This window comes from Ceratotherium simum, chromosome 20 (genome assembly GCF_057802395.1).
Source record: "Ceratotherium simum simum isolate JZ-2026a chromosome 20, ASM5780239v1, whole genome shotgun sequence".
Classification (NCBI taxonomy): Eukaryota; Metazoa; Chordata; class Mammalia; order Perissodactyla; family Rhinocerotidae; genus Ceratotherium; species Ceratotherium simum.
In genome coordinates this window covers 51304569-51375974 of record NC_141919.1, presented here as the reverse complement: position 1 = coordinate 51375974, position 71406 = coordinate 51304569, and the positions used below count along the sequence as shown (strand labels likewise).

General features: G+C 46.2%; 3 protein-coding genes across 3 annotated transcripts; all 3 read left to right on the top strand.

The window, feature by feature from the left end:
- The first annotated feature begins 25522 nt into the window (after positions 1 to 25522).
- Positions 25523 to 31795, top strand: LOC101406026 (protein SPATA31F1-like). The gene is made up of 4 exons (XM_087444842.1): positions 25523 to 25649; positions 26300 to 26345; positions 26874 to 26934; positions 27952 to 31795. The coding sequence occupies exons 1-4, from the start codon at positions 25536 to 25538 to the stop codon at positions 31793 to 31795; spliced, it is 4065 nt and encodes a 1354-aa protein (XP_087300968.1). The 5' UTR covers positions 25523 to 25535.
- Positions 31796 to 48908: 17113 nt separating this feature from the next.
- LOC147914463 (C-C motif chemokine 21-like) lies at positions 48909 to 49744 on the top strand. The gene is made up of 3 exons (XM_087444841.1): positions 48909 to 49105; positions 49201 to 49383; positions 49462 to 49744. Exons 1-3 carry the CDS (start codon positions 48909 to 48911, stop codon positions 49484 to 49486), a joined length of 405 nt encoding a protein of 134 aa, XP_087300967.1. The 3' UTR covers positions 49487 to 49744.
- A 14378-nt stretch (positions 49745 to 64122) lies between these two features.
- Positions 64123 to 65461, top strand: LOC101406292 (C-C motif chemokine 19). Its single transcript, XM_004428407.3, has 3 exons — positions 64123 to 64184; positions 64905 to 65031; positions 65254 to 65461. The coding sequence occupies exons 1-3, from the start codon at positions 64124 to 64126 to the stop codon at positions 65459 to 65461; spliced, it is 396 nt and encodes a 131-aa protein (XP_004428464.1). The 5' UTR covers position 64123.
- The last annotated feature ends 5945 nt before the right edge of the window (positions 65462 to 71406 follow it).

The following is a 71406-nucleotide window of genomic DNA, read 5'->3' as shown; positions in this document are numbered from 1 at the left end:
GCGTTTTGTTGATTTTCTGTAATGACATATTTTGATTTCTTTCTCATTTTCTTTTGTGTATCTTCTACGGGTATTTCTTTCTGGCTTTCATTAGGCTTACATAAAATATCTACTAGTTATGACAATCTATTTTGAACTGATAACAACTACATTCAGTCATATATAAAAACTCTACACTTTTTTTTTCCTCCAAAGCCCCAGTAGATAGTTGTATGTCACAGTTGCACATCCTTCTAGTTGCTGTATGTGGGAGGCGGCCTCAGCGTGGCCGGACAAGCGGTGTGTCACTGCGCGCCTGGGATCCGAACCCTGGCTGCTGTATTTTTCTATATACCTAAGTTTATCACTGATCTTTATACTATCATATGCTTTTGTGTTGCTGTTTATCATGTCTTCATTTCAACTTGAAGGATACTCTTTAGCATTTCTTGTAAGGCAGGTCTACTGGTGATGAATCTCTCAGCTTTTGTTTATCTGGGAATGTCTTTATTTCTCCTTCATTTTGAAGGATAGTTTTGCTGGATATAATATATATTTTTGGTACTTTTTCTTTCAGCACTTGGAAAGTATATATCTCACTCTCTTCCGTCCTGCAAAGTTTCTGCTGAGAAAGCTGCTGATAGTCTTAAGGGAATTCCCTAGTATGTGACAGTCATTTTTCTCTTGCTGTTTTCAAAACCTCTCTTTTTCTTTGATTTTTGACACATTGATTATAAGGTGTCTCATTGTGACTTCTTTGGGCTTGTCCATTTTGGAGACTTTTGTTCTTCTAAAATCTGAATGCTTATTTCTTTTCCCAGATCTGGAAAGTTTTTGGCCATTATTTCTTTAAATAAGCTTTCTGCCCCTTTCTCTCACTTTTCTCCTTTCAGAACTCCTGTAGCGCATATATCAGTTGGCTTGATGCTGTTCCATAAGTGCCTTAAATTTTCTTTCTTTTTTTTTTTTTTTGGTGAGGAAGATTGGCCCTGAGCTAACATCTGTTGCCAGTCTTGCTCTTTTTGCTGAGGAAGATTGGCCCTGGGCTAACATCTGTGTCCATCTTCCTCTATTTTGTATGTGGGACGCCGCCACAGCATGGCTTGATGAGTGGTGCATTGGTCTGTGCCTGGGATTCAAATCTGTGAACCCCAGGCCACCGAAGCACAGCATGCGAACTTAACCACTATGCCACCAGGCCAGCCCCTCTTCATTTTAAAATTCTTTTTCTTTTTGCTCCTCTGACTGGATGATTTTAAATGACCTCTCTTAAAATCAACTGATTGTTCCTTCTGCTCCATCAAGTCTGATGGTGGACCCCTCCAGTGAATTTTTCATTCACTTATTGTATTCTTCTGCTAAAAAAATGTTTTATTTTAAATATTTTCAATCTTTTTTTTGGAAATACTCAATTTGTTCACGCATTGGTTTGCTGAACTTGCTTAACATTTTTATGATGGTTATTGTGAATTTTTTGTTAAAAAATTCCCATACCTCCATTTCTTTAGGATCAGTTTATGGAGATTAATTTTGTACCTTTGTTTGTGCCATGTTGCCCTATTTCTTCATGATCCTTGACACTTTGTGTTGGTGTGTATGCATTTAATAATATAGCCACCTATCCTAGTCTTTTTTTTTTTTTTTTTTTGAGGTTACATTGGTTTATACCATTATATAAATTTCAGGTGCACATCATTATATTTCAACTTCTGTACAGACTACATCATGTTCATCATCAAAAGTCTAGTTTTCATCCATCACTGTGCAAATGAGCCCCTTACCCCTTTCGCCCTCCCCCACTCCCTTTCTCCTGTAGTAACCACCAATCTTTTGTCTGTGTCTCTGTTTGTTGTTGGTTTTCTTTTTTTTGTTTTATCTTCCACATATGAGTGAAATCATACCATGTCTGTCTTTCTTCATCTGACTTATTTCACTTAGCATAACCCTCAAGGTCCATCCATGTTGTTGCAAGTGTCAAGATTTCATTTTTTTTATGGCTGAGCAGTATTCCATTGTATGTATACACACACACACATACACACATATATATATGTATATATATATACATATTTTCTTTATCCATTCATCAGTCAATGGGCACTTAGGTTGTTTCCAAGTCTTGGCTGTTGTAAATAATGCTGCAGTGAACATAGGGGTGCATATATCTTTTTGAATTAATGTTTTTGTGTTCTTTGGATAAATATCTCTAAGTGGAGTAGCTGGATCATATGGTAGTTCTGGGTTTAATTTTTTGAGGAATCTCCATACTGTTTTCCATAGTGGCTGCACCAATTTACATTCCCACCAGCAGTGTAAAAGGGTTCTCCTTTCTCCATATCCTCTCCAACTCTTGTTATTTCTTATCTTTTTAATAATATCCATTCTGATAGGTGTGAGGTGATATCTCATAGTTTTTATTTGAATTTCCCTAATAATTAGTGATGTTGAACATCTTTTCATGTGCCTGTTGGCTATCTGTATATCTTTGGAAAAATGTCTGTTAAGATCCTCTGCCCATTTTTTAATCAGGTTTTTCGCTTTTTTATTGTTGTTTGAGTTCTTTATATACTTTGGATATTAGCCCCTTATCAGATATATGATTTGAAAATACCTTCTTCCAATCAGTAGACCATTTTTTCATTTTGTTGATGGTTTCCTTTGCTGTACAGAAGCTTTTTAATTTGATATAGTTCCATTTGTTTATTTTTTCTGTTGTTTCTCTTGCCTGAGGAGACATATCCAAAAAGATAATGCTAAGATGATGTCAAAGACTATACCGCCTATGTTTTCTTCTAGGAGTTTTATGGTCTTACATTCAAGTTATTAATCCATTTTGAGGTAATTTTTGTGTATGGAGTAAGATAATGGTCTACTTTCATTCTTTTGCATGTGGCTGTTCAGTTTTCCCAGCACTATTTATTGAAGAGACTTTTCCTTCACCATTGTATGTTCTTGGCTCCTTTGTCAAAAATTAGCTATCCATAAACGTGTGAGTTTATTTCTGGGCTCAGATTCTGTTCCACTGATCTGCATGTCAGTTTTTCTGCCAGTACCATGCTGTTTTGACTACTACAGCTTTATAGCATTCTTTGAAATCAAGGAGTGTGATATCTCCAGCTTTGTTCTTTTTTCTCAGGATTGCTTTCACTTTTTGGGATCTTTTGTTGTTCCATATAAATTTTAGGATTCTTTTTTCTCTTTCTGTGAAAAATGTCATTGGGACTTCGATGGGGATTGAATTGAAGCTGTAGATTGCTTTAGGTAACATGGATGTTTTAACTATGTTAATCCTTCCAATCTATGATCATGAAATATCTTTCCATTTCTGCGTGTCTTCTTCAATTTCTTTCAACAATGTCTTATAGTTTTCAGTGTACAGGTCTTTCACTTCCTTGGTTAAGTTTATTCCTTGATATTTTATTCTTTTTTGTTGCAATTGTAAATGGGATTGTATTCTTGATTTCTCTTTCTGCTAGTTCATTGTTAGTGTATAGAAATGTGACTGATTTTTGTATGCTGATTTTGCACCCTGCAACTTTACTGCATTTTTTTATTATTTCTAATAGTTTTTTGGTGGATTCTTTAGGGTTTTCTATATATAAAATCATGTCATCTGCAAATAGTGATAGTTTTACTTCTTCCTTTCCAATCTGGATTACATTTTATTTCTTTTTCTTGCCTAATTGCTCTGGCTAGGACTTCAAATACTATGTTAAATAAGAGTCTTGAGAGTAGGCATCCTTGTCTTCTTCCTGTTCTTAGCGGGAAAGTGTTCAGTTTTTCACCATGAAGTATGATGTTACCTGTGGGATTGTCCTATGTGGCCTTCATTATGTTGAGATACCTTCCTTCTATACCCATTTTATTGAGAGTTTTTATCATAAATGGATGCTAAATCCTGTCAAATGCTTTCTCTGCACCTATTGAGATGATCATGTAATTTTGTGTGGGTGTGTGAGAAAGATTAGCCCTGAGCTAACATCTGTGGCCAATCCTCCGCTTTTTGCTGAGGAAGATTGGCCCTGGGCTAATATCCATGCCCATCTTCCTCTACTTTATATGTGGGACACCTGCCATAGCATGGCTCGATAAGCGATGCATCAGTCCACGCCCAGGATCCAAACCTGCGAACCCCAGGCCGCCAAAGCAGAGCCTGCAAACTTAACCACTACACCACCGGGCCGGCCACAATCATGTAATTTTTATTCTTCATTTTGTTAACGTGGTGTATCATGTTGATTGATTTGCAAATGTTGAACCATCCTTGCATTCCTGGAATAAATCTCACTTGATCATGGTGTATGATCTTTTTAATGTACTGTTGTATTCAATTTTCTAATAGTTTGTTGAGGATTTCTGCATCTATGTTCATCAGCAATTATGGCCTGTAATTTTACTTTTTTGTGTTGTCCTTGTCTAGATTTGGTATCAGGATAATGTTGGCCTCATAAAATGAGTTGAGAAGCATCCTTTCCTCTTTAATTTTTTGGAAGAGTTTGACAAGGATAGGTATGAAGTCTTCTTTGAATGTTCAGTAGTATTCACCAGGGAAGCTGTTTCTGGACTTTTGTTTTTGGGAAATTTTTGATTACTGTTTCAGTCTCCTTACTAGTGATCAACCTATTCAGATTCTCTGTTTCTTCTTGCTCAGTTTTAGAAGGTTGTATGATTCTAAGAATTTATCCATTTTTTCTAGGTTATCCAATTTTTTGGCATAGAGCTTTTCATAGTATTCTCTTATAATCCTCTGTATTTTTGTGTTATCCATCATAATTTCTGCTTTTTTGTTTCTGATTTTATTTATTTGAGCCTTCTCTCTTTTTTCCCTATTGGGTCTAGCTAAAGGTTTGTCAATTTTGTTTGTCTTTTCAAAGAAATAGCTCTTAGTTTCATTGATCTTTTCTAGTGTCTTTTTAGTCTCAATTTTATTTCCATTCTGATTTTTATTATTTCCTTCCTTCTACCAATTTTGGACTTCATTTGTTCTTTTTCTAGTCCCTTTAGGGGTCATGTTAGATTGTTTATTTGACATTTTTCTTATTTCTTGAGGTATGCTTGTATTGCTATAAACTTCCCTCTTAGCACCACTTTTGCTGCATCCCATAGATTTGGGTATGTCGTATTTTCATTTTCATTTGTCTTCAGGTATTTTTTGATTTTTTATTAATCCAATAGTTGTTTAATAGCATGTTGTTTAGTCTCCACGTATTTGTGACTTTTTTAGCTTTCTTCTTGTAGCTGATTTCTAGTTTCATACCATTGTGGTTGGAAAAGATGCTTGACATGATTTCAGTCTTCTTAAATTTATTGAGACTTGTTTTGTTTCCCAACATATGGTCTATCTTTGAGAATGTCCCATGTGCACTTGAAAAGAATGTATATTCTGCTACTTTGTGACGGAATGTTCTCTATATATTTATTAAGTCCATCTGGTCTAATGTTTCACTTAAGGCTGTTTCCCTGTTGACTTTCTGTCTAGATGATCTATCTATTGATGTAAGGGGGGTATTAAAGTTCCCTACTATTATTGTGTTGCTGTTAATTTCTCCCTTTAGGTCTGTTAATAATTGCCTTATATACTTTGGGGTTCCTATGTTAGATGCATATATTAATAAATGTTACGTCTTCTTGATGGATTGTCCCTTTATCATTATATAATATCCATCTTTGTCTCTTGGTATCTTTTCTGGCTTGAAGTCTATTCTATCTGATATAAGTTTAGCTACACCCACCTTCTTTTGGTTGCCATTTGCTTGGAGTATCATCTTCCATCCTTTCACTCTGAGCTTCCGTTTGTCTTTAGAGCTGAGATGGGTCTCTTGGAGGCAACATATTGTTGGGTCTTGTTTTTATCCATTCAGACACTCTATGTCTTTTGATTAGTGAATTCACTCCATTTACATTTAGGGTTATTACTGATATATGAAGACTTAATACTGCCATTTGTCTTTGTTTTCTGGTTGCTCTATATTTCCATGTTTCTTTTTCCCTGTGTTTCTGTCTACCATTTCAGTTTGTTGATTTTCTGTGATGTGTTTCTCAGTTTCTTCTTTTTTTTTATGTTGTGTGACTGTGCTCTGAATTTTTGTTTTATGGTTACCATGAGGTTTGTATAAAGGTCTCATAGATAAGATAGTCCTTTTTCTGCTGATAGCATCTTATCTTCATTAGCCTATGCAGATTCCATCCTTTTCCTCTTCCCCTTCAATGTTTTTGTTGTCACAAATTATCCCTTTTTCTATTGTGAGTTCATTACCAAACTGAAGTGGTTATAGTTATTTTTAATACCAACCTTTTCCTTTAAACTTTATGTTACAATTAAGTGTTTACTAACCTATTCTGAATTGCAATTTTCTGATTCTGTCTGTTTATCACCTTGCTCCAAGCTTTATATATCTTTGCTGTTTTTTTTGTTTTGTTTTGTTTTTCAGGTAGGAGAGCTCCTTTTAACATTTTTTGTAAGGCAGGTCTAGTGGTGATGAACTCCCTCAGCTTTTGTTTGTCTGGGAAAGCCTTTATTTCTCCTACATATCTGCAAGATAATTTTGCTGGATAGAGTATTCTTGGCTGACAATTTTTTTTTTTCTGCTGAAGAAGATTCTTCCTGAGCTAACACCTGTTGTCAATCTTCCTCTTTTTGTATGTGAGCCACCACCACAGCATGGCCACTGACAGACGAGTGGTGTAGGTCTACACCCAGGAACTGAACCTGGGCCACCAAAGCAGAGCAGGCCAAACTTAACCACTAGGCCACCAGGGCTGGCCTTCGGCTGACAGTTTTTATCTTTCGATATTTTGAATATATCATTCCACTCTCTCCTGGCCTATAAAGTTTATGCTGAGAAATCTGCTGGTAGCCTAACGGAGGCTCCTTATATGTTATTGTTTCTTTCCCCAGCTTCCTTTAATATTCTTTCTTTTGACAGTTTTATTATAATGTGTCTTGGAGAAAGTCTTTTTGCATTGAGATAGTTGGGTGTTTTATTAACTTCATGAATTTGTAATCCAGTTCCTTCCCTAGGTTTTAAAAGTTTTCAGCTATTCTTTCTTTAAATAAGCTCCCTGCTCCCTTCTCTCTCTCTTCTTCTTCTGGGATACCCATTATCCTTAAGTTGCCCTTTCTAATGGAGTTGGATAATTTTTGTAGAATTTCTACATTTTTAAAAAATTTTAGTTCTCTCTCCTCTTCTACCTGCATCATTTCTAGGTTTCTAGTTTCAGGCTCGCTAATTCTCTCTTCCATATGGTCTGCTCTATTTCCAATGCTTTCTTTTCTTTTTTTTTTTTTTGTGAGGAAGATCAGCCTGGAGCTAACATCCATGCCAATCCTCCTCTTTTTGCTGAGGAAGACTGGTCCTGGGCTAACATCTACGCCTATCTTCCTCCACTTTATATGGGACACCGCCACAGCATGGCCTGACAAGTGGTGCATCGGTGCATGCGCGGGATCTGAACCCGGGCCGCCAGCAGCGGAGCGCACGCACTTAACCACTATGCCACGCGGCCGGCCCCTCCAATGCTTTCTAATGCATTCTTCATCTCCTTTATTGAGTTCTTCGGCTTCAGAATTTCTGTTTTTTTTGTTGTCTTTTTTTTTTTTTTTAGAGTTTCAATCCCCTTGGTAAAGTATTCCTTCTGTTCACTAATTTACTACCGAGCTCACTGAACTATCTTTCTGAGTTTTATTGTAGCTTGTTCAGTTTCTTCATGAAAGCTACTTTTGAATTCTTTATCAGTTAGATCACAATCTTCCATGACTTTAAGTTTGGTTTCTGGATAATTGTTATTTTCTTTTTGTGATGCTGTGTTATCATTACTTTTTGTGATGCCTGATGAGTTAGTCCTCTGCCAGCGTGCATTTGTCATAACAAACACTTTTCTTATTTAGGTATAGCTTTGTTTGTTTTGATTCAAACTTTCCAATCGATTGGAGATTAGAGGCCTTTCTTTTGTTTTTCAGCAGGTGGTGCTATAGCGCTAGTTTGTAGTTTCTCTTATCTGAGCTGCCTCTCGCTATGTTGAGGATCTGCACATTCCACCCTTCACCGCCTCTATTCAGGGTGTCACCAGTACTCTCATCATTGCCACCTGTGCCTCTGTGCATCATTGATGCCTTGCTGTTGCTGGTGTCACTGCAATAACTGGATTTGCTGCTGCTGGGGACACAGGGATGGATGACGCCTCTGCCAAGTCTGGGATCACCTGGGTCAGAAGCTCCCAGGGGGGAGCTGTGGTGTGGGGAGGAACAGAATGGAAAGGGAGCTAGGTTCATAGAGCGCCACCTCTGCTGTTGCCTGTTACCTTGTGGTCACAGGCACCAATGTGGTTGAGATGTCAGAGTTCTGTGCACATCTCTGCTGCTGCTACCAGGCTCTGAGCCACAGCCAGAGGCCCAGGATCACAGGGCTCCACCTCTGCTGCTGGTTCACTCCCCATGGCCACAGCTACCGCCACAGCTGGCTGGATGGCCAGAGTTGCACACACACCTCTGTTGCTACCCACCGGGTTCTCTGGGGCTTGGGGTGGCTGGGTCTGGGTCCTGGGCACCACCTCTGTTTTTCTCCCATTTAGCCTCCTCTATGTGCTCCAACTCACCCACCTTCATATGTACCAGTGTGTGGATCTCCCCAGTGTCCTGGTGTGTGGGGCAATGTAGCTTTTGTTGGGTTAGGGATGCTTTGCTCACCGTAGACTGAAGGGGATAGACACAGGGATCCTCTTGTGCCACCATGATGATATCATCTCTCCACCTATCCCAGTATTTATGGATTGGCTTCACACTGGGAAGACCTTCACCAGTCAGCCCTTGTAGAGGTTTCACACTTTCCTTCTTTCAGGAGATCATACTCTCTTGCTCCCTCTGGCGTTTGCTTGCTGTACTCTGGAGATCTTCTGGAGCAGCAGCACACTGTCCAAATCTTTTCTTGTTAGTTTCTCAGCAGCCGTCAGACATCCAGATTATACCTGGTCCCTTGAACACTGTGAGACAGGCAAGACAGAAACCAGTGCCTCCAGCAGCCCCTGAAAAATTCTGGACATTGGATATGTGTTTCAGTCTTCTCTTTCCCTCCCAGGGAAAATTCATGGGCTGAGAGATATCCCAGTTGTGTGGTGCTGAGCTGGGGGAAGAGCTATGGCCAGTGAATGCATAATATTCCAAACCATTACCTTTGTTCTCACAGGCTCCCTATCTTGATTTTCTATAGTTGAATATAACATGCCTAGATGAAATTTTCTTTTTTGTTTATTTTTTGGCATTTAACCTGCTTCGGGTTTCCTGTATCTGTGGTTGGGTGTCGGACATTAAGCGGATAATCTCAGTTATGATTTCATCAACTACTTCTTCTGTTCCTTTTTCTCTTCTTCTGGTATTAACATCATGCATATATTACACTGTTTGTAGTAGTCCCACAGTATTTATATGTTCTCATCCACCTGGTTCAGTCTTTTTTCTGTTTGCTTTTTAGTTCTAAAAGTTTTCTATCAATATATCTTACAGCACAGAGATTATTCCCTCAGCTGTTTCCAATTTACTAGTGAGCTCATCAAAAGAATTCACTTCTGTTAAAGTGTTTTTAATCTCTACCATTTCTGATTTATTCTTTCTTAGAATTTCCATCTCTTGTTTACATTGCCAACCCGTTTTTGCATGTTGCCTACTTTTTTCATTAAATTTCTTAGTATATTAACCATAGTTATTCTGCAATACACCAACACCTTCACAGAATAATTGAAAAGTAGGTAACCTTTGTGTAGATATGCTTTACATTTTTTTGTCCAGTCAGACAGCTTCAGTTCTGGAAACCACCAAGATACCCATTCATACTTTGGACATTTCCAAGAAGTACTTGGTACCTCTAAGTTATCAGTACACCGCTATAATGTATTTATTTCCATGGAAAGGTGTTTGTTAAATGTTAGGTAAGTTTGCCTTCTCAATCCACTAATGAAATAAGTGCCAAGGATGATATATATGGTCAGGGAACCAGATAATGCCAGAAATAGGTTACTCTGAGGAAGCTTTATAAACCTAGGGACTTTTTACAAACATGTGGGTGGAAGGGAACTATAATGCATAAGACACTGTGTGCTACAGAGAATAATATATCCCCAAAGATGTCCACATCCTAATCCCAAGATTCTGTGAATATTTCATTTTACATGGCAAAAGAAACTTTGCAGATGTGATTAAGTTAAAGAAAGGATTTTGTAATGGGGAGATTATCCTGGGTTATCTGTGTGGGCCCAGTGTGATCACAAATATCCTTACATGAAGGAGGTAGGAAGGTCAGGGAAGGAGATGTGATGACTGAAGCACAGATCAGAGAGGGAAGAAGCTGTATTGCTAGCCTTGAGGATGAAGGAATGGGCTCCAGACAAGGAATGAAGGCAGCCTCTAGAAGCTATAAATGGAAGAAGAATCCCCAGAAGGATGAAGCCCTGCTGACACTATGACTTTACCCAGGGAGACTGATTTTGGACTTCTGTCCTCCAAAAGTGTAAGATAACAATTTTGTGTTGTTTTAAGCTACCAGGTTTTCTGGTATATTTTAGGGCAGAAATATGAACCCAACAAAAGAATTAACCTGGGGCTAGCAGCAGTCCAGCCATTCACATCCCCAGGCCTGAAGGGACAAGGAGATGGGTTGGCTGGAGGAACCACAAGGAGACACCATGGAGACTCAGCATCTGAAAAGGATCATGGTCTGAAGCCCAAGGTCACAGCTGAAGGTGACCTCGTCAGGAAGGAGCCAGAAGATTAAATAGCCTGGGTCACCCTCCTTCCTTTCAGTCTCTTTTGGCTCCCCCAGGGGTTGAACCCAAAGCTGGAAAGGCAGGAACTTTTTTTTTTTTTTTGGTGAGGAAGATCGGCCCTGAGCTAACATCTGTTGCCAATCTTCCTCTTTTTTGCTGAGGAAGATTAGCCCTGAGCTAACATCTGTGCCCATCTTCTCTATTTTGTATATGGAATGCTGCCATGGCATGGCTTGATGAGAGGTGTAGGTCCACGTCTGGGATCCGAACCCACAAACCCCGGGCCGCCAAAGCAGAGCATGTAAACTTAACCACTATGCCACTGGGCTGGTCCCCAGACAGGAACTTCTTGGTGGTCAATACTCCACAGATACTACTCGCGGTTCCACCTTCACACCTGAATCCTGGGCTCTAGACAATAATTGCACAAATTAACCACCTGCCTTTCCCTGACCAGGTTGTTTGTGATTGTGTCCTTGCCCTGTGATGTGATTTCTGCCAGAAATGTCCCTGCTCTCTTTATTTTCACCTCACTCCTACAACATAATCATCTAAAAGTCCTAGATAGTCCACATTTGGTCCCAGAATGGGGCAATGCAGGGCCTCAGTCCCCCCTCAGGACTTGATGAATCAGAATCTAATTGTAACAACGTCTCCAAGTGATTGTCATGCACCTGAAGTTTGAAGGGCATTGTAGATGACTCCCATTTATCCTTAAGTCTTCAGAGCAGGGCCACCTCCTCCAGGGAGCCCTCCCTCACCTTCCCACCCCACCCTCACCTCCAGCAGGGACAGTTAGAGAAACAGGCACAGTGTCAGCTACAAGTACACCCCCCACATTCATGAACATTTATACTTCAAGAGTCTTTCTCTTCCACTGACTGTGAGCTCTGGGGACTAAACTTCTTATGCATCTTGGTGTCCCCAAGAGTAGCATCATATGGACTCAACACAGGCTGTAGATGTCTCACACTGGAGAACCTTCACAGCACTCAAGCCTTCCTGTCCTACATGTGGAGTCCCTGTTGTGGGAGCCCTACAGAGGGGAAACCACGTGGTCCTGAGGGCTTTAGCTATGGTGGACACCAATGGAGTCCCAGACACTCACGACTTCTGCACCTGCTAGTCCACAGAGAAGCAGGCCTCAGTGGGGGTGGCACATCCATGCCTGGCTGACTGCCCAGGGTCTCCTGTGGAGATTTTACTAGGCTTATTTAAAGGACTGCCCAACATGATTACTAGAAAACATGTGAGTCCTCTTCATTCCTCTTCCCTGCCTCCTCAACCACCCCAACTCAGCCCCCTCTGTCCCTCCTCCATCTCCATAACGACCAGCCCAGGTTCGGTCCCCAGGGCCCCCACGCAGACCCTTGTAAGGCCCCTCACCCAATCCCGCCCCCCATACTGCATTCTTTCCAAGCCATGGAGATCCATGTGGACACACATCACACCTGTCCTCCTGCCACCTCCCCCACCCCGCAGGACTAAACCCTCCCTGGGGTTATCACCCTGCACTAGGATCACATCTGTGCCCTGGGCCCTGCTCACCCTCCTCCCTCGTCACCTTTGCTCCATTTCCCCAGCCCCAGAAGCCGAGTTCTCAGGGCCTTTATACAATCTGAGCTTTCTGCCTGGAATATTCTCCCCCTGACCCTCCCGGCTGCCTCTTCTTACCTTTAATCTCAGCTAAATGTCACCTCCTGGGTTTCACCCCATTAGCATCAGAACCCATCGCCCTGCTGTGATTGTCTGCAGAGCATGGATTACCATCATTTGTTTCTTTGTTCTTTATTGTCTGAACTTGCTCCTCACTAGAACGTCAGCTCTGGGGCTCCACAGGCCTCTGCGGGTTGTTGTATCCATCGCTGCCTCCCAAGCCCCTAGAACAGTGCTGAAGACATCGTAGAAGCTCACGAGATATTTATTAAATAAATGGACACGAATGAGGCAATGAAACATTAGAGAGTCAAGTGTCCTGGTCACTTGGCAACGTGTTCTGGGCCCTAGTCTGGCCTGCTCTATCCCAGGAGGCGCTCTCCTCTGGACTGCACTCTCCAGGCCCTGCGGGTGGCTGACTGCCTGCTACTCCAGCAGTAAATGGGAGGACAGGAGGAGAGAGGGTGGGCAAGGTTCCCGGTCCCTGGACAGCTCCTCACTGGGTTCAGACGGCACCTCTTCCTCCCCCTCCCTCTAGGCCCAGGGTGGCAACAGCTTCCCCGTTGCTGGTGTCTGGGGGCCTCTGGGTCCCTTGTCCATTCCCTTATCTTGCCATCAGCTCGGAAACTTATGCCTCCATCACAGTCTCTTCATCTCACTATTTGGATGAAGCTTCTTGTTGGAATTCTGTCTGATTCATCAGGCAACTCCCCTTGTGTGTGTGTGTGTGTGTGTGTGTGTGTGTGTGTGTGTATGGATCTTTTGGGTATATACAAATAGTTGTGTGCAATTTTCTCCTTCATTTCTCTACAATTTTTTTCAAAATTTAGCTGTCTTTTATTTTAGATTTTCCTCAGATACAGACATAACAACTAAAGTGTCTTGTGCATTGTGCTTTTGTGGGTGTGTTTGTGTAAAACTGTCATCTACAGAAAACTGTTTTGTTGACTGTGAAATTTAGAAACGGTTAAACACAACACCTTAAGCAAAACAACAAAATGAAAACAAATATAAGGTAAGAAACAAATTATCGCAAAATATCAACTCCCCTAAATTAATCTATGAATGTAAGTGTTAAGATAAAAACAACATTATGGGCCGGCCCCGTGGCTTAGCGGTTAAGTGTGCGTGCTCCGCTGTTGGCGGCCCGGGTTCGGATCCCGGGCACGCACTGACGCGCCGCTTCTCCGGCCATGCTGAGGCCGCGTCCCACATACAGCAACTAGAAGGATGTGCAACTATGACATACAACTATCTACTGGGGCGTTGGGGGAAAAATAAATAAATAAAATCTTTAAAAAAAAACAACAACAACAACATTATGCAGGTTTAATAGGGTGTTGTTGTTACATTTCTCTGTTTGCATTGTTTTTTAAAATGAATATTTTTATAAGGTATAATTACATATACAGAATTCTAAAGACAGCTCATCGCATACTAAAATAGTTTTGTTTTAAACATTTCTATCCATGTCAAACTTCACTGATGCTTGCAATAATAGGGACTCTTTATTAAAAATTTTTTTCTTTTTTTTTATTGAGGTAACATTGGTTTATAACACTATATAGATTTCAGGTGTACATCATTATATTTCAATTTCTGTGTAGACTACATCATGTTCGCCACCCAAAGACTAATTACCTTCCATCTTTATTAAAATTTACATGCAATGCTTATACTATATAATGCTAGATCATCCCATGATGCGGATATCGTGTATATGTAAGAATTATATTAACCAAATCTTTACTGAAAAATTCTATCTTACAATTATAATGCTATATCAAACTTCAGTAAGAACTACTGTACAATCAGTTAAATAAAGGAGCTAAACTAAAAAGAGAGAAATCAAAACGACTTTAGGGGAGAAAGCACAGGCAGATCTGCTGTGGTTGTGGGTGTCCATGATCCGGCCACTGTGAAGCTGAGTCAAACCTGCAGGTGAGCACAGGCCTCAGAGCCCTCCCAGTGTGACCCCCCCTCTCCTGGGGGCGCTGGGGACCCAGGGGAGGCCCTGTGACTTCTGGGCCTCTGGGGGCTGCAGGTGGAGCAGCAGGAGTGGCAGGCCCACTCAGGAAAGGCTGGAACTTGGACTCCACTTTAGCCAGCATCGCCTGAGGTGAACGTTTGCTTTCCTCAGCCTGTGGAGCTTTCCCTCCGTCGACAGAGCTGTCATACGCTTTCTTGAATTCTTTTCTCACACAGGAGGATCCCTTTTGATAGGAGAAAGTGTTCTTTCCAATTCTCTGCCACGTCTCCAGCCGTCTTCCTGGAGAGGGTGTGGGTCTGACAGGTGGACTTCAGGTTCCTGCCCGCTTTGGGAAGTTTCTTCTCGATTTCTACACAGTGTGTTTCCCCCTCAGGTGATTTTCTCTCAAGTTGCAGGACATGTTCTTCATGTAATTCAGGCATATTTGAAGCTTCAGGTGGAGCTTCTGAATCGCACATTCAAGCTGTGAGTTTTCAAACTGCAAAGACTCTTCCTCAATTTGGAGACTTGTTATTTGTCCCGTAAGCTCTTCAGTCCTCTGATCGTCTTCCAAGAGTTCTCTGGATAGTTCTTCTCTTTCCCCATTAGGAGCGTCACAGGGCCAGTGAAGTTACCACCATCAGTGACTCCCTTCTGATGGACTTCTGACAGATGGACAGGGCAGTCACCATTTTCTACTTCCCTCCTTCTCCTTCTGAGTCCCTGTCAGCCCTGTCATCTCTAATGAGCTCAAGCACATGGATCATCTGCAGCAGGGTCTGGCCCAGGGACGTTAATCTGCTCACTCCGCCATTTGGGAGCTCAGCCTTTCTTTCTCCTCCTCCTTTCCCTGTGCTCTCTGCTTCTATCTCCCAGTTTATGGGGCGAGCAGTTCTGGACTTCCCTGAAGATCAGTACTGTCATTCAAACCATCTGTTATTTTCTTCCCAGGTGGTTTTCTATCATCCTCTGATGCTTCTAAGCCAGGTTTTTTATCAGTCACTTGGGAAAATTTAGGAGGCTGGTTTTTCCATCTTTCTTTTAGAAATTCTACAGTGTGCTCAAGTGAAGGCCAGCTCAGACTTCCATTCAGTGTAGACAGAGAAAGGGTTTGTAATGTTGGAGGTCTGGCCTCCCCCACAGGCAACATGAGGGCTTCACTGGCTGTGTCACTGGTCCAGTCCTCTCCATGACTTTCCCATAGGCTTCACCCTGGGCAGATCGCCTTCTGGGCTGCTCTTTTCCTCTTCTTAAAACTATATTGACTCTTTACTATCAGCCCCACCACAGCAGTACACACCAGGATCTCCCAGGGAAACCCAAAGACTCCTGGCACATGTCTCAAGCTTTCACACATCACCAGCAGGGCAGCCAACAGCTGCTCTAGGACCAGCTCAGGAGTCCTCTCAGTGGCCACCAGCCAGCCCTCCAGGTCCCCAAAGGGCCTTGCAGCTCTGCCTATGATTGCCAGTGTCCTGTGGGCCTGAAGTGACCAAATGGAACGCCATGGAGGGATCTGTCTCTAATACAAACAAGTGCCTGATAACCAGGGCTGACCAAGATGGCTGGTGGAGGGGACGCCAAGCTGGGTTCTAGAAAACAGGGCTGCCTACCTTTGCTCTGCACAGATATGAAGTGATATTATTACAGAGTGCACTGAAGAAGTGGGATGGGCTGACTGCAGACTGGAGCTTGGGCCACTCTGACCACTTGGCCCTACAGCACACCTAGAGGGTCATCTAGGGCCCTGACATTTCCCTTCCTGCCCGAGCATGTCAGGCACATGAGTGGACCCACTGCTGGGTGAGGCCCATTCTCTTGATTCACAAAGCGTGGTCCTGCTACAAAGGTCTCAGTGATCTCCCCACTCTGAGGTTCCCTCTGTCCTTGTATTTGGTCAATGCTGGCGGGCAGTGGCACAGGACTGAAGAGTCTCCCCAAAAGCACCAACTAAGAGACTAGATTCCAATCATAACAACTCAGGAGAAATCAATGAAACTGGAGGGTCTCAAATTTCATGATCTCAGTGGAGCTAGTTTTTCCCCATTTAATCCAAGTGTTCCTGGAAAGGGGTGACTCTATGCTCTGAGGGTGACCCAATAACCTTCCCTTTCCCTCATGAGGCCCTGCCATTCTCATGTCATGCCTCCCATAGTGGCACTGGGGACAGTCTCCATCCACCAAGTCATCTTCAGAAGGGGGCCTCTGCACAGGCCCAGGTCCTTCTTTGGGGTGTATTTGCACCTTTTACTTCATTAAACCACACCTCCCTCCCCTACTATCTCCAAGGCTGACCCAGGCTCAAAGCCTCCTCGTCCTACCCCTGGGACTCTGCCATGAGCAACTCATCCCCAGCACTTTCTCCTAGAGGGAAATGAGAGAAGAGGCAGCTGAGGCCAGTCTGGGTATCCTGTAGGGGCCAGGGCTCAGGTCACAGGGGCCCCATGGATGCAGAGAAAAGAGGCTCTGACCAGGCTGGGTGTGGGGAGGAGGTGGGCAAAGGCCCAAAGTGACTTATTTCTCCCTTCTCTTTTAATTAGACTCTATTTTTTAGAGCGGTGTTAGTGTAAAGAAAAATCAAGTGTAGACAGCTACCCCTCCAACTCCATGCCTCATCCCTCCAGTGGGGGGCGCTGCCACTGCACCAGGCCCTCTGCCCACCTGGGTCCTTCCCATCCTAGGCCCTGGAGTGCTGTGCGCATAAGGGGACATCCACATGGCTGTGGCCCCCGCATGAAGCTTCTCGGGACAGACCTGATAAGGACTCACCTGGGCTTGCCTTCTCATCTGGAGCTGCAACTTCCAGCTAACTCTGCAGAGTGAATGCATGCCTTTATCTCTACTCCCTCTCCAAACCCACGAAGATAGTCACAAAGCAGTAAAATGGGAGGATGTGAATGGGAGAGGAGATCCAACAGTTTACAGGAGGGTTCACTCCTTGTGTTCCACAGTTCAGTGAGTTTTGACAAAGGTGTAATGTCTTTACCCACCGCCACACTATCACACAGAAGAGTTTCACCACCCTGAAATGCCCTGAGCTCCACCTCTTCATCCCTCTCCCCCTCCCTTCCCTGAACCCGACACTCTCCTTGTCTATAGTCTGCTCTGTCTGACACTAACAGCTCCTGCAGCTTTCTTTTGATCAGTGTTAGCATGGCATAGTCTTTTCCATCTCTTTTCTTTTAATCCAAATTTGTCTTTATATTTAAAGTGGGTTTCATGCATCTTGTTTTTTGATCCACTCTGACAGTCTCTGTCTTTAATTCATGGATTTAGAGCATTGATGTGTAAATTGATTATTGATCTATTTGGATTAATATCAAGTATATTGGTTCCTGTTTTTCCGTTAGCTGTCCTTGTTTCTTTTTTGTCTTCCACTCTTTCTGCCTTCTCTGGTTTTAGTTTCGCATTTTACACGATTCCATTTTATCTCTTCTCTTAGCATATAATTATACTTCTTTTTAAATTTTTTCTTAGTAGTTTCCTAAGTTTACAACCAATCCAGTCTACTTTCAAATAACACTATATCACTTCATGGATAGTGCCAATACCTTATAACAGGGCCTTCTCAATTCCTCCTTTCCCACTCTTATATCATTGCTACCAGTAATCTGACTTATCTGTAAGCTATAGTCACCAAATCCAGTGTTGCTATTACTAATTTGAACAAACTGTTATTTATTAGATCAAACTTTTTATTTTTTCTTCATTTATTCCTTCTCTAATACTCTTCCTTCCTTTATATACATCTGAGTTTCTGATCCATACTGTTCTCTCACATGAAGAAAATTTTTTCAACAATTCAAGCAAGCCTTGTCTACTGGCAACAAATACCTTCATTTTTGTTTGTCTGAGGAAGTCTTTATTTCTCCCTCACTTTCCAAGGATAATTTCACAGGAAGCAGAATTCTACTTTGGTGAGTTTTTTCTTTTAACACTAAATATTTCATTGCATTCTCTTCTTGCTCACGTGGTTTCTAAAGAGAAGTGTGATGTAATTCTTATCCTTCTATAGATAAAGTGATTTTTTCCCTTCATTCTTTCTACATTTTGTCTGTTTTTTGATTTTCTGCAGTTTGAATGATATATGCTTAAGTGTGGCATATTTCATATTAATCCTGCTTGGTGTTTTCTTAGCTGCCTGGATCTATAGTTTGGAATCTGTTATTAATTTTGGAAAATTCTCAGCTATTATTTCTTCAAATATTTCATCTATTCCTTTCTCTCTTTCTGTTACTTCCATCAGACATGTTACACCTTTTGTAATTGTCCCAAGTTCTTAGATAGTCTGTTCTTGCCATGGATGTGCCCAATCTTCTGAAGAGCCCATTAGAGACGCTTTTCATTTCTGTTGTGCTGTTTGGATTTCTAGCATTTCTTTATGATAATCTCATAGAATTTTCATCTCTGCTAACATTTTGCATCTGTTCTTGCATGCTGTCTACTTGATTCACTAGAGCCTTTAGCATATCTATCATAGTTGTTTTAAATTCCCAATCTGATAATTCAAAAATTTTTGCCACATATAAATCTGCTTCTGATGCTTGCTCTGTCTCTCCAAACCGCATTATTTGCCTTTTAGTATGCATTGTCATATTACATTGTAGGGCAGGCAGAATGTACAGACAAAGGAACTGAGGTAAACAGACCTTTCGTGTGAGATTTATGTTTCTCTGGCTAGGAGTACGTTGTCTTTACTTCCCCCAAAGGACGTTCATCCCACAGACAGGGGAGCAGGAGAACCCCAACAAGCCTCGCCCCTGTGGATATTTGCAGCCTTTGCTACCGAGGTCTCCCTCAGTCTTCACCAAGGCTGAAACCAGCTCACTGATCTGCCTGGAGTGTCCCCCTGTGCATCTACTCCCTAAGGCTGTCACTGTGGTGACATCTGCCCTCCGGGCTCCCAATCCCTGCTGTGCCCCGCTCTCCAGGATTGCAACACCACAGCACCTTACTATATACGGGACTGGATCTGCCACTGCTCTGCATGCCACACCTAGCCCCAGATCGTGGCTCTATTCCATGATTAGCAGGGCCGTGCTACACTGAGCTGTGCCCCCATCTCAGGTTGTAGCTCTGATTCTTCAATGCCAAGGGCGCTGCCCCTGCCCAGAGTCCCACCCACAGGTCTCAGGTTGCAGCTCTGGACTGTCATTGCTGGGAACAGGTTACCACTGCCCTCATCCCTGCCTCCCCCTCCAGAGCCATCACGGCTCCGACCCATTATTGCCAGGACGAAGCTTCCACTGCTTTTTTGTTATTGAGTTGTATGAGTTCTTTATATACTTTGTATATTAACCCCTTAATATATGAGCCCCTTATGAGAGCTCTCTTCCAGGTTGCAGATGATGTCGTCTCCTCGTATCCTCACACGACCTAAGGAGAGGGAGAGAATTTGCTGGGATCGCTTTTGTAAGGGCACTAATCCCATTCACGTGGGCTCTACCCTCATGACCCTATCACCTCCCAAAGGCCTCACCTCCTAACAAGATCACATTTGGGGTTAGAGTTCCAACATATGAATTGGGGTGGGGGGATATTCACTCCATAACATCTAGTATCTTCCAAAAGAACTAATGACTTTTTCTTAATATCATTTTAAAAACATTGTTTTCAAATATTTGATGTATTTCAATCCATTGCAGTTATTATTGTTGCTCCAATTATCCCATATTTGGCTAGTGGAAGCCTCATCTCCTTGGCTCTTGGGTCCTTTCCACGTGTGCCCAGTAGTCTTTGTTGCTTCCTTGCTGTCTGTTATAACAAGAAGCTCCAGGCTCATCCTGTACATTCCCTGCCCCAAACACAGACCAGCCATTTCTCTGTGGACCCCTCATTCCTTTTAACGGGAAATTATATTTAGAGTCCACAGTGAGTGTACCATACATGCTCATTGCTAGTGGATTTATTGTTTCAAGGAATATTCAGTGGATAGAGCTAGAACAAATGAATTTTTAATTAACATTTTACTTCTGAGATAACTGCAGATTCACATGCAATTGTAAGATTCTATTATTTGCAGAGATCCCACGTAACCTTTACTCAGTTTCTCCCAATGGTAACACCTGGAAAGCTATACTACAACATCACAACCAGAATAGTGGCATTCCTACAGTCAAGATACATTTCCATCCCCATAAGAATTCCCTGCATTTCCCTTTCATACCTACACCCACTTACCCTGCCTCCAATCCCTCCTTAACTTCTGGAAACCACTATTCTCTGTTTGTATAATTTTGTCATTTTAGGAATGTTATATAAATGGAATCATACAGTGTGTAACCCTTTTGGATTGGCTTTTTTCACTCAGTATAATTCTCTGGAGATTCATCCAGGTCATGTTTGTATCCACAGTGTGTTCCTGTTCATTGCTGAATAGTGCTCCATGATATGGATGTACCACAGTCTGTGTCATCACTCAACCATTGAAGTACATTTTGGTTTTCTTCCTCACTTTTTGTCTATTATGAATAAATTGCTATAACCATTTCTGTACAGGTTTTTGAGTGAACATCAGTCTTCCCTTCTCTGTGACAAATGCCTAGGCACCATTGCTGAGTTGTATAGTAGTGGCATGTTTAGTTTTTAAAGAAACTGCAAAACTATTTTCCATTTTCCATTTCCACTAGCAATAAATGAGTCATCCCTTTATCCACGTCCTTGCTCCTATGTGGTATTGTGACTATTTTTATCTTAGCCATTCTGATAGGTGTGTGGTGACATTTCCTCATGCTTTTAATTTTCATTTCCCCAATGGCTAATGATATTGAAATTTTTTCCCGTGCTATTTCACATCTGTACATGATTTTTAGTGAAAAGTCTGTTCATGGATTTGTCCATTTTTTTATTTCTCCCAGCCAGGAGGTGGGAGTCTGGGGTAATGGGGATGCGGGCCCTCAGGCGCAGGTGGAACTGCTTGAGCCTCCACGGGCTGGGTTCATGTGGGAGTAGTGGATGTGACTCCTGTGGGATGGAAGCCAGCCTATGTAGGGCGCCACACACTCCGGACCCCTGACCCCTGGGCTGCCCTAGGAGCAGTTCTATGTGCACTGCCCCCCTTCCTAGTGCTGTGCGGCTGCAGAGTGCTGCTCACCAGAGCCCCCAAGGCCAGGAGCCACTCAAACCATGTGCACACAATGGGCTGCGACCCCGCCCGTGACACCACTTGGCAGAGGTCCTAACCCCGTGACAACGATGCCAGCCAAGGTCCCTCATCCCATGACACTATGGACTGAGGCCTCACCTCCTGTGAAGACGTGGTACATGGAGGCCGGGCCTCTGTGACACCAGCTCCCTTCCCACTGGTGACTTCACTGCTGGCAGAGGCCCCACCTTCCCTCATTTTCTAACTGGTATGTTAATTTTTTTCCATGTCTTTATATGTCTTTTTTTTTCCATGTCTTTTCATGGTTTGATAGTTCATTTCTTTTCAGCACTGAATAATATTCCTTCGTATGGCTATATCACAGTTTATCTATCAGTTCACCTACTGAAATACGTCTTGGATGCTTCTAAGCTTTGGCAATTATGAATAAAGCTGCTGAAAACATCTGGGTGCAGGTTTTTGTGCAGATATAAGTTTTGGACTCATTTGGGTAAATACCAAGGAATGTGATTACAGGATCATATGGTAAATGTATGTTTAGTTTTGTAATAAACTGCCAAACTGTCTTCCAATATGGCTGCAGCATTGTGCACTGACAGCAACAATGAACGAGAGTTTCTGTTGCTCTACACCCTCACTAGCATTTGGTTTGGTCAGTGTTTTGGATTTCTGCAATTCTAATAGGTATGTAGTGGTATCTCATTGTTGATTTAATTTGCAATTCCCTAAAGACAAGTAATAATGATTATATTTTCATATGCTTATTGCCATGTGTGTATCTTCTTAGGTGAGATATCTGTTCAGATTTTATAAAATTATTTATTTAATTAGTTACTTGGTTATTTTTTATTGTGGGTAAAAAACATAACCTGAGATCTCTCAACAAATTTTGAAGTGTATAGTACAGTACTGTTAACTGTAAGCAAAATGTTGTATAGCAGATCTCTTGAAATTTTTCATCTTGTGTAACCTAAATCTTAGACCTGTTGAGAGCAACTCTTCATTTCTCCCTCCCCCAGCCCCTGGCAAACAACATTCTACTTTCTGCTTCTATGAGATTGACTATCGAGAAGCACAAGCACTAAACTTACTAGACAAAGACCTTAAAACAACTATCTTAAATATGCTCAAAGAAGTAAAAGAAAATATAGATGAAAAACTAAAGGAAATCAGAAATATGATATATGAACAAAATGAAAATATCAACAAAGAGATAAAAATTATAAAAATAAAACAAATAGAAATTCTGGAGCTGAAAAATACAATAAGTGAATGCAAAGATTCAGTAGAGCAGTTCAAAGCAGATTTGTGCAGGCAGAAGAAAGAATCAGGGAACTTAAACATAGGATATTTGAAATTATCAAGTCTGAGGAGCATAAAGAAAAAAGAATGTTTTCCTCCTAAGAACGGTAACAAGACAAAGATGTCTGCTCTCATCACTTCTACTCAACATGATACTGAATGTTCTAGTCAGGGCAATAAGGTAAGAAAGACAAATAAAAAGCATTCAGATTGGAAAAGAAGATGTAGTTGTTAGACAACATGTGAGACATTATTATCAATTTGGAAAATACTAAAGAATTTACCAAAAAAAAAGCTACTACAACTAATAAGTGAATTTAGCAAGATTGCAGGATATAAGATAAATATTCGAACAAATTCTATTTCTATATACTAACAACAAAAATTAGAAATTGAAATTAAAAAGCAATATCATTTACAATAGCATCATAAAATTTGAAATAGAGATAAATTCACAAAATATGTGCAAGACGTACAAAAAAACTATAAAACGTTTCTGAGAGAAAATAAAGATATTCTAAATAAATGAAGAGATGTACCATATCTAGGGATCAAAAGACTTAATATTGTTAAGTGGATTCACTCAGGAATTTTTCCTGCATATATACCCATAAATGTGTACAAAGATTTATATATATGAGGTTTGTATCAGCACTACTATTCAGAGCAAAGGACCATAAATAACTAAATATCCATGAATAGAGAATTGAAGATGAGTTGTGTTACAGTGATATTAACGAAGACATTATAGCCATTTAAAAAACTGTATGCACAAGATATATTTATGTTATTAAATAAAATAAGAAAGAAGCAAAATTGTCTAAACTACCATTTGTGAAGAAAAACATAAACATTCATTTGTTTTTGGCTATGCTAGATTATTCTGGAAAGATACACAGGAATCTGTTAGGAATGACTGGCTCAAGGAGGAAAAATGGGAGACGAAAGACAAGGGTAAGAGTACCTATTTACTACATACCTTATTCTGCCTATTGAATTTTGTAGCATGTATATGTATGCCTACTTTTAAAAAACCAATTATTTTCAGTGATTGAAGTCAATTAAGTGCACTGGCTCTTCATCAAGAGGCCTCACCTCTGCACCTCCAATCTTTCCCAATGTCCTCTCCAGTCCACACACCTGCACATCTGCTAGAGACAGATGCATTTCTTACTGCCAGCTGCACTCGTGGCCCATTCCTCAGTGCTCTGCATTCATTGGTAAGTTTCTCCCCAACCTGGAACATGCTCCTTTCTCTCGCAGGCTGCACTTTTAGATCCAACTCCAACATCACTCAACCTGGGAGCTCTCTGACCACCCTGATCCTCACTATGCTTTCTCTCCTCTAAAATGGGATGTTTGTGACCTGGGCCTCACATGTGAGTACACAATTCTATTTGTTCCAGATTGTTGGCTCTTCCTTCATGTGTTTTAGTCTTATCTTGGAAACCAGAGTAAATGTCTTGAGAGCAGGAAGGCAACATGACTCAAATGTCTTTGTACCCTTGACACTGCCCAGCTTAGGGATGAGCACAGACTGAGGGATCACCAGGCCAGCTGGGTGGAGGACTGGATGCTGGAGGAAGGACCAAGTAGCCTCTTCAGGGATCGTGAGCTCAAGGATTCTTGGCTGTGACAGACCACATCACTAGGGCAAGATTCTCTCAAGGAAATGCAGAAATCCTAGACTATTAGAGAAATATGACAATAGGCACAGATGTCAAGCAGGTGACATAAACGTGTAAATAAATAGGCAGAGTATAGGAGTGATGGGCCCTGGGGAGGAATCAGAAAACAACCGGCCTGCCTGAAGGCTTCACAAGTCCAGTGAAAAAACAAAAACAAACAAAAAAATTCCTTCAGGAAAACAGCATACATCCAGAGTTGATGAGTAGATATAACCACAATCAGCAACTAGTTTATGATCTTAAGTCAGAAGTGGGCACCAACCCATCTCTGCAGGTAGTCATCTCCATGAGTAGACAGAATTCTATAACATGGAAAAACAGCTCTAGAAAACAAACTCTTAAAAGAGCTCCATAAGTGAGTCTAATCAGTGCCTCCAGGGAAGGCAGCATTTACAATCTCTTCCCACCACACAGAATGGAAGCTTCACTTCCTCCACACATGTGAATTTCACGGTATTGCCACCTGGACCTTCCTGCCACATCAGCCATGGTCCCCTTCATGCACCTCTGAGTTCCCATAACCCATTGCCTGTAATAGCAAAACTCTCCAAGCCATAACCAGACTCGGCCCTCCCTCATCTCATGGGTGCTTCTCAGACATATTTCCAGTACAGGTGGAGCACTTGGTGGAGGATCCTTTGTCTCAGCCATTCTTCTTCAAAAGGTGCCCTGTGTCCCTAAACACGCAGTTCTCTGGGAATGGATGACCACACAGTCGTCGTGAAGGAGACAGCTGAGCCATCGAGCTGCTGTAGGGTGTGGAGAGTGAAGACAAAGTGCGAGCACAGACTCTACCTGTGAGCAGGCACCTTTAGGGCCAGGCTCTGTAACCCTGACAGACAACCAGACACCCTCCTCTACAGACTGACTCACCACATAAGCCTCCCTAAGACAGATCAAGGACTCTGACACGACACCTGCCTTGTGAAACAGACGGGCTTTGTGATGCAGTCAGCTGGCCTGGTTCCGTCCTCTGTGAGGCGGACAGGACGAGGCATAGCACTGGGAGTCATTAGGCACCAGACCCTGAACGCCTAGAGAGAGGGATGGTTGGTCTCCTCATGCCAATGAGGTTTAGACCATGTTGAGCCCTACTTTTCTTTATGGCTCCATCTTCATTATTGTCTTGCTCATCTGGCAAGTGAAAAGGAGTTATGATGGAGTAAGGCTGGAACCTAAAAGGAGCTGCTGCCGGGTAAGGAAATACTATGACCACGATTGAACTAATGAAGCCTCAGATAAGAAGCTTTTAAGATCACAGAGTCTCTCCTTTTACCCTTTGCCCTCCCCCAATTTTATACCATGCATTCAGTGACTCTTCCATGGCACTTCTCTTATAGAGCCTAGAAATAATTCCTTACCAGGCCATCCCTGCAGTGTATTCTAACTGAAAAATCAAGACCCTCTCTATCAGGCTTGGGCTGAGACCCAGATGAAATGGAATCTACTCACAGGATCTCAGAAGACCTCCTAATACGGGGGATCTTTCTGGTTGGTGGTCCAGTAAGGCATTTCTTAGCAGAAGTCCTTTAGCTTTAGACCTACACACCCAATAATCTGCTCCACTCTTTCTCCTGTTTCATCATGAGCCTCAAGCAGAATTTCTCCTGGGAAATAACTGGGAAGTAGAGTATATGGAGGAGGCTCGAAATGAATCAGAAGTAAGCAGAGAAGAGAAATGTTGGGGTGAGAAAAGATGGGGTATGGAAAGGAGGGTTAGGAAAGTCAATAAAATACCGACAGATAGACAGAAAGGGACAGGGAAATGTATACATCTTTGGTCTCATTTAACATGAAAAAGAAAATAGTATGCCAGCTTCACACTCTAACTTTTTTGTCTTTAAGCGTCATCGAAAAGTCAGACAAAGGGCTAGAGATGCAGCATCAAGAGGTAAAGTCCCATTCTCTGCTCTGACTGCTCCACCGTGGGCATGGTTCCCATGCACCCTGTCTCGCTATGACCCCTGGTGACAGGAGCCAGTGCTCTCAACACTAAAGGCTCCAACTCTCCAGGTTGACAAATTCTCCCAGAAGACTTTCTTGGTGGGAAATCAGAGCCCAAGAATGTTCCAAAATTCTCCACCTTATCCCAGGGAATGAAGTACAAGGAAGAAGGCAGAAGTCGTTAGCTGTGTCATTTACTGGTTCTATGACTCTGTCGAAGTTGCCTCATTTCTCAGTCTTGTTACCCACGAAATGGGCATCTGATGATCCTGCCTCACTCACGGTGTGCTGGTGGTGATCAGATGAGATTAGGTCTGGGACAGCACATTGTAACTAATTAAGCTGTACACAGACGTGCCTTAAAGCGTTGATTCTTGGGGTTTTCAGTCTCCTCTAATCCAAAGGCCTTCAGCTTCCTATAGGATGTCTCTGAATCCTCTCCCCTTCCATGTAACACTGTCTCCTGGTTTCTCAGCTAGGAGACGTTCCCAGAAAGAAGCTGAGAGGCCGTGGGAGCTGCTCTCTGTCATGAAAAGGTGATCTCTTGCTCTTTGCAGTCTCCCAACTCCCAGCCTGGCCTGTGATGATTTCTCTGCTTAGTCAGAGACAGGGATGAGGAGGGGCATAACGACTGGGAGGAAGCCAGAAACAGTGGAGGCTGGGGGACTGGTTGAGAGGGTTCCCAGTGCAGAACAGGATCAGACGTCTCAGGAGGGAGGCATCTCCCAGTTCAGCTTGGGGCTAGGCTCACAGTGGTCCTGGAATTCAGGATTGACTAGTGCGTAATGCATAAAAGATTCTACATGGCTTTGCACTTAGTTACAAGACAAGTTATCCAGTCAAGAGAATGGATAAATAAGTCATAAATAAGTCATCACTGTCATATTCTATTTACCAATATACCCTTTCAAGAGCAGACCCCTCAGAGTCTGTCTGGACCCTGCTGACATTACCTCCTCTGGTTCTGTCTTCAGGGAGGCCAGTTCCTGGGACAGCCCTCAGACAGGAGCCTGTCATTTTCTCCTCTTCTTGAGATCTCTAGAGAGTGGGACAGGCTGACAAGAGATGTTCTTGTGTGTACCCCATAGTCCCCAGATTGCAGAGTTCCCACAAGGACCTCACGTTCCACAGTTTGAAAATACTGAAGACCAGGCCCAGGCCTTCTGATGCCCAAATGAGACTGGACTCCAGGTTTTACCTGATGATGTCCCATTAACTAACCAGTGGCTCCCCCTTCTGTCTGATACTTTATCCTAGTTCAGCTTCACAACACAGGTCAGCAGAGAACTCACCCCACCTCCCAGTCTCTCATGGTCCTGTGCTCCCATGGCTTATCTCAGACCTTGCCCAACAGGCCCCAGAACCTCAGGCTCACCCACCATGACTTACCAAATGGCATTTTGCCAGGAAGAACAGTAGATGGCTAAACACCCAGGGGTGCAGGCCCCAGGGCTTACAGGACTAGGGGAGGGCAGTGCGAATCTCCAGGCCACACACTTCCAAAGAGGCAGATGTCACTCCATCAGTAACAGCTGTCATGTTTCCTTTCACAGCCAGAGCTGGCTTCCTCGGGAGGGGAGTGTACGGAGGCTCCTGTGTGCAGATTCCTGCTGCCAAATCTGCAATGCCATGGCTCTGGAGATTCAGCAGTTGCTGGTGGGTGAGAACACCCTGATCTCTTCCACTTCACCGAGGCCATCACAGGGCTCCTCCTGCCTAGAGGTCTTGTCCATGTCTACTGTGTCTTTTGAGCAGAGCCTAGAGCATCATTCCCCACAATCCAAAGACCTTTCACTTCCATCTGCAACCCCCACAGTGTTACAGTTAATGGATCAGAGATCCTTAACACAGTCAGCTGCCCAGTCCGCAGGTGAGGTCAGCCTCCATGATTACTGGGCTGAATACATCCAGCTAGGGCGGGAATTTCAAGTGCTAGAGATGACCAGGGGCGCAGAGATGATATCTTCTTCAAGGTTGGAGGAGCCTAGGATCCCAGGGAACCAGCAGGAGATGATGCAGAGCAACCCCAGCCTCGTCTACGGGAACCAAGGTCAGCAGCCCTTGAATTCCCAGATCTCTCTGCTGACTCAGAATGGAGAAATCACCACCCTGACACACCCTCTGGCCTTGCATATGGTCACTGTCCTCCCTGCCCACCTGCCATTCCTCAGTCCTGAAGTCCTGAGATTTCTTGAGGTACATGTAAAGAAATGGATGCATTTTCAGAGGTGGGGGCTCCCCAGACGTGTGGAGGAGTCCCTGAGACAGTTCATGCCAAACCCGCCATTGTTTTACCAACCTATAAATAACCAACCAGTTTCTTTCATCCAGAACGATACTTCTCAGTTCTCTGTTGAGAAATTTGCAACAGTTTCCTACCAGACCTGGGGTGCATGTATGGCTGGCCAGCCAACCCAGGCCTTCTGGGTTTCTGAATGGTCCATTGTGGACCCAGAACAAAGACACCACTACCAGCAAATCCCAAACCATATGGCTCTAGCCTTGCCCTCTCCAGCCCTTAAAGACTTAAGTGGCCTCGATCCACTTCCTGGGCCACAGGCTCATGACTCAGTGGGCCATTTGCAGCAGGAATACAGCCAGCTATTCTGTGGCCTCCCTTCTCTGCACAGTGAGTCCCTGGTTGATATCTTCCTCGGCTGTCAAGGCCTCTCCATGAACAGGAACATGTCCAAGGCCCCCTTGAAGGATCCTTTTCTCTTCAAGGAGCTCTCCTTCCTATCTCTGCCGCCTAAAACTCCACCCGGGTCAACCCCACCCTCTTCCTCATCTTCTCCAAATTGGGTCACTCCGTCTGACCACCAACAAGCTCAGATCAATGTCCCATTTCTGACAATGGCCGAATGTGAAGCTCTGGAGTGGCACGTGCTACAGAGGCAGCTCCAACTTCACTGGGGTTTGCCAGAAGTTTTCCAGAGATCTCCACACACTCAGAGCCCTGTGCACTATAAGCCCTGTGACAAAGCCCAGTCTGCTGAGACTGGGAAAACCTCCTGGCAAGGAAAGCCCATCTCAGCCCGGACCAGAGAAATACACTTCTTCCCGGAGCATGCCCGGAGGCTGCTGGGATTCCACCTCCAGAGGCAGTTGATTCACCATCGCTGGGGCCTGCCCCAGAAGATCCAGCAGTCCATCCAGTTGCTCCTGTCCCCCGCTGATCAGCACACTCTGTCCTGGAACAGCACAGCCCTAGCCAATGTGACTGTTCCCCAATCCATAGTCCTAGACACCAATGGGGCTGGTGACCCCTTCTCACCCATCATGGAACCAGTGTCAGTCCCCGTGCCACACTTGCTCGACCAGGCCAAGGCAATGTTGCAGAGCCACATCAACTCCAAACGTGGGCAGATTCACCAGGGCAAGGTCCCTGCCTGTGTATATAGCTCTTGGGAGTGCATCATTCCTGGCGGCCTGGAAGGGGCTCCCCTCACCTGCATCCCAGAAAGCAAGCCCCTGGAGCGACAGGCAGCCACTGACTCTGATCTACAACAGGAAGTTACACCCTGGATGCCCACAGCCCTCGAGCAGCAGCAACAAGCCTCTGCAGATGCCAACAATGAACATCCTAAGCTGCCCCGAGCCCTGTCCAAGGGAGCCCTTGAGAAACTGGAGACAACTTTACGGCACAAGTATCTGGCCTTCTTGTCAGGGCTGCCTGCTCTCTATTATGTGGCTCTCTCCAGGGCCATGGCCCCGGCAATCACTACCCAAGCTCTAATCACAGACAAGGTGCCTGGGCCACTCCAATTCCTCATGGAACCTCTGACCCAGGTGACGTCACATGCAGAGCAGTGTCGAAGTCCTGCGGCACGCTTTCAAGACGCCAATGAGACTTGTGCAGACTCTGCAGATGAATTCCAGGCTGAAGTGCAGGTGGAAGAAATGATCGAGACAGTGCCTCTGGAAAGCCAGACGGAGCCTGCGAGCCGTTACTCACTCAAAAAACCCATCTTGGCCAAACTAAATTTCCACTTGAGAAAGAAGATCCTAGAGACACAACTGGGAATTCCCGTAAGAGCAAAGGCATCCAGGGAACAAACCCTAGCAATCCCAGAGAACATTTCCACACAGGAGTCTCTTGGGAGTGTAATCAACCCAGGAAAAACACTGCTCCAGAAACTCCCCATCACAGCAGACACGCCTCATATCCCAGATCCAGAATGGCTCCATCTTAAACAACAGCTGGCCAGTGAGTTAAAGGCAGTGCAGAAGAGCCAGAGGCACCCTAGTTCCAGAGAAGTACACCATGGTTCTGCCCATGGGGCCTCCAAGATCTCACAGCCCAGTGGGGACGTGACAGAGGCCCAGGTGCTTTGTGTTCAGCTGGAGGCCAGTGTGAACCTCCCCAGCCTGGTGGAGCCCTGGAGCCCTGAGCCCCAAAGCCCTGGCAAGAGCAATGACTCAGCCCAAGTCCCCACGCTCGCAGGAAAGAGAGAGGACCCGGGGAAACCCAAATCGGCAGGGGACCATGGAGAAGGGGATGCAGGGTTTGCGTTCTCCTCAACAAGAGAAAATGGCCACCCTGCCGAAGCCCAGAGGCCAGAAGGGATGCTTCTGCACAGGACACCCCGCAACCCCTGGCGATGGAGCCATAGCTTTCACCTTGAAGCTCCCTGTCCACACAGTCCCGAACGTCGCCCTCAGCTTAAGCCCCCAGAGCTGACTCCAGGAGTCCCTGGGGGGCAGGATTCTGAGAAGAATGACCCGCAAGACAGTCAAACCAAGCTCAACATCTTCCTCAATCCAGCAGGGACTCCTGAACGTGCACAGCCTGTGGGGCCCCAGGCGTCCCAGAGCCAGCATTTCCTGGGCCAACTCATTCAGGGTAAGCCACTGCAGGGCCAAACTTTGCAAGGTCACGTTTTGCAGGGGCAGGTGATGCCAGTCCATACTCACAAGAGGCCTGGCCTCCCGGAATCTGGCTTGAGAAATAAGATGAAATCCTTTCTGCACTGGATTAACCCCAAGACAAAAGGCAAAGACCACAAGGAATCCATGTTCTCTAAAGCTGAGACTGTGGCCAGCACCAGAAAAGAACATGTAGAAAAGAGCCTGGCTCTGGCCAAAAGTCCCACAGGGCGACCCAAGACACAGAAGACAAGAAGGGACCCGAATGCCCAATCTCCCAACACTGAGAAGCAGGTCAGCGTGGCCTTCTGGGATGGCACCCCTTCCCCAGACAGTAAGCTCCGGCACTGCTCCCACTCCCATCAACTCCACTCTGTCTCAGTCCTGGGTCACCCCCGCCACTGCCCTCGCCACTGTCCTCGAGTGGCGTGTGCCACTCACCCAGGGAACCCACCCGAATTCTCAACTCTCCCCTCAGAGGGAAACATTGGTCTACTCAAGGAGACCCAGCACAATCAAAAGACACTGTAGGTTCCCCAATGTCTGCATCACTTGAAGAGGACTGCTACTGTGATTTTCATTACCGTGCAGGTGGGGAAGAGCATCACCCAAATACACTCTGTAAACCTAAGCAAAGACTTGTCTGTCTGCGCCTTCTCTCCACTAGGATGTGTTAAGGGGAGGCACGGGGGAGGCTAAAATGTCCATCCTCTCTAGGGAAGGAGCTTTAACCCACACTTAAGCTGGGTCAGCATTCCACACAACTCCTCCCAGCCCCACCCTGGACTGTGGATAAAGAGACTTGAGCAGAGAAGGACGGCCCTTGTCTAAGGTGCACTGAAGGTAAAGGTCAGGCTTGAACTCTATCGTGGTGTCCCATGGTGTCCTTGGGCCCAGAGGTGCAATGTGGACGTGAGGATAGTACTGACAAGAAGGAGTGGCCAGGAATCGCACAGGCACAGTTCACTGACGACTCCTATATAGGCCCACAATCTGGAGGGAAGGTTTAGAGGAGGGCCACAGTGTCTACCCTTGAGGAGGTGCTTTGTGTTTATCAAAAGCTCACAGCTAATATGACAGGGTGTCAAAAGCAAATGACAGAATCTCCCCCTCTGCTCCATGATGATTATTGGTTAGATCTTTCTCCACAACTCATCTGGGAGGCTGCTGTAGCTCTCTAGCCTATATCCCACCTCCACTGCCCAGCAGCTGCATGGAACGACTGACACCTGGAATGAAGATCACAGTAGGACATGGGGAGGGGCTTGTGCCCCACCCCCAAGAGCAGGCAGGGAGAGAAGTAGGGAGGAGGAGCATGTAGATGGAGGTCTGAGTACCTGGGACAGAATCTGACAAGTTTCTGACCAGGGCATGATAAGGCAGCAAAGCCAATTTGCTTCAAACTCCAAAGAACCTAAAGCCAGGAAGCCAACCAACAAGTGCTTTTGGAGGAAGGAGGTGAGTAAATCTGAGCTTCAGTATGCTTGTCCAGTGTGAGAAAGAGCAGTGAGTTGAGCCTTGAAGCTTCTGGGAATGAGCCACAAACACCAGGGTTTTTCTAAACATCTTTGAGCTTCTCAAGTTACTGCCAGCAGCTTGCACCTGGCCCTACCGCTGTGTCTCAGTTCTACACGACCTATACCTTGGATCCTTCTTCACTTTTCTCCTTTCCACCAGCCTTGCCTCACTGAATATTCATGTATAATTTTATATACATTTATATATATGTATATTTTTATGTATTTCCTGTATATTATATTGTACTGAACTTAGCCAGCTGTATCCCTCCCAGGATCTGCCTTCCCCTCCTTTCCTTAACCGAAGACAGCATCATATAAGCCTGTTAGCTCCAGCCCTTTGTTCCTGTCATCTTTCCCCATTTCTTCATTATATCTCACCACATTTCAGAATGCACCAGAACCACTCACCTTCACTGTCAAAGAAAACTTTAAGGCTTTTGGAAAGTGTCCTGTCCCATTAACCAGACACAAAAGTGGCCAGGAATCTAGAATTTAATGCCACACATGAGTCTCGAACAACCAGATAAGCTGCTCAGAACTGAAGTGGGACTGTGGCCCCTTTGCCTCTCTCTGGGAATGTCCAACATGGGCTATTTCAGAGAAATATCTGTTTAGCATTAATGGAAATATAACGTGAAATTCTATGAAACCCTTGCAGTGAAACGGAGAAACCCAAGAGGGAGGCTAAGAGGCAAGCTGAGATCTGTAAGCAGCAGCTAAGAAATGTAAGCCCCTCCCAACTGTATCCTGTACCCACACTCCCTCCACACAGACTAAATGAAATTCCTCCTACAGATCTGTTTTAGGAGGCCTCTAGAATTACTTGCCATCCTGAGACATTCCTAGAGCTCTTTCCTGCTTCCTGTTCAGTCAGCCGGCACTCCTATCCCCACCCCACCACCATCACTGATGGGTGACCCACCACCACCAGCAGCCTCTGTCACCCTGGCTGCACAGTGGATCTCTTAATGGGGGCCATCAGACTCACAGTCCCTTGACCTCCTGGGGAGGCAGAAGTGGACCCTGTCCTACCTTCTCCTGAGAACTGCGTTGGGGCGGGTACTGACTTCCCTGGAAGGAAGACTAGAACCCCAGACCCTGAAGGAGGCCATGGTAGAACAGCATTGCTCAAGGCTGTGCTTGTTCCACTCAATGTAAGATTAAGTATGACTAGAAGATTTGGGTCGTCCTTTTCCCTTTGGAAGGAAACTTCTGGCTGAAGTGGCCAGAGAACGATGGCAGAGAAAGATGATAAACATGAACCAAGGGAGCAAAACTACAACACAAGAAAAACATTACAAAGTCCTCAGGCATGTGTTTTTACAATTTTTAGGCCAAATGTGTGACCCTTGGAGAGGATGCAGATTTTAAGGTCAGAGTCACAGGGATGGAATGTGGAAAAACTCACCAGAGTTAGATTCCTAACTCTGACATTTGACAATTACTTCACATTTCTAAGCCCCAGTTTCTTCATCTGGGAAAGGGGGATAACTGTACATCCATACCCCAAGCCTCAATTACTGTTAATGTAGTGGTGATTCCCAAAGCCACCTCTCGGCTCTAATCTTTCCTCTGAGCCCCAACTGTACAGCCAATACCTGGTGGGAAACTCCATCTTGCTCTAAAGATGACACAAATTAATTCAAAATTTCCAAACACCCTCCACCACACCAAATTGTTTTCCAAAGTCAGGGAATGGTATCACTATACATTGACTGTTTTGCTCAGAACATACATCAAGTCAGTCACTGGGTTCTAATTCTGGTATCGCTCAAGCTGCCTCCTTTCCTTTATTTTTACTGCCTCCACTTCTACTTCAGTTTCTCAACCTTTCTTTCCTGAATAATCACAATAGTGCGTCGTATCCCCAGGGCTTAGGATAGTGGCTGGTGCATAGTAATATCTTAATAGCACTTGAATCCAAAGTCTGGACTGAGGAGGCAGATGAATTATTATACTAGTGCGATGAGTGCTGTGGTGTGTGGGGTCCTGCCACAGGAGGAAGTACTCAGCTGATCAGGAGGACCCTAGGCTCACACAAAAAGGCCACAGTAAAAATAACCTTGAGACGGGGCCGGCCCCACGGCTTAGCTGTTAAGTGTGCAACGCTCCGCTACTGGCTGACTGGGTTCGGATCCTGGGCACGCACCGAGGCACCGCTTGTCCGGCCATGCTGAGGCGGCGTTCCACATACAGCAACTAGAAGGATGTGCAGCTATGACATACAACTATCTACTGGGACTTTGGGGAGGAAAAGGGAAAAAAAGGAGGATGATTGGCAATAGATGTTAGCTCAGGGCCGGTCTTCCTCAGCAAAAAGAGGAGGATGGGCATGGATGTTAGCTCAGGGCTGATCTTCCTCACACACAAAAAATAAATAAAATAAAAAAATAACCTTGAGAGGCATCTTGTATTCAACAATTAAAATATCTGAGTACATACTATGTGCTAGGAACGATGCCAGACCCAACAGTCACTAAGACACAGGCCTTGCCCCCATGGAGGTCATTATCTCCAGGGTAGACAGTCTCACATGCCCAAATTGTCTAATCAACATATACACGTGGATGTCCAATATTCATCTCAAAAGGGAACTCCTGATTCCCTGTCCCCCCATCACCACCCTAACACACACGCCAAACTGCTCCAGTTGCAGTATTTCCCACCTCAGTTAACAGCAACTCTCTCTTGCCAGTTGTTCAGGCCAACAACATTGGTGTTGCCTTGATGTTTTCTCTCTAACAGTCCACATCCAATCCAGCAGAAAATCTTCTTGTTGTCTCTACCTTCAAAATGAATTCAGAACATGACCACTTCTCACTCCCTCTGCTGCTATGATTAATGCACATCATCCCTAATCTCTCTCCTTCTTCCTGAGACCATACCTCCAAACATCTACTCTCAACACAGAAGCCTGATGGTCCTCAGGGAGGGTCCTGGCTATAGATGACTGATTGACCGATCGACTGATGTATATAAAACCATGAAATCAGACAAGATTACCAAGCGAAGGAGTGTAAATAAAGGAGAGATCTAAGGACTGGGCTCTGGCATATTCCAACATCAAGAAATTGAAGGAAAAAGGAAGAACCAGTAAGCAGAGACTGAGAAGCAGTAACCAGGGAGGCAGAAGGAAAACCAGAAAAGTATGGTATACTAGAAGCCAAGAGAGGAAAGTATCACAAGGAGAAAGTGATCAACTGCATGAAAAGTTGTGAACTGACCAAAAAAGATGAAGACTCAGAGTTGACCATTAGATTTAGCAACAGAGAGGTGACTCATGACCTTGAGAAGAACAGACTCAGGTGAATAACAGAGGTGGGGTGTGACTGAAGTGAATTCAAGAGAAAAATGGAAGGAGAGAAATTGGTGACAGTAAATGTAATCAATTCCTTCAAAGAGGTTTGTTCTACAGACGTGCAGAAAAATGAGGAACTAGCTGTAGGAGGCAGTAAGACCCAGAAAGGGTTGTTTGCTTTTAAAGAGACACAGCATGTTGGATGTTGATAGAAATGATGTGGTCAAGAGGGATACACTGATGACGTAGGAGAGCAAGGGGAGAACTGCTGGAGCAATGTGGTGGTGCAGAGGTGAGGGGATGGGAGTGAATGCCCTTGCCCAGAGATTGGCCTTGGCTAAAAGCACAGACACTTCGCTGGTTCTAAGTAGCGAGACGACAGCATTAATGAGGAAGGACTTTGTGGCTTAGAAGAAAGGTTTCTCTCACATGTAAGGGAGTGTGGGCAAAGACACAAAAGGGTAAGTATAAGCTGGGAAGGGATGGTGGATGAGGGTGGAGGGAAGGGTATGGAGAATCAAAATTGAAAGCCAGAAGTGGAGATGGATTCTGGAAGTTACCATAGCAAATTACTATTAGAGCCTAACGAGTGGGTATCCAACTGAGAGACCAGGTGGACATAAAAAGGTGGTTGACTTGCTGATTATGCATGTAAAGCAGTTGCTCTTGGAAGACTGGAGCAGCAGGAGAGATTGCAGAGAAGTTCTAAATGCATGGAGCCTGGATCATGAGGCTACAGACACAAAGACAGGGCAGGTGTGGCATCCTAGTGTTCAGCCAGGTATCAGGGAGGTTTGGATGTGGGAGGAGAGAACTGGGAAGCAGAAAGAAAAAGAGACCACCCTGAGTGGATGAGAAGGACTTCTCTTTTGGACACCTAGTATCTCTCAGGAGATGGCACCTCTGCATTCCCAACTTCCGACCTAGCACGGAGGAGCCAACAGCTGAAGTAAGTGCAGGAAGTACTGCAGCTTCCTTAAGACTGTGTGGTAAGGGGGACTATGGGATGATCCTGCCTCAACTGATTCCTAAGGAAATCCAGGATGACTCAACATCCCATCAAACCGGAGGTGGTGGCAGGACTCTCTTCCTCTGACAGCACCCCAGCACTTAGCACTATACGTCCACTGCTGGCAGGATGCACAAAAGCCAGGATGGGAAGAGGCATGAACGTGTCCCTCTTTTGAATGGTGATTCTGTACCTCAAGGATGGAGGCCCAGCCCCTATTGTGGCCTCCAGGGTCAGGAGGCACAAGGCCCAGGCCTGCTCAGCCAACACCCTCCAGGTGTTTTCCTAAAGCATCCCCAAAGATCATAGAAGGTCTTGTGACAGGCATATCCTCCACGCCTGGTGGAAGTTGGGCAGAGCGCCACAGAGCAAGGAGACAAGAGCGGGGCCCAGAATGAAGGGAATGACCCAGAAGGGTCACAGCAGCATCAGATGGGAAGCAGAGGTTAACGTGCATACATCCTGGCCTAGAGTACAGCAGCTCCTTCCCATGTATCCCACCTGCCACAAGCCAGCACTGGCTTATGCTGCTGACCAAGTCCTGCAACAAAGGGTTGGGGGCAGAGAGATGAGCTGGAACCAAGACCTTCAGAATTCTCAATTCTCAGCAAAGTCAAGAGCTGAGAGAAAACAGGGTCAGAGCCTATAATTCATGCTGGATGTTGCGGGATGTTGTTGAAGGATGAAGCCTTGCTCATCCCATCCCATAACTCTACCACAACTCCCACCCTCCAACTCCCCCTAGGCTCAAGAGAGGTAAAATCAGAATAAAAGCCTCATGGCAGAGCACAAGCTCAAGTATTTGCTACTCCAGAATTGGTGGCAGATGCTAGGAATACACCAATGCTTGCTTGGGAACTGTGGAGTTCACCTCTGGTCCTCTGAGGTACCGTCATGTCTTGGTGAATGGCTCTGACTTTCTGGAGCCCTTCTCTTGGTCTCCACAGAGGCCACTTCAGAATTCTATGGAGAGAATTTCAGGCAACTGACCACCTGCAGTGAAGGAGAGTGGCTTCTCCACAAATCACTTCTCCTGTTAAACACTGAATTCAGGAAGATAGGGGAGATGGCTGTTTCATTTTTGTACCTGCTGACCATAGCCCACAAACAGAGGGCAATGAACACAGGATGAGAAGAGGAATAAACCCCATGGAGATACTGCTTCCTGCATCTTGTGAGGGGAGCTGGGCCTCTGCTCTTTACCAGCCATCCAAAGCCAAATGCTCCACCTGGGCTCAGGGGCCCATGGCACAGGCCAGGGCTGTCACAGAATGAAGGACAAGAATGGTTCCTGTGTCCGCGGCAGGGAGAGGAAAGACGGGAGGACAACCTTGAGCTCGGGTGGGGATATGAGGAATGAGCACAATGCAGGCATGTAAAGTGCTGGGGATGCAGAGGACCAGATCCCTAACAGTCTCCCTGGGCTTGTAGAAGACTCTCCATTCCCATTCCCGGAGACAGTGGGGCCAGGACCGTGAATACTTGGTCTAGATGGGAGCATGAGGAGGAAAAAGGGGGCTTGGGAAGGGGTCAGAGGAAGAGCTGTATCCAGAAGAACAGGTGGGTGCTGCCAACTGCCCCCCTTTCCTGCTGTGTCCCTCTCCTCCACTGTAACTTCTCTGGGTCCATGGCCAGGCAAGGAGCATATTAGGGGACTTTCCAGAGTGCATTGCTCCCAAGGTCAAGCCCGCTACAGAGGCCGCAGGGGCAGGGCCGTGGGCAGGCAGCCAGACACATGGGAATCCAGACATTGGGAAGCGAAGGGAAGCCATCCTTGTGCTAAATAGTGCTAGCAGCTGGGGTGTGTCAAGAGAGAGAAGCAGGGAAAGTGAGAGGCCAGAGCAGAATCCCACACACAGTCAAAGACACGTGGAAACATACACCCAGCTATACAGATACATAAACAAATCCAATGATGCCTCTCAGAAACTAATGCAGAGTAGCCAGAGACATGTCCAGGAAACACACCTACATAGACATGAACACCCTGATCAGACATGCTCGAGCAGACACAGGCACAAACACACATCAGACATGAAGACAGGCTTGCACACATGCGAACAGACACAGCCCATCTTGTAGACCCTCAAACACAAATGCAGTCAAATCCATCCTCAAACCGCTCTCCTCCATAAAGCCTCCTAGGCCACCTCAGACAGACGAGGCCTGTTTATCCTTCCTGTAAACACTAGTTTGTAATTTCTGTCCCATTGCTTGTCCTTTAATAAGGATAGTCTTGGATTCATGTGCATATTCCTGGTCTCTACAACTTGGCTGTGTGTTTTGTGCTGAGGAAGACTGGCACAGGGCCAGTCTTCCTCTATTTTGTATGTGGGTCACCACCACAGCATGGCCGCCGACAAGTCGAGTGGTATAGGTCCACACCCAGAGACCTAACCCAGGCCGATGAAGTGGAGCACGCCGAACTTAACCACTAGATCATGGGGCCAGCCCCTTGGCTCTGTGCTTTTAAAGAACTGATGAGGTCAGCAAGTGAGTCCACGGCCTACACATTCATCCCTATCCCTACGAGTTTCCCCAGTTTTCTGCGGGGTCCTGACCGCCAGCCTCTCTGACGCAGTAGACGTAGACCCTAAGGGAAGAGACAGACACACCCTGTCCAGGTAACGCTGGTGGGTGTTACACAAAAAATCTTTACATGGTCCGATGCTCACCCCTATCTACATCCAATCTGTAACCACTATATCAATGCTAGTCAAAGCACAGTCCTAACTCTAACCCTAACTCTAGGTAGCTATACACTGAGTAACGGCTGCAACTACTAGGCAAACAAATATCACACATTAGGAAGGGATGGGTCATTTGCACTCCAAGAACTCAGTAGCTCCTTCAGTAACACCTGTAGTCCCTGGAGGGCTGAGTGGTCAGCTGGGAACCCAGGAGCACCAAGGCACCCAGGCCCTTTCACCCCTGTTAGACACACAAACCCAGAGGGGCCCAGCCCACTCCAAGCCCTATTCTAGGACAAGCCCAGCCTCTGAGCTGAAATTCCTGCCATACCCCTCCCCTGCTCCTGTCTGCCAAGCTGGGAGCATCTGTTGCCCCAGAACCCCCATCAGGCAGGAGCAAATGGGCCTGGGGCCTGGGGCTGAACAGAATGTGGCCATTTCGCAATGTGGGGATTTCCAGATTCTTGCAACACCCACATCTCGGACATCTACCCCAGAGCCTGGCACAGGTGCCTGTCCTAAAGAGGGAGTGGGCCAGCTGACACTGGGGGTGAGTAGCGGGGAATTCACACATCTCCTCTCGCCCTGTCCAGGGTCTCAATATGGTGGGAGGGAGTGTACGCTCAGAACTCATCAGCAGAAGTAAAGGTGAAGTCAGCCATGTGTACCTACATCACCCGTCACCCGTCACCTGTCACCCAGGCACCAGGACCTCCAGTGCAGCACTCCTCTACACGTGGCCCACCCCACAGGTTGACAAACACTACCCAGGCTCTCTCGAGAGCTCACCAAGACAAAACTCTCACCCAAAGGACTGGAACTCCAAGGAGGACACTCACATCTCAGATGTGAGCCATCCAAATCTCTGTGTCCCCTTCCTCAGCGTTTCTATCCAGCCTGGCTTGAGGACCAAGAGAGGGACTTGGTTCAGGGCTGCAAGCTCCAGAACCCCACAATGAGCTTACGGTTCAAGGGGGACCTGGGATGAGCCCACACCAGCTGCTAAGAGCAGAGAAATGGCTAGGTGCAGACTAGTGGTACCAGAGAAGAGTAGCACCTCCTGTCACCATCTCAGCCCCTCTCTTGGGGACTGTTTCTATACCTGGGCTCCACTCCCTTCCAGGCTCCCTCAGTGCCTCCCTCTCATGCCCCCACCTCCACCACGTAGGCTCAGACACCTGCAGCTCAGGGTGGGGCAGGGACTTGCTGTCACCTTCCTGCTCTGAGAGCAGCTCTTTCCAGCCCTGCCTAATTGTCCAGCCAGATATATATCTCTGGCAAAGCCCCCACTGTTTCCCTCCCTTCCCTCAGGGCCCCTAACATAGGTTCTAAGCCCTAGGATCAAGCAGGCCCCAAGCCCCAGGATGGACCATCTCCCTGAGGCTGGTCTACCACTGCAGGCTCAAGTTCAAGTTCAGAGGTAGGGACTTAGGTTAGATCCTAGGAAGAGCTTCCTGAATCTACTAAAGGCAGCTGTGGATGGGACCTAAGGGAGCTGTGGACACCGTTGACACAAACAAGAGGCCCCCGTGATGGCATAAATAAGGGGAAGAGGGCAGGATGTCTTGGGAGAGGGGGGGAATCTGTGATTTTAGGAGAGGAAGCAGCACAGTCCCCCACTCTCTCTGCCACGTTCTCCCTTTTTCACAAGCTGTGCCAGGCCAGAAAGTCCCCTGCCTCAGGAAGGTTGGGGTGCATCACCCCAGCTTCCTCTTCCCCTAGACCACCTCTGTTCACTTCCACTGGCTCTGTGCCCATCTGCAGTTGGAAATGGGGAGCAAAATAGGCCCAGGTGGCTCTCCCAGCCCCACCCCACCAAATGCTTGGAAGTACCTGGAGAACTTGGGAAAAATACAGATCCTTTGGCTCTATTCTGAGATTCTATTTAAGATGGTCTGGAGTGGTACCTGTAATTCTGTAGTTTTAATAAGCTCCTCACATGATTCTGAAGTGCAGCCAAGTTTGGAAACAGTGGAAACAGCTAATACGATATGACTCTGGAATCATCTACAAGCCACCCACTGCCCCCCACCCTGCTATCCTATCTCTCTGGGAACTCTTCAGGCACATGCTGCTCACGACTCACTTAGTCACTTCCACAGAGGGTGGGGCAGCTGGGGAAGGAGAGACTGGAGAGACGGGAATTAAAAGCTTTCAGGTGCCAGGATCTGCCATCACACCAGGTAAAAGGCCCAAGAAATATCATCTCCTTGTCTTTGCCCAGTCCTGTCCCAGGAACGCCAGCCTCTTGCCAGTCGGGGCACTCCCTGCTCTGCTTAAGATCTCAGCTTGGAAAACCTCACACTCAAGAACTCAATTCTCTCACCCTAATTCACTCAGATCCCAGCCCCTTTCTTCCGTGGGCCTTGGGATAAAACACCACGTCCTCATCCCCATCCCAACAATATCCCCCTCTCCAATCCCCATCACCTCTACATCCCATCCTCCCCCAACAGCAACACCCCTACCATGGGCACAATCTCTCCGTCACTACCTTGTACCTGGCTGTCCTGACTGCATCCCTCCCAATCCTGTCCTCTCCGCATCTCCCTATGGTCTCCCTATCCCCCTACAAGCTGGTCTTCAGAAAGCTGGGATAAGCCTGGGTGTGAGGGGCATGCTGCTGGGTTTAGCACTCTGGGAACCACGTGGATTTTCCAGTCCTAACCTGGTGATCACAACTCTGAAGTCTCAGTCTGGTTTTAAACATACACTCTGAGTCATGACCCAATAATTCTCACATACCATACATCAGCATAAATTCCAAATGGATAAAAGACTTAAAATGCTAAAAATTAAACTACAGGAATGACAACATGCAAAATGGTAGCGTAGGAAGCTCTAGGGTCAGTCCCTCCACCAAAGCAACTATTGAGCTGGAAAGAGCAATGGGAATCACCCATTTCAGAACTGGACTGGACACTTCTGAATCAGGGCAGTGCTTGATGAAGGGAGAGGACGCTGATCTGTCATAAGACAGCATCATGCATGAACTAGTTACTAGCCAGCGCTGTGGGGATAGCAGCCCACGCTCCTGGAGTGGCTGGTGGAGGCAGAGAACCTTGTCTTCCAAAAACTGGGGCTGTGCATTTTGGTTGGTCTGGTGGTTCCCTGAGGGACAGGTTGCCTTGGTTTCAGCCCTCTCAGGCTGCAGCAGCTTCCACAGTGGTAGAGATCAGAATATTTAAAGGGACAGAACCTGTTTTTTGAGATGGGGCAAGAGAAACCTTTGTCAGGTCACTGGCTGAACCCAGAGATAACAGACAGAAACTTCAGGGACCACACACGTCAAAGAATACACACCTGGCAAAAATCATTTGCAAAAGTCAAAATGGACGGCTGTAGCCCTTAAAAAGTCAATATCTACAACCCTTAAGGAGTGGAAGAATCAGATTTCCAGAGATTCCACATTATAAAACTCATAATGTCCAGTTCCCCACAAAAAATTACAAAGCAAAGAAACAGGGAAGTACGGCCCATTCACAGGAGAAAAAGAATTGGACAGAAACCATCCCTAAGGAAGCCCACACACTGGACACACTAGATGAATACTTAAATTAACTTTCTTAAATCTCCTCCAAGAGCTGAAGGAAACCATGGGCAAAGAATGAAGGGAAATCTGGAAAACGATGTATAAACAAAATGAGACTATCAATAAAGAGAGACAAATTATAAAAAAGCACCCAAACAAAAAATTCTAGAGTCAAAAATACAATAACTGAGATGAAAAAATTCACTGGGGGAGTTCAAAAACAAATTTGAGAAGGCAGAAGAAAGAATCAGCATACTTGAAAATAAGGCAATTGAAATTATTGAGTCTGAGGAGCAGATAAAATAAATGAAAAATGAACAGAGTCTGAGACACATATGGGATAACATCAAATATACCTCATCATAGGAGTCCCATAAGGAGAAGAGAGAGAGAACATGACAGAAAAAATTGTGAAGAAAAAATGATGAAAAATATCCCAAATCTGATGAAGGCATGAATATACATATCCAAGAAGTTCACAAATTCCAAGCAGGATAAACTCAAAGACATCCACACCAAACTACACTATAGTTAAATTGTTGAAACCCAAAGACAATTTTGAAATTTTGAAAGCAGCAAGAGAGAAGTAACTCATTATGTACAATAGATTATCAATAAGATTAAAAGCTGATTTCTCCTCAGAAACCATGGATGCCAGAAGGCAATGGGAAGATATATTAAAATCCTGAAAGAAAAAAACTGTCAAACAAGAACTCTATATCTGGAAAAGCTGTCCTTCAAGAATGAAGGAGAAATTAAGACATTTCCAAAAAATAAAACTTGAGGAAGTTCATTACCAGTAGAAATGCATACGAGAATTCTAAAGGGAGTCCTTCAGGCTGAAACCAAAGGACAATAAATGGTAACTTGAAGCCATACAAAGAAATAAAGGTCTCTAGTAAAGATAACTACATAGGTAAATATAAAAGCTAGTAAATTGTATTTTTTGTTTGTAACTCCTCTTCTTTTCCTATGTGATTAAAGGCAAATGCATAAAATAATAATTATAAATCTACGTTATGGGCACACAGTATGTAATGATGTAATCTGTGTGTGTGGCACACAATATGTAAAGATGTAATCTATGACAATAACAATATAAAGGAGGGGGAACTAAGATATATAGGAGCAGACTGTATACTATTGAAACTAAGCTGGTATTATTCAAACTAGAATAAGTTTAAGCTGTTAATTGTAATCCCCAAGGTAACTACTAAGAAAATAACTAAAAAATATACAGAAAAGGAAGAAGAAGGGAATCAAAATGGTAGACTAGAAAAAAATCAACTGAATACAAAGAAAGGCAGTAACGGAGGAAATGAGGAAGAAAAATCATCTAAGACATACAGAAAACAAATATCTAAATGACAGAAGCAAATCCTTCCTTATAAGTGATTACTTTAAAGTAAATGAATTCAACTCTCCAATCAAAAGGCAGAGTAGCAAAATGGATAAAATACACAAAACATGATCTATCTACAAGAGACTCACGACTTACAAAGATACATAGAAAAGAATGGAAATAAAGAGAACTGTGGTGGCTACATCACTGTCAGACGCAATAGACTTTTTGTTAAAAAAGGTTATAAGACGGGCTGGCACGGTGGCGTAGTGGTTAAGTGCATACGCTCCGCTGTGGTGGCCCAGGGCTCAGCTCCCGGGTGCTCACCGACGCACTGCTTGTCAAGCCACACTGCGGTGGAAGATGGGCACAGATGTTAGCCCAGGGGTAGTCTTCCTCAGCAAAAAGAGGAGGATTGGCGACAGATGTTAGCTCAGGGCTAATCTTCCTCACACACACAAAAAGGTTATAAGAGACAAGGACGTTATATACTGATAAAAGGTTTGAGACAGCAAGATGCAACAGTTATAAACAACTAACAGCAGAACCTCATAGTATATAAAGCAAAAATCGACAAAATTGAAGGGAGAAATCAACAGTTCTACAATAATGGTTGTAGATTTCAATACCCCACTTTCAATAATGGATAGAACAACCAGACAAAAGATCAATAAGGAAATAGAGAACTTGAACAACACTATAAATGAATTAGACCTAACAGACATACACGGAAAATTCTGCCCAACAACAGCAGAATATACATACTCTTCTCAAGTTCACATGCAACATTCTCCAGGATAGGTCATATAAGCCACAAAACAAGTCTTCATAAATATTAAGATTGAAATCATACAAAGTATCTTTTCTTATCACAACAGAATGAAATTAGATTTCGGTAACAGAAGGAAAACTGGAAAAATCACAAATATGTGGAAATTAACACACTGTAAACAACGAGTCAAAGAAGAAATCACAAGGAAAATTAGAAAATACCTTGAAACAATAGAAACAAAAATTTCCCTGTTAGCACTGTTTTCATTGCATCTCATAAGTTTGGGTATGAGGTGCAGTGAAAGCAGTGCTAACAGAGAAATTTATACCTGTAAATGCCTACATTAAAAAAGAAGAAAGTTTTCAAATCAATGACCTAACTATACACTGTAAGGAACTAGGAAAAGTCAATCAAACTAAACCCAAAGATAGCAGAAAGAAGCAAATAATACAGATCAAAAAAGAAATAAATAAAACACAGACTAGAAAGACAGAGAAAATCAACAAACCCAAAAGGTGGTTATTTGTAAAGATCAACAAAATTGACAAACCTTTAGCTAGACTGACTAAGAACAAAAGAGAGAAAGACAAATTATGAAAATCAGAAACCAAAATAGGGACATTACTACTAATTTTATAGAAATAAAAAGAGTTAGAAGAGGATACCATGAACAACTGTACATCAACCAATTTGGATATTTCCAAAAATGAAATGGATAAATTCCAAAAGCGAAACACACAAACTACAAAAACTGACTCAAGAAGAAATAGAAAATCTGAATAGATCTATAACCAGTAAGGAGACTGACTCAGTAATCAAAAACATCCCAACAAAGAAAAACCCAGGACCAGATGGCTTCCCTAGTGGATTCTACTAAACATTTAAAGAAGAATTAGCATCAATCCTTCTCAAACTCTTCCAAAAAAATGAAGAGAAGGGAACATTCCCTAACTCATTGTACAAGGTCAGCATCACCCTGATACCAAGCCAGACAATGACACTACAAGAAAAGAAAGCTAGAGACCAATATCCCTTATGAATACAGATGCAGAAATCCTCAAAAACAATTAGAAAACCAATTTCAGCAGCATTTTAAAATCATTATACACCATGACTAAGTGGGATCTATCCCTAGAATGCAAGGGTGGTTCAATATATGAAAATCAACCAATGTACTACATCACATTAATGGAATGAAGGAAAAAAAAATGTGATCATCTCAACTGATGCAGAAAAAGCATGTGACAAAACCAACACCTTTTCATGATAAAAAAACACTCAAAAAACTAGCAATAAAAGAAAACTGCCTCAGAATGATAAAGGCCACATATGAAAAACCCACAGCTAACATCATGCTCAATGGGGAAAAACTGAAAGCTCTCCCGCTAAGATCAGGAACCAGGCATAGATATCCACATTGGCCACTTCTATTCAGCATAGTAGTAGAAGTTCTAGCAAAAGAGATTAGGCATGAAAAAAAAACAAAAGTCATCCAAATTGGAAAGAACTACATTTATCTCTGTTCACAGAACAAGATGTTATAGATAGAAAACTCTAAAGAAAACACACAAAAAAACAGAGCAAATAAATGAATTTATCAAAGTTTCAGGATACAAAATCAACATACAAAAATCAGTTGAATTCCTATAGATTAGCAATAAACAATCCTAAACAGAAACTAAGAAAACAATTCCATTTATAACAGCACCAATAAGAATAAAATACTTAGGAATAAATTTAATCAAGGAGGCATAGGACTTGGTTACTGAAAACTACCAAACTTTGTCGAAAGAAACTGAATTAGACCTAAATAAACAGAAAGACATCTTGTGTTCATGGATCGGAAGACTCAATATTATTAAGATAATAACACTATCCAAAGCAATCTACAGATTCAATGCAATCCCCATCAAAACCCCAACAGTGTTTTCTGCAGAAACAGAAAAATTCATCCTAAGATTGATATGGAATTTCAAGGGACACTGAGTAACCAAAACTATCTTGAAAAGAAGAACAAAGTTCGAAGACTCACACTTCCTGATTTCAAAGCTTACTGCAAAGCTACAGTAATCAAAACAGTGTGGCATTGGCATAAGGAGAGACATACAGACCAATGGAATAGACTAGAGAGCCCAGAAATGCATCTTCACATATATGGTCAATTGATTTTTGATAAGGGTGCTAAGACAATATAATGAGGAAGGACAGTCTTTTCAACAAATGGTGCTGGGAAAACTGGATATCCACATGGAAAAGAATGATGTTGGACCCTTACCTTACACCACATACAAAAAATAATTCAAAATGAATCAAGGATGTAAATGTAAAACCTAAAACTATCAAACTCTTAGAAGAAAACATAGGGGGAAGTAATGTCAGCAAAATGGCAGAGTAGGAGATACCAGCCTTCGTCCCCAACACCACCAATTAGACAACTATATAGGAACGAAAATAGCCCCAGGAGGGCTCAGGGGTCCAATCAAGAACCTAGAGCAACACAGTAGAGCAAAAAACAGAATAACCACACAGAAAGGATCACCGGGGAGATCAGCTTAGCTGAGACGTCTGAGGATGGCTAGGAACAAAGAAGAAGTATGCGGCTGTCAGTATCAGCCACACGGTGGATGCCACTGCACTGCCCAGCGGCCCTCTGCAGACGACACCAGCAGCTCTCACCACGGAGGAAACCAACAGCCATCACCAGTGTGGAGTCCCCGGAGAGGAATTTGGCAATATATTTTTTTTAGATATAATACCAAAAGCATAAGCAAATAAAGAAAAAACAGAAAAATTGGACTTTATCAAAATTTAAAAATTTCCTGCATCATAGGACACCATCAACAGAGTGAAAAGCAACCCACAGAACAGGAGGAAATGCTTGCAAATCGTATATCTGATAAGGGTCTCTTAATGAGAATGTACAAAGAACTCTTACAATTCAACAATCAGATTTGCATTTTAGGAAGAGTCCAGCCTGCTGGAAGGAGGGGAGGGCATGGAGCCTGGAGTGCAGTGAGGGGACAATCACAGTGTCCAGGGGAGAGGTGGTGGGGCCTGCACCCAGATGGTGGCTGAGAATGGAAGGAGGGCCTGAGGGATTCAGCTGATGCTGAGGAGGCAGACTCAGGCAGCCTGAAGATTGATTGGCTGCGTGTAGTTTTCCTTTCCGCATACTAATGAGGCTGAGTGCCAGCACAGGATCTGCCTTTCAGGAAGGAAAAGGAGGAAGATCCCTACTCTTGCCTGGACAGAGTGGCTGGGGATGGGGGAAGTGAAAGTGTCCGCCTGCATAAATAGCCAGCACACCAGTCCCAGCCCACACACGGACCCCCAACTTGGAGCTGAACCTTGCCTACAGCTCGGGTCTCATCCTCACCCTCTACCACAGTCATGGCTCAGTCGCTGGCTCTGATCCTCTTTGTACTGCTCCTGGCCTTCTGCGTCCCCCGGACCCAAGGTATCAAGAAGGGAATTGCCTAGGATGGGGGCAGGGGCTGGACAGGCCTGGGTGGGAGCCTATGAGCAGCCCCGGGCTCCCTGTGAACCCCACCCTGCAGGCAGTGACGGAGGGGCACAGGACTGTTGTCTCAAGTACAGCCAGAGGGAGATCCCCGCCAAGGTTGTCCGCGGCTACCGGAAGCAGGAGCCAAGCCTGGGCTGCCCCATCCCAGCTATCCTGTGAGTGGGTGCCAGGGGGTGGGTGCTGGCTGGAGCTGAGTGGAGAGGGCATGGTGGGCAAGACTGGGAGAGGCTTGCTAACATCCGACCCCCAGGTTCTCACCTCGGAAGGACTCTCAGCCAGAGCTGTGTGCAGACCCTAAGGAGGCCTGGGTGCAGCAGCTGATGCAGCGTCTGGACAAGCCACCAGCCCCACGGAAACCAGCCCAGGGCTGCAAGAAGGACAAGGGAGCCCCCAAGTCCGGCAAGAAGGGAAAGGGCTCCAAAGGCTGTAAGAGGTGAGGAAGCCGAAGGGACAGAGAGGGAAGAGACGGGGGCCTCCACCAGCCCCTCACATCCCTCTTCTCCCCTCCCAGGACCAAGACCCCAAAACAGCCATAGCCCAGTGACCAGCCTGGAGCCCAGGAGGCCCCACCAGCCTCACCAGGGCTTGGAGCCCCAATCCAAGGTGCAAGAAGCGGGCTGGAAGAAAGGGAGGACTCAGGGCCCCAGAGCAGCCACCTGTGTGGGCCTTGCCTCACCCCTTCTCCTGCTCCAACCTCCCCCCTGTATTCCCAGCCCTACCCTGCACGGCTGAGCTACCCACACCGGGCCAGGCCCAGAGAGGGAGAGGCGGGAGAGTCTCCCAGGAAGTGTGAGAGGAGGCAGCAGGACTGTCCCCTCTGAGAAAAGGCCACCCAGAACCCCGGACCTGACCTTGCTCCCCACTGCACCCTACCCCTTCCTTGTAAATACAATTCATATCTAGCTGAACAAAGAGCTGTTCCCGCTTCCTACCCAAGCATCTGTTGCTGTGTGTTTGTGTCCATGGGGAAGCCAGGGTCACTACAAGGTGGGGGTCACACACTCAGGTCCCTGCCAAGAACTAAGGCTGGCGAATTCTATATTCTCACCTACCCTAAGAGTCTCCTTGCCTCCCAGGTGCCCACACCTGTGGGCAGCAGAAGGGAGACTGACAGGCAGGGTGGGACCTGGGCTGCTCCTGGTCTCTGAGAAATCCCTCCAATGGGGAGACAGGTGACCCAGAGCACACACACCCCACAGCTCTGCAGTCCTCCAAGGCTCCAAGGCCCTCACAAGATCCCTTCCCTGATTATGTCCAGCATGCTCTCCCTCCCAGTTCTACCAGGGACTGCCTCCCCTTTCCTTGGGGCCAAGTGAATGCAAACCTCCAAGAGGTACCTCTTTGGGTGGGGCCCAGGAGGGAGGCTGGAGCCTGGTCCTGCCTATAACACAGGCAAACACAAGTTCTCCTGAAACCTTCCCTACACAGAGTTGCAGCCCTGGGAGCCCTTCAGAGCCCCATCCCTCCTAAAGACCCAGAAGGACTCCCTTCTGCCCCGATGATGGATGAAGCTCAGTCCCTGGCCTCTGCCCTTTGTTTAATGGGGCTGTGCTTTCTGTTCCCATATGGGCTTCTGGACTCCCTCAGCTTCCTTCCAGTTCGGAAAGCCTCCTCCCCTTCCCTTCTTTTCCCTTTCTCCCCTGGCTGGAACCCAGGGAATTTCAGCCCCTTTAACCTCTTGAGGCCAAGGAATAAGTCTCCTGTGGCAGGTATTTGGAACTCCAGAACTCAGATGCAAATCAGTCTCCTCTCCAAGAAGACTCCTGCCTGGCTCTCCTCTACCTCTCTGTCCCCAGAGCAGGGATCCTTCTATCCCCCCACTTCACACCCAGGCAGAAGAGAGAGGACCATCAGACGGGACCAGGCCATGTGGGAAAGAAGAGAACAGATCCTGAGAGTGGGGCAGGGAGCTAGAGGTGGCTGCCCCTCACCTTTCCTTTCACGGGAGTCTGAGCACGCCACAGCCCTGATCACTGATCATAAAGCCTTTAAAGTGTTTGCTGTCTGCTCCTCCTGAGGCTTGTGAACATAGGGCTCCTCCCTACCTATCCTCGTGCAGCAGGTGTGATCTGAGTCTACAAACTCAGATGTGCAAGAATCCTGCATCTTCAAATGTTCTTTCAGTGAACTTGATTTCTACTCCAAGCCCCTGTGCTGGAGTGCTGATGAGAAATCCAACATCCTGCTCTCTTGGGATCCCATCTGCTGCAGGGATGTGCAAAGATCATAGAAACATCAAGGCACAGGGAGGCTTCCTCTGTGCCCCACACCATCCCATCACTGCACATCAGTCTCACCAGTGAATGCTGTGGCCCCTGTGGTCCCATGGCTAGGACACTTCAGGTCCTAGACTCTCTAACTGAGTTCTGTGCCACCTTTGAGACACGTGAATTCAGCTATGAGAGCCTCTGGGCTTCGACCTGGTCACCCAGACACCCGCCAGAGCCATCTACTCAGGTCCATTGCCCACACTGGCCGGACCTGCACACCAATCCCTCTCCACTCATAAAGAACTCTCTCCAAACCCACCCTCTCCACAACCCCTCCAGAGCAGAACCTCTTCCCAGGTTTGCTTTAGACTTTCACAAAGGCAGAGAGGCCTCTGACATCAGGATGCCTCTGTCTCGGCCTGCCAAAACCCTTGCCTGCTCTAAAGAGAAAGGAGAAACATAGGCAGAACAAACAAAACTTCATGTTTCACTAAACTATCCTGCCACACTTGCATGCCTGGTATTTGCCTCAGGCCATGTCCTGAGCAGCCATACAACAGAGTGTTTACTCCAGCAGAGAGTGAGTGGCCACTCTCCTTGTCTGCCTTCCTCTTTGACAATGTCGTCCTGTTCTTCCTTCTTTCTGTAAAACGTGTAATTTTTAAAAATATTACATAATACATACTCATGTTTTAAAAAATATTAAAAAGTACCCAAAGGCTTCTTCTGAACAACCATTTCCTGCAACTTTCAACTCTTAAGCTACTTCTTCTAGGAATTACTGCCATACGTCTAAATACTTTGTTCATATCTCTGTTTCTTGATTTCTCTATTTTGAATATTACCAACCGACTGCCTATTATCAAGAGTGGAGATTTACCTTTTTTATCAACCCTGCTCTCCTGTCACCCTAGCCTCTAAATATAGTCCTACTACTATACTTAGACCATGATCAGAACTGACGCTGTTATGACCATGTGAATATTGTTCACTGCAAGGTAGTGTACTATGCTTCCTTTTCCTTGTCACTCAGCTTTTTGTTTTTCTTCAAAGTTCTAACTGTTCTTCCTTTTTTTAAATACCTCTATCTCACCATTATCACAGCCTGAATATTTTTCAAATGCTTCATCATATTAGGACTAAAGACTTAATGTTTAAAATATACGTAATAGAAGAGAATATAGTGTGTTCATAACCTTGAGGTAGAAAAGAACGTCTTGGGCCCGGCCCCGTGGCTTAGCGGTTAAGTGCACGTGCTCCGCTACTGGCGGCGTCCCACATACAGCAACTAGAAGCATGTGCAACTAGGACATACAACTATCTGCTGGGGCTTTGGGGAATAAAAGGAGGAGGACCGGCAATAGATGTTAGCTCAGAGCCGGTCTTCCTCAGCAAAAAGAGGAGGATTGGCATGGATGTTAGCTCAGGGCTTATCTTCCTCACAAAAAAAAAAAAAAAAGGGAACTTCTTAAACAAGACATAAAAGCATAAAATACAGACCATAAGGGGAAAGATCAACACCATTAAATTCAAAGACAGGCAGGAGTTCAGGGTAAAGATGGCAAATTAGACACATACATTGATTTTCACTCCTTCCTGAGCCCCAACCAAAACTACAGGGAATATTTCTGCTGTGTGTACGTGTGTACAGGCATCAACCCACAAGGACCCAAATGGGAGAGGAGATAAAGGTAACTTCCCAGAACACTGCTGCTTAGACAGGTTAATATTTCCGGAAAAATAGGTCCAAGGCATAAAATGAAATTATAAATTTGGAAGGCTGCCAATGCCTTCCTCATGCATACAGGAAAAATATTTCAGTGAAGACTAGTATGGCAGTGTTCAACAGGAGCACAATTAATGGCATCTACTAGAAATGTAAAAAGAAAAGAAGAAAAAAATTCTGAAGATTAATCATCCCCCAAATTTACAAAATTATCATCCCCCATCATGCAGACTCATTATAATGAACACACATTTTCATCCTCGGGGCCAACCAGAAAATTACTAATAGCACCCTTTTAAATGATTTGATCACTATCTTCCATGAAACTACACACACACACTTCTGAAATGGTGGGCGGGCTCCTTATCAGTGTTGCCTCAGAATCTGAAGCCTCCTGATTCCCCTGGGTCACTCCTTCCTCTGAATCCTTTAAAGGCTTCTTTGATACTTTGATACTCGGGCAAAGGCCCGAGGGGCTACTAAGATCTCCCGGAATGACAGCTAATAGAGACATCTTAACAACCTCAGTCATAGGAAGCTGAAACTGATTCCAAACGAAGCAACCACATTTCTTAACATTCCCCCACACCTATGATACCTGGCTAGGCCACCATTTCATTCTTCACTCATCAATCCAGCCTTAAGAGGGACATGATCACCAACAACAGTTAGGTTCTTTCTTTTGATATCTTCCTTGTAAAAATTAAAAATAGGGCAGTATGGGGGCCAGCCTGGCGGCACAGTGGTTAAGTTCAGGCACTTCGGCATCCTGGGTTCGCAGGCTCAGATCCTGGGTGCAGACACACAGATCATCAAGCCATGCTGTGGTGGTGACCCACATACAAAATAGAGGAAGATGGGCACAGATGTTAGCTCAGGACCAATCTTCCTCAGCAAAAAGAGGAAGTTGGTAACAGATGTTAGCTCAGGGCTAATCTTCCTCACCAGAAAAAATGAGGCAGTATGGAGTCACCAGCACAGCACCACTGACACACTTGCATCTTCTGCCTTGCTTTACGGCACAGCAAAGTCAGAGGGACCAGATCTATACTTGCTATTCATGAAAGCTCAAAATCAATTTGTTTCCTAGCCTTAATCATTTACCTGTGAAATTGGCTTCAGCTTCAGCTGGCCTCTTCTGTGAAGTTCTTTGTCTTTCCCACATCCAGGTGTTATTTCTCCTATTCCGGGACAAAATGATGCTGTTTTGTCCTTTGGCCTCAGTCTTGACCAATGAATTACCATTTTTACAGATGCTGAAATTGCCAAACCTGCTTTTCTAACGCCTATATCTCTAATTCTTCTCGAGATGTCTACTCTACAATTCCAGAGATCCTGCTACCTACCTCAAGAAGCTGAAAACTTCGTTTTCTTTGACATTCGTTTCTCAGTTGATGGCAAAGAAAAACACCCCAGGGAAACTCTGCTGCCACGTTCTTGGAGTCTCTTGCTTTAGAGCCATGCGTTGTGCTAATAACAGACGTCAATCTAACATTAAAAGAACACCCTACTCCACCTCGGGTCACCTGAGAAGCCGGCGCCAATTTCAACTGGGGAAAACCACCACCCAGTGAAACTCCACGTGGCGGCCAGAGCCGCGTGCCATGCTCCGCCACCAGGGGGCAGCATCGTCGCCGCGGTCCTCCGTCCGCCGGAGGCAAACTGCAGGCTTGCGGGCTGAACGTTCTGTTCTCATTACCTTCATCTTTCTGGGATCAGTTTGAATTATTTTTAGTATTGGTCCTCAAATGTGTCTCGTGCTAGGCCACAGGTCTAGCATTTTCCGGTGTCCACTGATGAGCAGGACAAACTCCTTTTCCGCCCGTGTGCGGGTTACAGCCCTTCATCCTCCGGCGCTGAGCATGTCGCCCGGCACAGTTCGGCTCTCAATAAACCTCCGCTGAACAAAGAAACCTTTTCTTAGAGTTGGCACCGTAAACGCGGGGTTTAAGGGTTCCGCCGGTGCACGTTATTGATGCTGCGAAGGCAGTGCCGGAGGTGATGGGACTTCCTTCGGCCTTCAAGGCAAAGCTGACGGCATGTCCTCCACGTTGGGCGCCCCGGACACAGGGCCAGCGAGGGAGACTCGGGTCGAGGGCGGAGATCAACACTCGCGGACACACGGCCTTCCCCCGTCCCGTCGTCTTGGCCTCCCGTCTCGGGGCCCTGGCGAGTGCCCGCGGGTCCAGGGCCTGAGTGCGGGGAGTGGCGGGAGGGCCGCTCGCCAGGCCTGGGTCACGGCCGCTGGGCACTTCCGGGGCCCAGGCTGACCCCACGTCCCGGGGTACGGTCCCCCCACAGCCCAAGTGTCCCCTTCGGACGTCCCGCCCGCGCCGGGACCTGGGGCGGATGGGACCTGCGGCCTCGGGGCCGGCGGGGCCACCCCAAACCCAGGGACTTTGGGCCTAATGCCCTTTCCAGCCTCTCGGAGGAGCCCGCGGGGTCAGGGCCGCACCCCGCCCCTGCGAGAGCACCCCAGTCCTCCAGGGCGTCCCCCACCCTCCGCCGGAGTCACGCCCCACTCCAGAGCCTTCCTTCCCAGGCTGGGGCGCCCTCTACAGGCCTGGAGAGGAGGGACCATCACACACACTAACGTCGAACGTCGACACACAGACACAGACACAGACACAGACACACACACACACACGGGTTCCAGGTACACCAGTCACGCACAGCCCCATGGACACAGCTCGGGATGCACACATTCATCCATTCAACGCTTACTGAGCATCTAGTAGAGGCCCTCTCCCACAAGCACTCACTCCCCTGTACTCCCACCTACACGGAGGACCTAGTTGACCTCCCAGGCCCAGCTGCTCCCTCCCCTGCCCCAATGGCTAAGGTGCCCTCCACCCAAGATCTCCGACCCCTGGGGCATGGATCTGGTCACACAGGGAGCAGGAAGGCTTGGCCCGCTTCTTGGAGGAGGGTGGGGCTCGGCTGGGCTGAGCTGAGCTGCTGTGAGCTGGGAGGAGATTTGTCCCGGCTCACACTGAACCCTGGTGAACTAGGTGGAGCAAGTAGCACACTGAGGACTGTGCGTGCGGGTGTTCAGAAACTGTTTCAAAGCCACCTCCTTGGCCTCCAACACCCCACCCCCACTGGATCATCTACACCAATGGCTGGGGAGTGGGGGCTTTAAACCTTCCAACCACCGGCCTGTGTCCTTTCCTTTTTGCCACGATAATGGGACCATCATAACACCCTGACAGCCCCTCTTCCCTGACTCCTCTTCCTCTCCCTCACCTGTCAGTGTTGGGGAGCTCCAGGGCTTGCAACATGGACCTCTTCTATCTACACTCACCCCCTTGGAGATCTCATTGTCTTATGGCTTTAAATACCATCCACTGCTCCCCAACTCGTACCGTCAGCTAGAATCTCTCCCCTGAACTTCAGACTCATATTACCAACTACCTACTTAACAACTCCACTGATATATCCAAAATGTAGCTTCGTCTTAACAAGTCAAAACAAGGCTCCTGATCTTCCCACAAACCCACTCCTCTGCAGTCATCCACATCTTGGTAAATATAACTCCATCTATCGTGTTGCTCAAGCCAAAAGTGTTGCAGTATTCTTGTGTCTTCTTTCTCTCGCATCCTGTGCTCACACAACTCAGCAAAGCCCATCAGCTCTACCTTCAAAATCGTTCCAGAATCTGACCACCTCCCAGCAACATCATGTCCTCCCTGGACTACTGCAGTAGCCTCCGACCCGGTCTCCCTGCTTCCATTCTGGCACCGCTTTAGTCTGTTCTCCATCCAGCAGCCAGAAGGAGCCTTTAAAGCAAATCAGATCATGTCACGCCTCTGTTCGAAACCCTCCAATGGTTCCCCCACCTCACTCAGAGTAAAACGTAAACCCCACAACGGCCTACAAGGCCCTACACTGTCTGGCCCCTCTTATTATCTGACGGTATCTCCTACCACTCTACTCTTTGCTCACTTCCCTCCCATGACACTGGCCTCCTTTCTATTCCTCAAACACACTCTTGCCTCAAAACCTTTGCACTTGCTGTTTTCTTGACCGAGAACATCTTCCCCAGATCTTTGCGTGGCTCTCTCCCTCACCTTCTTCAGATCAGCTCTCTGCTCAAGTGTTATCAGTAAAGGCTTCCTGACCACCCTCCCCAATACTCCCTGTCTCTCTGACCTTCTTTATTTTCTTCATAGCACTTATTGCCACCTGACATACTATATATTTTTCTCGTTTGCTTATTATCTGTCTCCTTCACTACAATAAGAACTCTGCAAGAGCAGGAACATCTATCTGTTTTGTTTACTGCTGCATCTCAGTGCCAAGAACAAGGTCTGGAACATAGGAGGCCCTCAATAAATATTTATTGAATGAATGTGGTACAAACCCCTTGTGTATTATTATTTCATTATTTCACTCTTTGCTGCTGGTTCCCAGGATCTTTCCCAACAGGCATTCCAGGAAGACAGTATTGAAATTCTATTGAAACCTCTATGCCAGCTCTGCACTTACGCTCTTCTATCATTCAGGATGTTGGCGGGAAACAAATGCCATGCCCAAGAAGGTTTAACAGAAAAGCATTTAGTGAAGGCACCACTTACAGAGGTGAGGGCAGGGTTGGTGTAGGCAGCCACCGCACATCAGTTAGTAGAGCTCAGGCTGTCTCTCCTTCCGACAACGTTGATGTTAAATGTATGGCCTGAAATTGTGCCCACTGAGAGCACTTTCCCTTCGCCACTGTCTTTCAGGGCTACGCCTGAATGTAAGCAACTGTCTACTGCTGACTGATGCCAGCATACCTTAGAGACGCATCTGAAAATCATCACCACACATTTTCTCCCTCTGTTAACTATCTGTAGAAAACGTCTCTGTGAAGGCATAAGTGTCACCTGAAGATGAAGCAGAAAACAATACAAGTAGGAATCTGAGCCACCTGCCCATGCTGTTACTCAAGCCTTCTGAAACGTCTAAGGCCTGCTCTCATACACACCACACAATGTCCATTTCACAGCAGATGCTGCTGTGCACATCCCACTATACAATTTCCTGTAGATAACACCCTTAGGTCGCGTTGTCACTGGGTGAACTGTAGTCTGAGTTTTAGACCAGGGCCCTCTGGCAAATCAGGAGCTGCTTTTCAAATAGAAAATAATCCTTAGCAGAACAGGCATGGCCCTCCCCAACACCCTCTGGGTCTTTGCTGTAATTCTCCTGTTGGAGCTCCTATAGCACCCTGCTCTGCCACAGACAATTTGAAGTTCATTCGATTTATGAGTCATAAGGCCCAAGCAGCAGGGCAACTTTCCCTGGAGCCTAGACCTGCTGCAGACCCCTTCCTGGCCCTGGGCCTCATTCAGAACCGACAGCTTAGAGCTAGCCCTGATGGTCTCGTGGTTAAAGTTCTGCGCTTTCACCGCTTCGCAAACGGGTTCATTTCCCAGTCGCAGAACCACACCACCCATCTGTAGTTGCCACACTGTGGTGGTGGCTCACACAGAAGAACTAGAAAGACTTACAACTAGGATATCCAACCGTGCACTGGGTCTTTGGGGAGGAAAAAAAAGAGGAAGATCGTCTACAGATGTTAGTGCAGGGCGAATCTTTCCCTGCAGAAAAAAAAAACAATCAGCTTTATGCCATGTCCGGTTAATATTTTGCAGCAGTACACCAAAATATGGTATATGTTCCCTCCAAAATACAAACTATCTTTTAAGCATTGTGCCTCTTTCTGCATGGTGAAGGTGCAACATGCCCCAGACTACCGTTGTTCAGCTCCTCCCTACCCCAGTAGCCTAGAAATTTCACCTGAATTTTTGAAGGACTTCCTTCTCTCCTTCTGGCATACACGGATCTTACCACAGCATTTAGGGTGATTGCTATTTCTTGAGCATCAGTAAGATAAGGCTATCAGTTTAAAGGACCAGTTTGATCTTCTGTGGCATATCATGATTATCTCATGATAATCAGAGCAGGACAGTTGACACATCCCTGAGGTAAAACAGTGAAGGTGTACTGCTGTCATTCCAGTTGAAAAGGAACTGAGTTTGATGGTCTTTAATTGCCAGGTATAGAAAGAAGGCAGGTGCTACATTATTGGCTGTAACACACTGTACCAAGGTCTTTGGCAACCTTACGTGTTTGAAGGTGCTAGAATCTTTGCAATTCCTCTAGCAACGCAGCATTGCTTTAAGTTGACTATTGTAGGGGGAATGTGATGGGGCAGGCACAGTGCAAAGGACTTCCACTTGGCCCTTCCCACCATAATTTTCCTCACTCCATGGTCAAGGAACCAGTGTGGAGATTTTGCTAATTACTAAGGATACCACTCTACATTCTGAAACCAGAGAAATAACCACTGGACAGGTCTTAGAGACACACTGTGAGATGGACCTTGACCAAGATCCTCTATAACCTGACCTCCATAAACCCTCACTCTGACTGCTGGACCACAACAGGGATGTGAGCCCCAAGACTAATATTAACATGAGACAGTATTTAATAATCCCCCAAAGGTCTGAGTATTTTCTGTTCCCCATTCATAGTCACCCTGGCAAATGACTACAGATCTCCCCAGGGAAGGCTTAGAGCAGTGACTCTCAAATTTTAGCATACATCAGAATCACCAGAAAGGCTTGTTAAAACACAGATCACTGGGCTACTGCTAGAGCTTCTGATTCAGAGGAGTTGGGGCAGACACAAGAATGTGCATTTCTGACAAGTTTCCAGGTGATGCTGATGCTGCTGGTCCAGGGACCACACTTTGAGAACCACCGACTCGGAGAAAGATTTATGGAACCCACCTGTGAAAGAGACTCAGGCCTTCCCACTCCCCACCTGATCAAGGGGCTTCAGGTCTGGGGAACTAACCTAAGTCGAGGAACTGGGTAGAAGACTGTAAATCCCCAATACAATTTGGATCAAGTTCCTCTCCACCAGGCCTAGAAATTTCCCACTTATACCAGTCAAGTAGCACATCAGTAAGCTATCTATTTCACTCCTAGGGACGCTATGATCGATTAGCTACCACCACAGATCCCTGTGGTCACAGCACCTTCATTACCACTTGTCCCTGCAGCTTATATGATAATTTCATTCACCTTATTGTTCATGGTTAGGTGCCAACATATGGCCTCTATCACTCAAGGATTCCATTATCCCCCTTGAAATAAGATTGCCCAGTCCCAAGAGGGCATCTCCCATCCTCATCTCCTGCCTACTAAAGAAGCCACTATAGTGCTTTTCAAAGAAGCCTGTAATACCCTCACCAATGCTTTTCTTATTGCCTTGGAGAAGGAAGTGTCTTTCTGGGCCCTTCAGAGATGTGTGGTTACTGGTTGCACATAACAGGTTCACTCCAACATTCCCATCTCTCTAACCTTTGTACTCCTTCCTCTACTTTGTACTCAAAGTATAGTCTGAGGACCAGCAGCATCAAGCATCACTTAGAAGTTTGTAAGAAATGCAACAACTCGGGCTTCACCCCAGACCTACTCAATCAGAATCTACAGTTTAACAAGACCCTCAGATAAATCACATGCACCCAAAAGTATGGGGAGCAATGTTCTACAACATGCCAGTGAGGTTCTAGCACCTCAACCTCATTGATCATAGGCCACTGTGAGTCCAGGCTCCCAGTAACCAACCCAGCAGACTATGAACGCCACTCCCAGGTGCTGAGCAAATACAGTAATACCCAAATCCTGGATGAGGGCACCCACATCAATAAATTTGTCCTCACTGGGCCCCAGGATTCTCCCAATACAGCTGACAAGTTCCTGCAACTTCTTCAGCATATATATTCTTGTTCTTGGAGTACATCTTGTAGATTGCTGTGTAGGTGATGTTAGAATCAAACTCTCACTATGGGCCTGGAGACTATGAGGGGTGGTCAGGGTGGGTCCCGAAAACAAAATGCATGCCCTTTGCCAGCGAGTTACTAAACACATTTTTTATCGGAAGGAAAGGCTGGATCATTCACGGTTTGCAGGGGAACGGGGAGTGTTCTTCTGCCAGCAAGGAAGGTTTAAGGGGATCTGGAGGTTCAAAACTCTCAGCTTTGTTCATTTCTGCCCAAATGGCCCCACCTCAAGTCTCAGAGCCCTACTCTCCCAACAATGCCCTTATTTGAGCACGAGGGATACGGGACAGTTGTGCATTTACCTGGTGTTGTAACTCTGCAACCCATACAATCAGGTCCTGGGCTTGATCCTCAGTCATATCTGCCATGTGGTCACATAAAATAAAGACTCCTTAAGAATTCCGTGGAGGTTATCTGGATCTCCACCTGCACCTTGAGTTAGAAGTTCATGGTCTTAACCTTATCTTTTCCTTATGTAATTTTGCTGGCACAATCAGAAATAGGCTGCCCACCCAACAATGTCTGTGATCTCCATTGGAAATCAACATTTGTGGCCATAGCGATTAAGTGCCTCAGGCGTTTTATCTCCTGATGTCTTTCCCTCCAACACTCCACCCTACGCCTCACTGGTGATAGTCTAAGTGACTGTGATGCTTCCGCATGCTCCAGGTGACTAGCGTCCTCTTTCCCCACACAATGAGATTATCCGTGCACTCATCAACTATACAAGCAATCCAATCCTAGGATCCCATTTTAGGAATCTATTTCCTGGGTACCATTTACTTCTGGTACCATTTACTGTATCAGTCAAGATACTGGCAGGAAACACATGAAACATTCAAAAAAGTTTAACCAGAAATATCTTAATAAAGATTTAAGAGGTGGGGTCAGGATTAAGGAACCAACATGGCATGGTGAGGCCCTCAGGGTTTAGCAGTAGTGGGAAACCGCTCCTATACCAAGGCCTTAAGGGCAAGAGGAGGGAACAATGTTTCAGGAGTCTTAGAGATAGATCCATGGAGAGGAGGCAGCCCAAAAGGATCTGTGACTGTAGATGAGTGGTTCGCAAACTTCAGTATGTATCAGAGTCACCTAGAAGGTATGTTAAAATACTGATTACTCCAGTAGGTTTGGAGTACGACCTGAGAATTTGCATTTCTAACAAGCTCCCAGGTGATGCTGAGGCTGCTGTCCAAAGAACAGTCATTGAGAACAACTGCCAGAGAGAAAATTATTCACTGTCAGAACTGCAGCAAGATGAAGGACTTGGGGAATTAATGCTCCAACCTCTCTCCTACCACCCACTGATCTCCTGCTGCCACCTCCCATGGGCCAAACTCAAACAGAAGCTAGAGGGCAAGTAATGCAGTCTGTGGAGGTCAGCCTTCCAGAGAACAAAGAGTGGAGAATGGAGGGGGGTGGGGAAACAGAGAATAATCAGAACCACCATAAACAGAAAGAGGCATAGATCAATGAAAAGATGGATGATGGATGAACTAACAAGTATCTGAATGCAAGGACAGAGTAATAATAATGGTTGATACTTAACAAGTGTTAATTATGGGCCAGCCTCTGAATGAAGGACTTGACTCAGATTACCTCATTTAATCCTAAGAAGTACATCTATTACCATTCCAATTTTACAGATACGGACACTAAGACACAGAAACTGGATAACTGGCAGCTGGCCACATAGCCAACGAGTGGTGGAATCTGAATCCCAACCTGGGCATGCTGTCTGTAGAGCCTCACTCCTCTGTACTGGTCTATGATCAATGCACAGCTGGCAGACAGGCAGTGGGGCAGTAGTCAAAAGTGTAAACCTGACATCAAAGACACCTGAGTTCAAGACACTTGCAGGGGGACCTTGTGCTCTGAGCCTCATTCCTTATGTGTAAACAGAGATAATAATATGATAATAATAAAAACAATTTCCTAGCTTTGATGGGAAAGTTAAGGGCCCGCCCTGTGGCGTAGCGGTTAAGTGTGCACACTCCGCTGCTGGCGACCCGGGTTCGGATCCCAGGCACGCACTGATGCACCGCTTGTCAGGCCATGCTGTTTTGGCATCCCATATAAAGTAGAGGAAGGTAGGCATGGATGTTAGCCCAGGGCCAGTCTTCCTCAGCAAAAAGGGGAGGATTGGCATGGATGTTAGCTCAGAGCTGATCTTCCTCACAAAAAAAAAAAAAAAAGGAAAGTTAAGTAAGGTAATGGTGGTAATCCTTGATCCAGAGCCTAGCACATAGTAAACATTCACAAATACCATTACTGCCAATATTATTAATGGATGGAAAGAAAGATGTCAGTAACTTATGAGGGAACCATCCCCCTGATGTTGAGTGGGTGTCCCACATATTAATTTCTCTTTTGAAGCCTTCCCTTTGGGTCTATCTCTGATCTTTCTCATAAGGATAGGAAATCACCCTCCCCCTCTGTCGATTCCTTGAAATTTGGGGATTTGTCTGAATATGAGCTGGTCAGCCCCTCTCCTTAGAAATCCCCTCTTGGTTCCCAGGATCGAGAGGAAGGGAAAGAGGAACGGGGCTATTCCAGGCCAGGCTCCCGCCAGCTGTTCGGTTGACCCAGGTGTTGGACATATGAAAACAGCAAATAGAGAAAGGGGCAGTTCTCACTGAGCTAGGAGGTTGAATCCCAGAGACCTGAGATATGGGATGTGGTACTGGGCGTCCTTCAAAGGACCATTCACTTTCAGCTCTACTTCCCAGATGATGGATGGGATGGGCAGGCACCATAATGACCCGGGAAGGCTACCCCAGTCTCCGTGGTTGTTCTGAGGGCACCAGGGAACCTTCTTCACCACCAACCGCACCGGAGAGAAGAACCACAGAGAAGAGAGTAAGGATGAGGGATAAACCTAGGGAAAGGGGCGCAACTCCTCACTCCGGCCCCCCAATCCTGACCATCAACCTCTGAAGGTTGATGATGCAAATGTCACCAAGGAGGTGACAGTGCAGACCCTCTCTCTGGAGCTGAAACCACAGGGTCCCCTTCTCTTGGCCAGACTGCAGACTGCTTAGGTTCTCAGAACTGAAGCCAAGGAAACCAGAAGAAGGGGGAGCTGCTGAGGGGGAGGAGGGAGAGCAGTGTCAGGTTCCGTCAGAAAGAGGGGGGCAAATGGGACTCCATGGAATGGACGCATGGGAATTTCTGAGCAGAGAAAGTGAAAGTTCTGGGTCTTAAATAGGAAGCAGTTGCAGCCTCACACAGGCTCCCACACTCACATGCCCAGACACACTCACCCACTGAAAGGACGCCTGTGTGCTCCCCACTGCTCCCTCCCGCTCCCAGCCAAGTCTCAGCCTCACACAGACTCCTGCACACGCCCGGAGATTCACTCACGCTCACACACTCGTTGTCAGTCCGCCTCTGTGCACCCTCCATGGCACCCCACGCAGCTGCACTACTGGCCCTCAGCCTGCTGACTCTCTCGACCTCCCCTGGTAAGGCTGAGGGGAGGCTTAGGGTGGGGGGCTAGAGGGGGGATGTCTAGATCTCAGACTGCTTGGCGCTGGACGTGAGGGACACTGTGAGTTTGGGCTGCATGTTTCAGGGAACCTGGGGGTTCCCTGTGCCCTGTGTGTGCCTGTGAGTGCGGGTGTATCTGGGCCCCTGAATTCCAATGTGTGTCTGCCTCTTGGTGTATCCCAGGGCCTATGGCTGCCCCTCTCTCTGCAGGCTTTATTTCCTGCTGCCTCAGTGTCCCAGACAGAAGGACAGAACAGTATATATTTGCTTAAGGTGGGGAGAATGGGGGACACTGAGGCAGCGCTAATTGTCAAAATATTTAGCCATTCATAAGTCCTCTAACACCGGCCTCCTGCTACCCCACCCCACCCCGTTCCCCACCCCCATCCATCCCTCACCAACACTGTGACCATTAACTCTTAACTCTTCCTTTATGGGGAAGTTGAGAGATCCTGGAAGAGAGGTTGGGGTGATCCGGGCAGCAGGAAGGCATTGTGGGGCTCAGGGCAGAGGTTGTTTACCAAACAGCTTAGAAGTACTTCAATGTGTTTAGCAACCAATAGAGCCATATCGGTGCATGCTGGCTGAATATCCCCTAGCTGCCTCCACACACACACAGGCGTCCTTAATCCCAGTTAGGGCCCTGGCCTCCCCTCTTCAGGGTCCCTGTGTCCTGACACTACCTTCTTTCCCAGCTCTGGGTGGTGCTAACGACGCTGAAGATTGCTGCCTGACTGTGAACCAGCGCCCCATCCCTGGGAACATCGTGCGAGCCTTTCGCTACCTCCTCATCAAGGATGGCTGCAGAGTGCCCGCCGTTGTGTGAGTTGTGGGAGGAGCCTATCTAGCCTCATCTCCCCATCAGCCCCTGGTGACACCCACCTCCACCTTCTTCTCCCTCTTCTCCTTGCCAAGTCCAACCTCTGCAAGGAAGCCCCTGAACAGGTTCCCAGATGTGGTCCCCAGCCTCTGTCCCTCACACCAGGGTCTGCCAGGATGGGTTCCAGACCTCCATTCTCTCTGACCTCTGACATCTGACTCCAGATTCACCATGCTGAGAGGTCGCCAGCTCTGTGCACCCCCAGACCAGCCCTGGGTGGACCGCATCATCCAGAGACTGCAGAACTCTGCAAGAAGAAGGCTGACCCTCCCAACCGTGCCTCCTCCCTCCGAGTCCCTGCCCAAGACCCCAGCCCATGACCTGGCCTCTCCTTCCTCCTCCAGAGCAAGCGCCACAGCAGTTAGTGCATGACAGCCCCATAGGGAGCCCTGTGTCTGAGTGAAGGGACGTGAATCACCGTGGCCCTGGGGAACCCCGGACCAGAAGGGAGAATCAGGCCTCCAGCTCCCCTGCACCAGACCTGACCCAGCCAGGGCGAGCCTGGAGTCCTTGTGCGAGTGAGTGAGAGTGAGGGGTTGAGTGTGGCGGGAGCACAGCTCCTCCTCGCCCAGACTGCAACGCTTCCAATAAAGCCCACTGGCACCCACGGATCAGTCTGTCTGGTATCTGTTTGCTGTCTGTCCGGGAGGATCGAGATAGGAAGAGGAAATGGAATGGGAGGATCTGTTTTCCACCCTGCAGACTGAGCAACCTCCTCATCGACCTCCACCCACTCAACACCCTGTGTTCTCAGGATCAGCCCCCACAGTCAGGGCCCCACCTCATGTCTTCTCACAGCCCTCTCATACTCCATGGCTCAGCTACACTAAACCTGTGTCAGTTCCCTGAACAAGCCAAACTCTCTCATGTCTCATGGATCCAGTGTCACTGAAGGGAAGGTTGGGAACCAGCTCTCATGGCTGGGGAAGGGACAGAGGGCCCAACTCTACTGCCTGGGAGAAAATACCCACCCACCCACACCATTCTGTCTAGAACACTCTTCCCATCTGTGTCTGGATGACTCTTCCTCGAGGAAGCCTTCCCTGACTTCAGGGTGAGTTAGGAGCCTCCCTCTCTCTCAAGCTCCCAGGGTCCCCTGTCCCTCTCCTCCTGCAGCACTCACCACGCTGAGTTACAATTGCTAGTTTGTTGGCCTTCATGGACAGAGATCATGTTCGTTTTGGTTTCTACTGTCACGCTGGTGTCCAGCTTGCGACAAGGTAGCCACTCAATAAATATTTGTCTTGAGAATGAATAAATATGTGAGGAAAGGCACCACAGCCAGGGGGAGGGCCCATCTGTCCCTGCAGAATCTGACCTCCAGGCCAGCCCTCCTCTCTGGCACAGTTAGTCTGGACCAGGTCCAGCCCCATCTAGGCAACCCCAGGGTCACGCTTCTCAGGGATACTGACAGACTTAGAAGCCAGAGGTCAGAGTGGGAGAGGTTCAAGAGGATGGAAGAAGGAGCAGCCAGGGAGCCAGGGAGATTCAGCATGGAGGAACCCCCCAGCAGCCCGCAGCCCACCTGGGCTCCAGGGCCAAGGAAACACTAAGGCCAGGGGCGTCACAGGGAAGGAGTCTCAGCTCTGGGAGATGAAAGTCCTGTGACTCTGGGAGCATCCCACAGGGCTGCTCTGGGAGGAGTGAGCGCCTCGTGCTTTGGAAGTCCCCTGGGGAAGCTGGCTGGCCTCCTGGCTGTGGCCCCTAACAGCCTGTCCAGCTGGAAGCAGCAAGTCTGTGCCAGAATCGCAGTCAGGACGCAGACTGAGCACCCTCGCTTGGGAAGTGGGGCCATCATTAGACCAGATATACTGCATCGGGTAACAAAAGCAGGCCTGAGCAGACCTGGGAAGCCCGGGAAGGGGAGTGGTGGTGAGGGGTTGTGCCAACCCCTCCTCACTGAGCTGAGAGCATGGCACCTTCTTCCTCCCCTCTGCTCCCAGAAGTAGGTGTTCAAAACTCAGATATCCCAGGTCTTAGAGTCACAATGAGTGGGTGGGATGTGGACAGCCTGCAGGAACAACTGCTATGGCTGGGAAGTTTGGCTCTGCTGCCTGGGGGAAATTTCCCATCCATTCATGCATCCATGCATCCATGCATCCAGCTGTCTCTGCATCCATTAGACCTCCATCCATCCATCCACCCACACCTCCATCTACGCATCCATCCATTAATCCACGCATTAAGTCAGCCACCCATGGTGTTCCACAGGTCCCAACTTGGACACCCTTTGGACCGAGTGCCCTGTACACCAGCAGGCAGAGAAAAAAACAGGTGTGGGGGGGCACATTGCCCCAAATCCTTCTCAGTTCCCAGTGAAGCCAAGTGGAGGTCAGCCTGCCACAGAGGCAGACACAACCTCTCCCTCTGGACCCTCGGGGAACACACAGACAGAGCAGGGGAGGGGAGGGTGGGAGCCCTGAGGAAGGTGCTACCAAAACAGATGCCCCCGGACACTGCCTCTCTGACACTGCCATGGGGGGGTCCAAGAACAGGTCAGGAGCTCAATGCCCAACCCCCAACCCCACAATCCTGTTTCTGCCCCTCACTGTGCAACTCTGGGCAAGTCCCTTCCTCACTCCCCCTCCAAGGCCTTAGTTCCCCATCTGTCAGGTGGCAGCAGGAGCTTAATTTTTATGAGTCTCTCCAAACAAAGACTTGACTCCTGAATCTCAGCTGAGGTCATGTGCCCAAGTCCTAGATGCAAAGGGGGATAGGAACACTAGTATGTGACCTTTGGGGATTCTATGATGGAAGGCAAGCTCCCAGTGACCAAGAACTAATAAAGCTGGAAATTCCTCAAACATAGAAAGGGGTTAAGGTTGTGGGCAGTCAAAAAAATGATAAACATCTCTATAGTCCACCCTATGGCCATCCAACATCAACATTCATCCTCTTCCCAAACCCTAAGCTTCTTAAAAATCTAAGAGTATTACCTAACATAATATTACTTTTGCTTATACAATCAAAAAACATTCACCCCTCCCCAAAGAGAGACTAGTCAAGCCTTAGCAATTACCACATCTGTCTTAGCTTGGGCTGCCAATAAAATACCATAGACTGGGTGGCTTAAACAACAGAAGTTTATTTTCTCACAATTCTAGAAGTTAGAAGTTCAAGTTCCAGGTGCCACCATGGTCAGTTTCTGGTGGGAGCTCTCTTCCTGGCTTGCAGATGGTCACCTTCTCACTGTGTCTTCAAGGGCAGAGAGAGCTCTCTCTATCTTCCTCTTGTTATGAGGCCACAGTCCTATCAGATTAGGGCCTCACCCTTATGACCTCATTTCACTTTAATTAGTTCCTAAAGATCCCATCCCAGACACAGTCACATTGGGAGTTAGGGCTTCAACATATGAATTCTGGGGGGAGACAATTCAATCCACAGCAAAATCCAAGATCTCGAGGTAATGTCCATTCCTCCTCTAGTTTTGTTGTAATCTCAATCTCCCTATTGGTGGTAACCACCACCAAGACACCTGATTGATCAGGATAGGCTGCATTATGCTGCAACAACAAATGCCACCCAAATCTGAGTGGCTTAATGCAACAAAATACTATCCCCTATGCATACCAAGCCTGCTGTGGGTCCAGGTGGGTCTCTAGCACAGCTGTTCCCCATATGATGGCTCAACATTCCAGGCCCCCTTGATCTTTTGGCATGTTCCTTCATCTCAACACGTGTCTCCATGATCATTCCGGCCAGGGAAGACAGCAACGAGAACCCTTGCTTAAACGCTTCTACCCACAGATGACACGTCACTTCTGCACACATTTCATGGGCCAAAGTGGGTCACACAGCCATGCCTAACTTCAAGGGGGCACTGTCACGAGGAGAAGTAAACCAGAATCTTGGGGACTAGTAGTGACATCACCACAACGACCTCTACTCAAGAATGGAACAGAGGAGGATGAAAGAAAAGGAGAGTCAGTTAAAGAAAGAGAGGCATTTCACAACCAGGCAGGAAATCTGGATAAGAGCCACAGTTGGTACTTATGAAACTGGTCCTGGGGCTGAGCTGGCATTTACTACTTCCTTCCTGTACTAGTTTTCTATTGCTGTGCATCAAATCACCACAACTTTAGCAGCTTCAAAAAGTCCAAATTTATTACCTCACAGTTGCTGTGGGTCAGCAGTCCAGGTACACGTTGACTGGGTCCTCTGCTCAGAGTCTCACCAGGCTGAGCTCAGGTGTCTGCCAGGGCTGTGAGCTCATCTCAGGCTTGGAGTTCTCTTCCGAACTCACTGGGTGTCGGCAGTTGTGGTTGTAGGACCGAGGCCCTCAGTTCCTAGAGCTGCCTGCTACTCCCTGCTACATAGCCCTCTCCACAACATGGCAGTTTGCTTCTTCAAGGCCAATGTGAGAGCATCTGCTGCTGCTTCTTATCTCCAGACACCTTTTTAAAGGTCTTACCTGATTAGGTCAAACCCACCCAGGATAATCTCCCTTTTGAGTAACTCAGAGTCAATGGATTAGGGACCCTAATTACATCTGCAAAATCCCTTCATTTTTGCCATATAGCATAACTAAATCACATGAGCGATACCCTATGATATTCTATTTACAGATCAAGAGGTCAAGGGGAACCCCTCAAAGCAAGGAGATTTTAGAGAGCATGCATACCAGGGGACAGGAATCTAGAATTCTCTTTACCACCCTTCCTCTACGACTTACTCCCTTTACCTCCAACTGGCACTGCAGCTGGTTGAAATTCTATGCCTGCTAAGGGACACAAACCTTCACACCCAAGGGATCCTAACCCCTGGTGGTCTTGCCTGATGAAGGTTACAGGGTTCCTCCATAAACTTTGACCACTGGGCATGGCATCACCAGGAGGTGCCCCAGGTACCCCAGGGATCACTTGGGTGTCTCCTGCAATACATATAGAGAGGGCAAATTTTATTAATTTAAAAAGCACTTAAAAATCAATAAGTAGGGGCTGGCCCAGTGGCACAGTGGTTAAGTGTACGCGCTCCGCTTCGGCGGCCTGGGGTTCTCAGGTTCGGATCCCAGGTGCGCACCGATGCACTGCTAGTCAAGCCATGCTGTGGCAGTGTCCCATGTAAAGCAGAGGAAGATGGGCACAGATATTAGCCCAGGGCCAATCTTCCTCTGCAAAACGAGAAGGATTGACATCGGATGTTAGCTCAGGCCTAATCTTCCTCAAAAAAAAAAAATCAATAAGTAAAAGATCAATAATCTGTGGGCAACAGATTAGGAACAGATATTTAACAGAAAAGGAAATAAACATACAAAAAAGTGATTAGCCTACCTTAAAACAAACTTGCAAATCTACAAGATAAAATTTATCACTTCTCAGGTTCACAAAGATAAAAAATTTGATAATACTGAATCAACAAGCATGAGAAGAGAGGTACTGTTCCACAGTTTTGTTGAGAGTGCCAATTTGTACAATGGGTGGGGCAATTAGGTAATATCAACATTTAAAATACTCACACCCCTTCAACCAACAATTCAACTCAGAGGAATTTCTGCTACATATATATATAGTCATACCCGTGTACAAGGACTTACATACATGAAGTTCAGGTCAGCATTGTTACTGAGAGGAAAAGACTGTAAATGACTAAATATCCATGAATCAGGGATTGAAGATAAGTTGTGTTGGAGTTCTACCAAAGAAGACTGTACAGTCATCAAAGAAAATTATAGATGCAAGATATATTCATATTATTAAATAAAGCAAGGAAGAGGGAAAACAGTGACCATCATATGTTTCCATTTGTAAAGAAAACTACATCAATTTATTTATGCTTCCTATCCTAAATTAATTCTGAAAGACACATGGGGAAGAAAATTCTGAAACATACGCTAAGAACAAAAAGGGGAGAGAAAGGTGGGAAAGAGACTACTAAATACCTTCTTTTGCCTTTTAAATTTTGTACCATGTATATGTACACCTACTTTTAAAAAACCAATTATTTTCAGTGATTGAAGTCAATTAAGTGCACTGGCTCTTCATCCTCACCTCTGCATCTCCAATCTTTCCCCACAAGTCCTCTCCAGTCCACCCACATGCACCTCTGCTAGAGATAGATGCATTTCTTTCCGTCAGATGCACTCCGTGGCCCCTTCCTCAGTGTTCCACATTCATTGGTAAGCTTCTCCCCAACCTGGAACATGCTTTTCCTCTCGCAGGCTGCAGTTTTAGACCCAAGTCCAATCTCACTCTATGCAGGAGCCCTCTCTGACCACCTTGATCCTCACTATGCTTTCTCTCCTCTGAAATGGGATGTTTGTGACCTGGGCCTCACATGTGAGTATATAATTCTATGTGTTCGACTTTGTTGGCTCTTCC

Coding starts and splice junctions, on each gene's coding strand:
- LOC101406026 (XM_087444842.1), top strand. CDS start 25,536: ATGTTGAGCCCTACTTTTCTTTATGGCTCCATCTTCATTATTGTCTTG. Junction 26,346..26,873: donor TAGAGATGCAGCATCAAGAG/GTAAAGTCCCAT, acceptor CTGGTTTCTCAG/CTAGGAGACGTTCCCAGAAA. Junction 26,935..27,951: donor CTGCTCTCTGTCATGAAAAG/GTGATCTCTTGC, acceptor TTCCTTTCACAG/CCAGAGCTGGCTTCCTCGGG.
- LOC147914463 (XM_087444841.1), top strand. CDS start 48,909: ATGGGGGCAGGGGCTGGACAGGCCTGGGTGGGAGCCTATGAGCAGCCC. Junction 49,106..49,200: donor TGCCCCATCCCAGCTATCCT/GTGAGTGGGTGC, acceptor TCCGACCCCCAG/GTTCTCACCTCGGAAGGACT. Junction 49,384..49,461: donor GGCTCCAAAGGCTGTAAGAG/GTGAGGAAGCCG, acceptor CTCCCCTCCCAG/GACCAAGACCCCAAAACAGC.
- LOC101406292 (XM_004428407.3), top strand. CDS start 64,124: ATGGCACCCCACGCAGCTGCACTACTGGCCCTCAGCCTGCTGACTCTC. Junction 64,185..64,904: donor GACTCTCTCGACCTCCCCTG/GTAAGGCTGAGG, acceptor CTTCTTTCCCAG/CTCTGGGTGGTGCTAACGAC. Junction 65,032..65,253: donor TGCAGAGTGCCCGCCGTTGT/GTGAGTTGTGGG, acceptor ATCTGACTCCAG/ATTCACCATGCTGAGAGGTC.